Below are 72,089 nucleotides of genomic sequence, written 5' to 3'. Positions count from 1 at the left end.
GCAGGCGTAGAACTAGTTCGCCAACATTATAGGTTTTGGCCCGCACTTCTCTGCTTTGATACCTTCGAGCCTGCTGCTGATAGAATGCGGAACGGGCTTTTGCTATGTCGCGCTCCTCCTCCAGGGAATCCAAATTGTCCTGCCGATCGAGCTCGGCCTCTCTTTATTCATACATGCGCACTCGAGGTGAGTCATGAATTATGTCGCAAGGCAGCACCGCCTCGGTGCCGTGCACCATAAAAAACGGTGTGTATCCGGTAGTGTGATTCGGCGTGGTCCGCAGCCCCCATAGTACGGAGTCAAGCTCCTCTACCCAGTGTGTGTTTGATTCCTTTAAGGACCGCACTAATCTAGGTTTAATGCCACTCATGATAAGACCATTCGCTCGTTTGACTTGACCGTTAGTTTGCGGGTGATAGACAGAAGCATAATCGAGCTTGATGCCCATGTTGCTGCACCAAAGTTTCACTTCGTCGGCTGTAAAATTCGTGCCGTTGTCAGTGATGATGCTGTGGGGGACGCCGTAACGGTGTACAACCCCGGATATGAAGTCTATCACCGGTCCGGATTCAGCCGTCTTGACAGGTTTGGCTTCTATCCATTTGGTGAATTTATCCACCATGACCAGTAAGTATTTTTTCTTATGGGTTCCCCCTTTAAGGGGTCTGACCATATCGAGCCCCCAGACTACAAAGGGCCAAGTAATGGGGATTGTTTGGAGAGCGGTAGGCGGCATATGGCTTTGGTTTGCAAATAGCTGGCAACCGACACAATGCTGGACTAGATGCTGCGCATCTGCCCGGGCCGTCGGCAAATAAAAACCTATACGGAAAGCTTTGCTTACAAGGGCTCGGGCTGCGGCGTGATGGCCGCCGAGTCCGGCATGGATTTCTGCCAAAATCTTCCGCCCTTCCTCTTCGGAGATGCACCTTTGAAGGACTCCGGTAGTGCTTTTCTTATAAAGCTCTCCCTTGTGGACCTTGTAGGCTTTAGATCGCCACACTATGCAGTGTGCCTCATTTTGGTCCTCGGGTAGTTCCTGCCTAGTTAGGTGGGCGAGGAATGGTTCTGTCCACGGGGCGATAATGGCCATTATTACGTGGGCTGAAGGTGTTATTTCGATGGCCGAGCCTCCGATTGTGTCAGAGTGTTCGGTATCTGGGGTTGTGGCCGGATCCGGACTATTGTTGCCGGTGTACCCTTCCCATACCACGGATGGTTTAAATAGTTTTCCAAGAAGATGTTCGCTGGGACAGGGTCGCGTTTAGCGTCGATACGGGCGAGGATGTCCGCCGCCTGGTTGTTTTCCCGAGCCACATGGTGGAATTCAAGCCCCTCGAACCAAGCTCACATTTTGGGGACGACGTTGCGATATGCCACCATTTTCGGATCCTTGGCATCGAAGTCTCCATTTATTTGGGATATTGCAAGGTTCGAGTCCCCACACACCTCTAGGCGTTGAATGCCCATGGAGACTGCTATCCGGAGACCGTGTAATAGGGCCTCGTATTCGGCTGCGTTATTGGAGTTTGTATATAGTATTTGGAGTACGTATTGCACTGTATCTCTGGTGGGGGACATCAGGACGACGCCAGCCCCTAGACCAGCTAGCATTTTAGAGCCGTCGAAGTGCATGATCCAATTGGAGTATGAGCCGTACTCTTTAGGGAGTTCGGCCTCTGTCCATTCGGCTACGAAATCGGCCAGTACTTGTGACTTAATGGCTCGTCGTGGTTTATATGTTATGTCGAACAGGAGGAGCTCGATAGCCCATTTGGCAATTCGGCCTCTGGCATCGCGATTGTTTATTATGTCATTGAGTGGTAGTTCGGAGGCCACCGTAATTGAACACTCTTGAAAGTAGTGTCGTAATTTCCGGGATGCCATGAATACCGTGTATGCTATTTTTTGATAATGTGGGTACCGTGATTTGCATGGAGTGAGGACGGTGGATACATAATATACCGGCTTTTGATGTGGGAATTTATGTCCGTCCATCTCTTGTTCGACGATGAGCACTGCGCTCACAACTTGATGAGTTGCCACTATATATAATAGCATTGGTTCGCCAACAGTTGGCACGGCCAAGATTGGGTTGGTGGCCAGGATGGCTTTTATTTCTTCCAGTCCGGCTGTGGCTGTGTCCGTCCACTCGAAGTGTTTGGTGCGCCGAAGAAGGCGATAAAGGGGGAGTGCCTTTTCTCCTAATCGAGAGATAAAGCGGCTTAAAGCTGCCACACATCCAGTTAATTTTATGGATTTGCTTGAGGTCAGTTGGGATAGCCAACTGCGACAGGGCTCGGATTTTAGCCGGATTTGCTTCAATTCCTCTACTGGAGACGATGAAGCCCAGGAGCTTTCCAGCAGGGACGCTGAAAACGCATTTTTCCGGATTGAGCTTAATGTCGTAAGTTCGGAGATTGGTGAATGTGAGCCTCAAGCCGTCTATTAAGGAGTCGACGTGTCTGGTTTTAATGACCACATCGTCTACATATGCCTCCACAGTCTTGCCGATCTGCTTTTCCAGACATGTCTGGATCATGCGCTAATATGTTGCGCCAACGTTTTTGAGCCCAAAGGGTATTGTGTTAAAACATAAAGGGCCATATGGCGTGATAAATGCCGTTGCGTCTTGATCAGACTCCGCCATCTTAATCTGATGGTAACCAGAGTATGCATCGAGGAAGCACAATGATTCGTGTCCTGCGGTAGCGTGGATGATTTGATCGATACGAGGGAGTGGGAAGGGATCCTTTGGGCAAGCCTTATTAAGGTCATTGAAGTCGACGCATAGGCGCTAGGATTTGTCCTTATTTGGTACCATCACCAGGTTTGCTAGCCAGTCCGGATGTTTTATTTCTCTAAGAAATCCAGCCACCATTAACTTGGCTAGCTCCTCTCCCATGGCTTGTCGCTTAGGTTCAGAGAAATGCCGAAGAGTCTACTTGAACGGCTTGAATCCTTTTAAAATATTAAGGCTATGCTCGGCCAATATGCGTGGGATTCCTGGCATGTCTGAAGGATGCCAGGCGAATATGTCCCAATTCTCGCGCAAAAACTCCCGTAGTGCGACGTCTATAGCAGGGTTTAACTGTGCCCCGATGGATGCTGTTTTTACGGGGACCGTTGGATGGACCTAGAATTCTATTTTCGTCTGCTGGTTTAAAGGAGGTGGACTTGGATCTTTTGTCTAGTATCAAGTCGTCCCTGTCCACCGTGGAGCGCAGTGTGGTTAACTCCTCCGCCACAAGGGCTTCGGATAATGCCTCGATGGCCAGTGCGGCTATTTTGTTCTCGGCGCGGAGTGCTATGTCCGGATCACTAACTAGAGTGATGATTCCATTGGGTCCGGGCATTTTGAGCTTCATGTACCCATAATGGGGTATGGCTTGGAAGATCGTGAATGCCTCCCGCCCTAGAAGGCCGTTGTATCCGCTACTGAACGGGGCCACTTGGAATGTAATTTCTTCGGGCCTTTAATTCACTGAAGTGCTGAATACCACATCAAGTGTGATTTTCCCAGCGCAACGTGCCTCCCGGCTAGGGATGATTCCTCAGAAGGTCGTACTACTTTTCTCAATGTGGTTGCTGTCTATTTCCATTTTTTGAAGAGTCTCCTCATAGATGAGGTTTAATCCGCTACCGCCGTCCATGAGAGCCGAAAGCCGTATATGATTGGACTAAGGACCAAAGCGGCTGGTGCTCGGGCTGTTCGGAATTTAGGTTCGTCACTGGCATTGAAGGTGATAGCCGTGTCGCTCCAAGGATTTATTGCTGCCACGTGGCAGACTTCGGCAAGGCTGCGGAGTGATCGCTTACGCCTATTATTTGAGGCGAAGGTTTCGAAGACCATCAATACTGTATTGTTATCCATGGGAAGTTGCTCTGGGGTATTTTGGATGAGGAGATCCTCACCGCTCTTGGTCACCTGCCGAAGTACCCAACATGCTCTAAGGCTGCGTGTTGATAAGGTATCCGCTGTACTATGGATTTTGCAGGGCCCGTTAAGCCATCCTTCCAATACAGTTCCATGCACTGTAGTGGGATTTTGCTTCTTTGTAATTGAGTAGGGCGACTTGTGGAAGTACGCCCTTTTAGTTCAGACTGGGGGTGTTGTCAAGGCCGGATTATCCCAAAATTGCGTTTGGGTTTTCCAGGCACTTTCCATCGCATAGTATTTCTGTACTATGGCCGCCAAGTCGGCGAAGTGTGCTATGTCGCAGCGACTTATGGCGTTGAGGATTCCCTTGTCCGTGCAATTGTCGCAAAAGAACAAAATTGCGTCTTCCTCGCGACAATCCTTGACCTTGTTCATTACAAGGAGGAATCTGGCCCAGTAGTGATGTACTATCTCTTGGGGCTCTTGCCTAACGTGGGAAAGATCGTTTATATCTGGGTGGGTTGGTGGATTTAAGTCCAGACCTTGTCCCAATCTGTGATCCCAGGGCAGGGGAGTTTCTGACCTTGGGAGTTCGGGCTCCAAGATGTTGCCCCGTGGGTTCGGTATGCGGCCTGATTCTGAGTTCAGGGCTAGGGCGGTGTCCTCCCATGAGCGAGTATCCGGCTCGGATAGCTCGGGAATCCGAACATAGTTCGCCCTCAGGATAGAGGGAGAATCGCCGCATTGCTCCTCCACCACCGCTATCTGATGGGTGACCGGCGGAGAATTAATCTTTGTTTGGTCGGGTTTAATCCCGATCCGGTCGTAGTCCGTAGTGACTCCCAGAGCGGTGATGCAATCCGAGAGCTCGTTCAAAGAGGAGAGCTCCATTGGGTCCATCTATTCGGCAAATTCTGAGCCGATGTGGAGGCTATTTTCGATGACCCGAGAAGTCATCGTCGATGCAGCGGCCGTGCGGGCGGTCATGACGAAGCCGCCTAGTCGGAGAGTTTGGCCTACAGCCAGTGCTCCCCCAGAGGTGATGTTGTCCTTGACAACAAGACGAGCCATCCTCCTTACGATGACGACACAGTGGAACTCTCAATGAAAGCACCAATGTCGGTGTCAAAACTGGCAGATCTCAGGTAGGGGGTCCCGAACTGTGTGTCTAAGGCGGATGGTAACAGGAGGCAGGGGACACGATGTTTACCCAGGTTCGGGCCCTCTTGATGGAGGTAATACCCTACGTCCTGCTTGATTGTTCTTGGTGATATGAGTATTACAAGAGTTGATCTACCACGAGATCAGAGAGGCTAAACCCTAGAAGCTAGCCTATGGTATGATTGTCTCTTGTCCTACGGACTAAACCCTCCGGTTTATATAGACATCGGAGGGGGCTAGGGTTACATAAAGTCGGTTACAAGGGAGGAGATATACATATCCGTATTGCCTATCTTGCCTTCCACGCCAAGTAGAGTCCCACCCGGACAGGGGACGAAGTCTTCAATCTTGTATCTTCATAGTCCAGCAGTCCGGCCAAAGGATATAGTTCGGCTGTCCGGAGACCCCCCCCAATCCAGGACTCCCTCAAGCGCCGTGCTAGCATCTGTACTCCCCGTTGCCGGATGAGCAAGAGGCGGGTCAGCAACACAGGGAGGCCGCGAAGGTCGATAAAGCACTAGATAAGTAAGTGATAATCATAAAGCAACTCATGGATAGAGTAAAGCTAGTTCTTGCAGATGGAAGAAGGATACATGCCGTAGGGACGGACCCACGCGGCTTGGGGATAATGCTCCCGAGGGGCGCCCCCAATCTGAACAAACCAAAAAGTGCCACCTGGCACCATTGCTGAAGAGGTGCTGGAGTAGCCGAATGTCGGGATCCCGATCCTAAGCCACATTGATCTAGCATGTAACACATCATATCACTTTGCGGGGTCATGCACGGTATTCCCATGGGTGCCACCTTACCTGGCACGGGACCGTTTGCGCCTTTTGGCTCATGTATATGATAGTGTCGCTAGCATCCATATGACAGAGAACCAGAGCCGACATGACTATTCGTCAACCCAAAGTGGAACTAACTTACGGGGACGGGCATACATGACCCAGTCTCGAACATGTCGGTCATCAACGTTTGAATCCGCGCTGTAGCAACTGGGCTAACAGGACTTCGGGAACCCAGGATGTAGCAGGCTAGCAGGACTCCAGAAATCACCGCGTTACATTTCCGCGAAGGGACAGACATAGGAACGAAGTGGATCACATGCCGGCCAGTCTAAGTGTTTCGGAGCAGCAGTAACTGGGCAAGCAGGACTCCGGTAAACCGGGCTATAGCAGACTACCATGGCTTAGTGGAAGCACTAGACTACATTTCCCCATAAGAGAGGCTACCAAGGATAAACAACTAGGTTGTCGGATCCCACACATACCAAGCATTTCAATCATACACACAATATGCCCGATATGTGTAAATACAACATGGCATCACAACAAAACTCTACAACTCAAAGTATTTACATATTAGGCTCCGAAGAGCCAGATATTACAAACATGGGTATGAGGACCCGCCATTCAAGTCATACAAGCAACAAGCACATGCGGAAGCTTACCTTGTTTGAGTATAGACAACTACAAAAGAAAAAGGCTAAGAAGCCTAACTGTCTACAAGACCCTACCGGGGGCACAAGATCGTAGCTGAGGTAACAAGCTAAACGTCAAAGTCCACGCGGAACTACTAGCGAGACTAAAGTCTCTCTGCAAAACATAAATTAAGCAAACGTGAGTACAAATGTACCCAGCAAGACTTACATCAGAACAATCTACATATGCATCAGTATCAATAAAGGGGGTGGTGGAGTTTAACAGCAGCAAGCCAACTTTGACTCAGTGGCTATCCTGAACTACGACTGCAAGTAACTCTTTTGAGGTGGCGCACACGAGTCCACATATTCACCATATCAACACACCACTATGGATCCATTCCCGTCTCCTTACGAGAAGGCCATCCATAGCACTCACACTTATCTTGCGCATTCTACATTATCCACTTTCACTTGTCTAAGAACTGTATAGGCAACCCAGAAGTCCTTTACAGCGGACACGGCTATTGGAATAGATGATGTTAACCCTGCAGGGGTGTACTTCTTCACACACGCTCTCGCCACTTACTACCATGTACACGTCGTGTATCTCGGCAACCTTCAAGCGAAAGAATGGCGAGGGAGTCAGCCACGACCTGACTAATCACACAAGTCTCTAGTCCAGGTTTATCGCCTATTCGGGTTCCATCCGCAAGGAGAACTAGCCGGGGTGTCGCTCACGGCCCCAAACGATGTGTGCAGGGTTCCCAAGCCCACCTCGACGGATGGATCTATGCTTGGTACACCGTGCCACAGTGCCTAGTATGTCCCAAGCCCACCTGTACTGGGTGCCATTTGGTAGACTACTAACACAACCTACAAACACCAGAAACTAGTTGCAACTCCTGGACAGAGATCGGGTTGATTAATAAGTCAAGAGAGCTTGGAGTGCCCAGAGCCCAATGTGTGGTAGTAGCTATTCATGGATCACAAACACAGAACTCAGTTCCTAAGGACGGTTTCAATGAGACAACCCACCATGTACTCCTACATGGCCTCTCACCGCTACCTTTACCAAATCGTGCTCACACACTTATCTCTCAATAGTAGGACATGTTCACCACATTCCAACTCGTCCCCGATGAATCAGACCTGACTCAACTCTAAGCAGTAGCAGCCATGACAACAAGCATGAAAGAGTAGGCACATCAGGGCTCAAACAACTCCTACTCATGCTAGTGGGTTCATCTATTTACTGTGGCAATGACAGGTCATGCAGAGGAAAGGGGTTCAACTACCGCAGCATGTAACAATTGAATCGTTGTTGTCCTAATGGAATAAAGAGAGCAGGAGCGAGAGAGTGGGATTGTATCGAAATGAACATGGTGTTTTGCTACCCTGGAACTTCTGAAGATAGTATAGCTCTTCATCGGTGTCATCGAACTCGTCGTCGAAACCACGTCTACTGAGAGGGGACAAGCACTAGCAAACAAGAGGGAACACAATCAATGCAATACAACAATATGATGCATGATCATGACATGTCAAGAATGTTATGATTTACACTAATGCATCTAGCAACAGTTTAAATGAAGTCCATATGAACTAAGGGTTCATATGCAAACTCCACATTTAGCATTTAAAATGCCATTATCATGTTTTCACCTATACATCAGGTATAACTTAGTTTGACATGCATGAAAATGTTACAGATGGATAGATTTCCTTTTTCTAATAATTTTTCATATATAAATTATTTCATTTGGAGTTACAGTTGAATTTCTATGATTTTTAGAAGTTTATACTATTTTCTGGAATTTTGTGGTTTATTTTAATCCAGAAAATGTATAACTGCATCAGCATGACGTCGCTGTGACATTATCAAGTCAACAGGGGCTGTCTAGGTCAAACCTGACCAGTGGGGCCCGCACGACAGTGCCACACTGCTGGTTTGGGTCACTAGCGGGTGGGGTCGGTCAAGGGCCATGTCAGCAGGTCAACATTGACGCATGGGGCCACAGTGATCAGTTAAAACTAAACAAGAAATAAACTGTGCTTAATTAAGGGCGCGGGGCCCAACTGTCTATGTCATTGTGGTTAATTAACTAGGTGATTAAACCCTAAATAAGCAGCCACGTCATCATCACCAGATCTACGCCGGCGATGACCAAACCGACGGTGAGAGCTCGCCGGACTCGCCTTAGGGACGGTAGTTCATCGCGCTGCTGGCACAAGGGAGGGCCTCTCGCTCGTCCGCATCCAAATGACCCGATCGGAGACCGCGGGGTGGCCAAAAACGATGCCGGTGACGACCTCGCCCGGCGGCGCACACATGGGCTCATCGGGGAGGAGACTACGGAGCACGGGCGAGCAAGCAGAAGCTTTCTATGGCCATCTGGGAGTGCCAGGAGGACGGTAGCGTCCTCGGGCTCTACTGGTTCGAGCTCTGGACTTGTCGGCGACACGGACAATGACGGTGAGCTCTCGGTGCTCATGGGGAAAGCGCTACAAGAAGAAATCGACGACGATCCTAGGGGGGAAACGATGCAGTTCTCATAGTGAGTTTGTCGGCGGTCTCAATGGGCTCGGGGAGGCACTAGGGGTAGTAAATTAACCGGAGGCGGCAGTCGGATCCGGAGGTTGAAGACGACGCATTGGCGGGGATGCAGGGCCTCCCACGATGCGTGGCTCGGTGTAGAGGACGGGCGAGGCGTTGCGAAGCTCAAGAACAAGGTGGCGCTGCGCTCCGTCGATGGTGGCCATGCGGCGAGCTACGGTGGCCGGCGGGAGTGTTCGGGTGGAAGCAAAGGAGCGAGGGAGAGAGAGGCCAGAGGGGGGATGCTCGAGGGAGAGACAGGGGATTCAGAGGGGGTGTCGTGGCATCCTTAGCCGGTCAAGGACAGGGTGGCAAGCAGGAGGTGCCTCGGGCGCATGCCGGCGCGCTGTGGCCACACGCTCTAGTCCTTCTGGCCGAAGGAAGGAGACGACTAGCAGCCGATAAGGGGGGCTGGGCCGGCCACTTGGTGTAACGCCCTCGATGCGGCTATATCTCCCACGTGTCGAAGCACGACTTAGAGGCATAACCGCATTGAAAGCAATGTCGCAAGTGAGGTAATCTTCACACAATCCATGTAATACATAAGGGAAAGAGATACATAGTTGGCTTACACTCGCCACTTCACACAATTACATGAATAAAGCATTACATCATCCAAATACAATCAATGTCTGACTACGGAACCAAAATAAAAGAAGACTACCCCAAATGCTACACAGATCCCCGATCGTCCCGACTGGGCTCCACTACTGATCAACTAGAACGAAACAACACAAAGGACAAGATCTTCATCGAGCTCCTCCTTGAGCTTGGTTGCATCCTCTGCACGGTAACCTCAGCACCTGCAAGCTGGTTTTGGAAGTATCAGCGAGCCACGGGGACTCAGCAATCTCGCACCCTCACGATCAAGACTATTTAAGCTTATGGGTAAGGTAAAAGGTATGAGGTGGAGGTGCAGCAAGCGACTAGCATATATATGGTGGCTAACATATGCAAATGCGAGCGAGAAGAGAAGGCAAGGCACGAGAGAAAAACTATGTTCAAGAAGTGATCCTATAACAACCTACGTCAAGCATTACTCCAACACCGTGTTCACTTCCCGGACTCCGCCGAGAAGAGACCATCACGGTTACACACGCGGTTGATGTATTTTAATTAAGGTCAACTTCAGGTTTTCTACAACCGGACATTAACAAATTCCCATCTGCCCATAACCGCGGGCACGGCTTTCGAAAGTTCAAATCCCTGCAGGGGTGTCCCAACTTAGCCCATCACAAGCTCTCACGGTCAACGAAGGATATTCCTTCTAGCGGGCAGACCCGATCAGGCTCGGAATCCCGGTTACAAGACATCCTCGACAATGGTAAAACAAGTCCAGCAAGACCACCCGCTGTGCCGACAAATCCCGATAGGACTGCACATATCTCGTTCTCAGCACACCGGATAAGCTAAGCGTTACAGGAGCCGACGTAACCCAAGTTGCCAAGGGATGGCCCTGCACGGTGCTTTGGGTTGGACCAACACTTAGAGAAGCACTGGCCCGGGGGGTTAAAATAAGATGACCCTTGGGATGCGCGACTCCCAAGGGAAAAAGGCTAGGTGGCAAATGGTAAAACCAAGGTTGGGACTTGCTGGAGGAGTTTTATTCAAGGCGAACTGTCAAGGGGTTCCCATTATAACCCAACCGCGTAAGGAACGCAAAATACGGAACATAACACCGATATGACGGAAACTAGGGCGGCAAGAGTGGAACAAAACACCAGGCATAAGGCCGAGCCTTCCACCCTTAACCAAGTATATAGATGCATTAACTAAATAAGATATATTGTGATATCCCAACAAGTAAACATGTTCCAACAAGGAACAACATCTCCATATTCCAACAAGGAACAAACTTCAATCTTCACCTGCAACTAACAATGCTATAAGAGGGGTTGAGCAAAGCGGTAACATAGCCAAACAATGGTTTGCTAGGACAAGGTGGGTTAGAGGCTTGGCTCAACAATATGGGAGGCATGATAAGCAAGTGGTAGGTATCACAGCATAGGCATAGCAAAAGAGCGAGCATCTAGCAAAGCAAAGATAGAAGTGATTTCGAGGGTATAGTCATCTTGCCTGAAATCCCGCAAGGAAGAAAACGAGTCCATGAAGGGGACAAACGGGCGTAGTCGAACGGTTCCTCACAAACACGACGTTATCGGAACCTACCCGAAGAAGCAACACCAGAAAGAAACAAACAACATAGTAAACAGCCACCACATAAACATGGCATGATGCACAACTAAATATGATGCATGTTCGGTTTAAAGATACATGGCATGGCAAAGTGTACAAGCAATCCTACAAATTAAGTGGAGCTCAATATGCAACGAGTTGCATATTGACGGAACACCACATCAATTATTTAGTTATCTCTCGGTTAGGTACTCAACACTATTAAATGTTGGTTAACATGGCAAGAGGTGTAGCATAACAAACTATACCATCTAAACAATTTAAATGGGGCCGAATATAATAAACAACAAAACCGGTAAATCCCCATATGCAATTATCAATTTGGTGCAACAACAATTTTTAACCAATCTTGAAGTTGTTATCATGATGCGGATGACATGTGCAAGTTTATGCAATTTTTATTAAAAGTTGACAAGAGCATTATGAAACATTTGTCATCGTGGTGGAAGGGAAAAAGGGTGCCACAACAATGATAACGAAAATTGTGCCACGGCAACGTTCCGGTTCCGGTAACTCGATTGAGATACCGACGCAAAGGGGAAGTGCGAAACGTGACAAGCAAGGATGGTGGGGTGATCTCGGATACCGAGTTCCCACATGTCGTTGGCAAGGCAAAAAGAGGGGCGACATGCAAACGCGATCATCTCATATCACATAACATGCATTCGGTCCACGGACGGTCGTGTCGATGGTTATACCTTTCGAAGCGTGCCTTATCGGAACGGATCAAGTTCGTAGAGGGAAGTAGGCGTTCTCGTGACGGCGGTAGTGGAAGTAGTTGTTCACGCGACGGTAGTCGGACTTGACGATACCGTTACACGGGTCTTCGGCAATGGTAGTGGTACCCATTTTATAGTCGTGCACATTCCGTAGATGTTCAAGGTCATAGCGAGGATCTTGACGACCATGGAGTCTTCGCGATTCGACGGTACTTGATGTTCCAAGTGGTACTTGGCGAGTCCGTGTAGTTGTACACATGTTGTAGTCGAACTTGACGGATCCGAGCTCTTCGAGGGTCATCGTGGTACTCGTTCATGTTGTAGTCGTACATGTACTGAGGTCGAGGTCTGGGTGGACTTGCAAGCCTTGGCGGTTCTAGAGACGCCGGCAAAGGTACTGGACGTGACACTGTATACTCGTACACTTGTCGGAGAGGACGTTTCCATGAAGCCCAAAATGAAACAGCCCCAAACGGAGGCAACAGAGGCGGAGGCACACGAGGCAGCGAGGCGGTGGTCCCGCGAAAGCAGGAGGTCGACGACGACGCGGCGCATCACAGGAAGAGCAGCAGTAGGATGGAGTGGCTATAGGCACGGGAGGAGAAAGTCCATGGCAGAAGCGGGTGCTGGGCGCTTGGGGCACCGGCGGCGGCCTCAACCAAGAGAAGAAGGGCGCGACTGGGTGGCCTGGAGGTCAAGGAGGCAGGCAGGTTCGCGGGATGTAGCACGACATGACATCGAGAGAGTGACCCGCGGCAGCGCCATGGCTGCCGAACAGGGCGTCGGCTCTCCTGGATGCGGAGGAGCCCGTGGAGGAGATCGGGCGTCGGGTCGACCTTCGGTGGCGGCGGGGCTAGGGCTTAGTGGATTAGGGGGGCCGCGGGCGCCATGGGGCAGCGCTGGGAACCCAGCGGGCTCGAGCAGCTCCCAGTGGCAGCGGATGTCGGCGACGGCCGAAGCAGAGGACGGCGAGAGGAGCCGAGAGCGCGCGGGAGGGACGAGGTTGGTTCGACGACGCTGCTAGGACAGGAGGCCGAGCTGGGGAGCGGGCACTGGTACGAGGGGTTCTCGCGGTGGAGGTGGCGAGGGGATCGGGCGGTAGCTGTGCGAGGGAGATGGGGATCGAAGAGATGGGTTCGGGAGAGAGGACCTGGCGGCGCGAGGGAAGATGCGGGGGAGGAGGGGATGCGATCGGGAGAGGCTGGGCCTAGGGTTAGGGACTACAGCGGGGCTGTTGGGCCGGCGCGAGAGGCCCAGTGAGAGGAGGTCTACCAGGCCGGTTGGTGATGGAGAGGCCCTGGTGGGCTGCGACTGTGTGAAACTGCTGTTTTCTCTCTCTTATTTTCTTCAATCAGAAAATAAAGAGAAAATCACAGGGGAAAAGAAGAGGTGTATGAGAAATATAAAAATATCCTCATGACCTTGAATTCATGCCCAATTTGATAAAATTGGTTTGGACATTTTTGGAGGTAGAAAAATAAAACAAGTTTAAATATGATTCAAACTTGAGGCATTTTTGAACCTAACCAAAACAACTCCAAAGGATTTGAAATTTGACAGAGAGGGTTTAGGCATGGAGAACTAGCACCAGGAAAAGAATGAACATTAATGGAGGAGGAGGAAAAGGAGACTTGCCAAAATGAAAGAAATAAGAAGGAAGGAAGGAGGGCAAGATGGCACTTGCAAAAAGAAAGAAAAGAGAAGGAAGGAAGGTGGTGATGCATGGATCTCACATGGGGCATGCAAAAAAATGTCATGCATGAAATGATGCAATGCAAAAAATACAAAGATGAATGCAACAATTTAAACAAATCACACAACGAAAACCCGGAAACCCTGGAAGGCAACTGGAGCTCCGGTCTTGGGTCGTCACACTTGGGCTACAGGAGCGCCAAGTAAGAAGGCCTAGGTGGTTTTCCTTCTCTGTTTTTCTTTTAGTTCTTGTTTTCTATTTATTCAATCTATTTTTGATTTGATTTATAAACCAAACCAATTTGTAAAATCCTAAAAATTTATATGTGGATTAAATGGTCAGAACCAAAACCAAATACTAAGTTTTAGAATATTTTAACTCATATCCTAAATATTATGGATATCAATCCAACTCAAATACTTATTGATTTAAATTGAAAGTCCAAGAATAATTCCTTAAAAATGTTCCAGAATTTTGGTTTGATATATATCTCTTGCCAAAATTATCAGAACTTTTAAAAGGAACATTTTGGAATCATTGAATGCATTTTCAGGGTTCTTGCCCTTTATTTAACTTTGAGGCTTTGAATAATCCTCAATTCTATTACCTTTCAATTTAAACATGATGACATGATGATCAAGCAAAGACAAGCAAAGGCTGATCTAGGGCTATGACAACTCACCCTCACTAAACAAGAATCTCGTCCCAAGATTCAAGCGCAGGGTAAAAAGGAAGAGGGGACTCGAACTATCACAAACTTCATGATCCAACTGTCCTCATCGAAGATATTGATTCATTGCATCATCTTGAACTTGACATCCTTGCTTTTGAGATCTTCACCCAACACAAGGACACAAGAGCGAGATTACTCTACAGGGATGGATCATCTTAATGATCACAAGATCAACTCACGGAACAAGACGTAGAAACATCTCTTGAGCTGAGGGACAAAACACATATGACGAGCGATGGAAAGTAGCAGACGATGAAGGTTCAGATTAGTAGGCAACAATTCCATGCTTAGAAGATGGTGCATGGTTTCAAAGTAGCAAGGAGATAATCGCCATGATTCCTTAATGGGACACCTTGGGGGTGACTCGTAGAAATATTCCTTCGAGTGGCAAAAAGAATTGCTTTTGATATAGAAATCATTGAAACTCTCTAAACCAGCCCAAGGAAAATCACAAACGACTATTTGAAGGAGTTCGGGAGAACGGCACACTCGGGCTAGAATGGATGATGTGGACTACCTTGTTGAAGACAACACAATGGATGATTTTTTCTTATCATCGGAAATGGATGGGACTCATGGTAAGTCCACTTTTGAAGATGATCCTGGACAACAACTGCTGAGAAGGGCAGCCCATGGAAAAATTGGCACGATGGGGTGCAAGCTGGGAACAAAATGCAAATGCTGGGAATGTTCCAACCATCATATCTGCCTGAGATTCAGATCTGGTTAGAAAAAGGATACTTCATACTCAACATGTCTGCAAAAGAGAGTTTGCAACACAATTCAACGAGATGGCATTGCGAGATTCTCGGGGAATGAACTACGATAGGAAGCTCCAAAACATGAGTTGGTTTTGCTACATACATGTGAACACGTTGTCCAAGACAAGCATGACCACATAGTAGTCTTACAATGAAACACTACCGAGTTCTGATTGGGAACCATCACTATGGAGAGCGAAGTCCTGTGCATGTACCTTTGGGTCCTTAAGGATTAGCACTTAAGAACTTCTTTTCCTTGAACAAATCAATCAATGGCTTGGTGTGCTAGGGATTCACATAGAATGAAGGTTGCAAGTCTCCAGACCACACAATACTTCGCATGTATGCATGACTGACTAGGGGTGATTCCAGAGGAAGCGAAACAAACATTCTCAAATTTACGGTGGCAGCTTGCATCAAATGCACGCAAATTAGAGGAAGTCACTTCTTCCATCAAAACATAAACTTCATGAGCTAGCACGATGAAAATGCTTTCAAAAGTTTCCAACGCTAACTTAGATGTTCAACAAGAATCATGGACAAGATGAAAATGTTGTCAATGGGCTCAACAGCAAACCATCCAGGCTTCCATATAGATGGAATTCCAAAATTAAGTGAACACGGTGACAGCATTGGTCAGACCAAAGGATGTAATGGTGTATGCCCGAGGAATTAACCACGAGTAAGACAACATTACAAACATCGTTGGTTCTGATTTGATTTGAGGATAGCCCACACTCAAATCAAAGTTTGGACAATACAATAGATCCAATAACTGATCATGAGGACCAATCGATGAAGATATCATCTTTCTTCAACACACACACACACACATAAAAGATATCCCTTAATAGGAACTAAGTCAGACAACCTTTTATCTTCCAACTCTCCAAGTTGTTGGTTGGCTTAACCAACTAGCTCAGGGGTATCCACCACAGATTATTGGAGAAGGGGTGGTAACAAGAAACAAACTTGATCACGAACTCAACATAGCGGTCATGTGACAACCTGGTAACACTTCCGAGAAGACATTCGGAAAATCACGAACCACCGAAATGTTATTAAGCTCGGGAGCAATGTTGCTTTCGAGGCAAGATGATATGATAAAAAGAGTGAGGGATTCAATCCTAACTCAAAGATCGAAGAGTGCACCAGAAATAAGGACAGGGTAGCACGATCAATCCTAGAATAGTGATTCGATAACCAACACGCTAAGAATGATACTAATGTCCATTAACTACCAAGCAACACGGTTGCTAGGAGTATCGATTTCACACATCTCAATTCACTTGTCAGCATTCTGGTCACAACAACACAAAGACTGAGAAATGAATAATGATGGCGAGAAGTATCACTTTAGTAGGAATTCATAAGATGGTGTGCAATTCCCATGACCTTCTTGATATAAAGATGGTAATACTCCAAGGTAGAACAGAACAAAAGCTGGATTGGCATTTGTTTAGCGGAATACAACTACTTTGACCCAATACCACAAATGGACGAGGTACTGGAGATTGTTTCTCCTAGTCATTCCGGAGTAGCATGGCTTGGCGGACCATAAGAGTAAAAGGCATCGATGAACAAGGATGCACAAATACTCCTAACTATCAACTGATACACGAGGGCCGGAATACAACTAAAGAAAGACAACTCAAAGGATCATGTATCTTTCTAAGTTGTGGATGCAGAGATTAGTATGTCGAACGAGTTCAACATATTTCTTCCGGATAAACCATGCAGAAAGGTAGAACTAGCAGAGTCACAACATGGAATCGAGAACTCATCAAGAGCACTCTGGTTGTGATCTTTCGGTTCAATGAGGAACTTCTGCCATAAGTAGTTCATGGTATTTGGAAGAGGAAAATGCCACGGACCTCGAGGACTATCACAAAGGTTACTAATATCCTAAGGAACTAGCAAACACTATCAACAAGAAGTAGGTAGGGTGAATCTCGGGTTCAAAAACCCGGAAATGGAATACCTACCAACTAAATAACATCACAAGATGCTTTCGAGAATGATGGCCAGAATCATCACACTAGGAATATAAACATTGCTAGATTACTGGGTGGTTCTCTAGGATGCCTAGCGCCATAATACTAGCTCCAACATATATGTCAAGGCAATGGAGTACCTCAACAGACGATTAGTGTGGTTAATCTGGCCCAAAGGAACATTGAGAACGGAAAGAAGGGATTTGCAAATGCATCAGACTATTTAGAAATCTGGGATGACTCGGACAGCATAACGGCTGTAATTGCTCGAAAAGATTTGAGACATCCTGCAAAATGGTGGCATAACCACTTAACAATACAATATCAAGGTTCTAAGATCAACTGTCAACACACAGAAGTAGTAGGAACTGAACTCGGGCTTGAAACCAACATTCCTACAAGTCTATGGATTAGTAACACGTGATCCTGATAGAAAGACGAGAAGTCTAGTTCTTAATCCCCGTAGAAGAGAAGAGGATGACTCAGATCAGAAGGGCATAAGGTAAAGGAGTAAAAAGAGACTGACGTTCCCTTCCACAATCAATTCCCTTATATAATTAAAGCATTTCTAGGCTCAACTTCGACCAGTTTAGCTTGGTAATCCTACAGGCAGTCAGGCTCTGATACCAAAGTTGTCAGGACCCCGGTCCTAAGCCACATTGATCTAGCACGTAACACGTCATATCACTTTGCGGACTCACGCACGGTATTCCCACGGGTGCCACCTTACCTGGCCCGGGACCGTTTGCGCCTTTTGGCTCACGTATATGATAGTGTCGCTGGCATCCATATGACAGAGAACTCGGGCCGACATGACTAGTCGTGAACCAAATGTGGCACTAACTTACGGGGACAGGCATACATGACCCAGTCTCGAATGTGTTGGTCATCAATGTGTGAATCCGGGCTGTAGCAACTGGGCTAACAGGACTCCGGGAACCTGGGCTGTAGCAGGCTAGCAGGACTCCGGAAATCACCGCGTGACATTTCCCCGAAGGGACAGACACAGGAACGAAGTGGATCACATGACGGCCAGTCTAAGTGTTCTGGAGCAATAATAACTGGGCTAGCAGGACTCCGGTAAACTGGGCTGTAGCAGACTACTATGGCTCAGTGGAAGCACTAGAATTAATTTCCCCATAAGAGAGACTACCAACGATAAACAACTAGGTTGTTGGATCCCACACATACCAAGCATTTCAATCATACACACAATATGCCCGATATGTGTAAATACAACATGGCATCACAACAAAACTCTACAACTCAAAGTTTTTATTCATTAGGCTCCGAAGAGCCAGATATTACAAACATGGGTATGAGGACCCAGCATTCAAGTCATACAAGCAACAAGCACATGCAGAAGCTTGTCTTGTCTGAGTACAGACAACTACAAAAGAAAAAGGCTAAGAAGCCTAACTGTCTACAAGACCCTACCGAGGGCTCAAGATCGTAGCTAAGGTAAAAAGCTAAACGTCGAAGTCCACGCGGTACTACTAGCGAGGCTGAAGTCTCTCTCCAAAACATAAATTAAGCAAACTTGAGTACAAATGTACCCAGCAAGACTTACATCAGAACTATCTACATATGCATCAGTATCAACAAAGGGGGTGGTGGAGTTTAACAGCAGCAAGCCAGCTTTGACTCAGTGGCTATCCTAAACTAGGACTACAAGTAACTCTTTCGAGGTGGCGCACACGAGTCCACATATTCTTCATATCAATACACCGGTATGGATCCGCTCCCGTCTCCCTACGAGAAGGCCATCCATAGCACTCACGCTTATCTTGCGCATTTTAGAGTATCCACTTTCTCTTGTCTAAGAACTGTACAAGCAACCCAGAAGTCCTTTACCATGGACACGGCTATTCGAATAGATGATGTTAACCCTGCAGGGGTGTACTTATTCACACATGCTCTCACCACTTACCACCATCTACACGTCGTGTATCTCGGCAACCTTCAAGCAGAAGCCTGGCGAGGGAGTCGGGCACGACCTGACTAACCACATAAGTCTCTAGTATAGGTTTATCGCCTATTCAGGTTCCATCCACAAGGAGATCCGGCCGGGGTGTCGCTCATGGCCCCAAACGATGTGTGCAGGGTTCCCAAGCCCACCTCGACGGATGGATCTATGCTTGGTACACTGTGCCATGGTGCCTAGTCTGTCCCAAGCCCACCTGTATTGGGTGCCACTTGGTAGACTACTAACACAACCTACAAACACCAGAAACTAGTTGCAACTCCTGGACAGAGATCGGGTTGACTAATAAGTCGAGAGAGCTTGGAGTGCCCGGAGCCCAATGTGTGGTAGTAGCTGTTCATGGATCACAAACACAGAACTCAGTTCCTAAGGATTGTTTCAATGAGGAAACCCACCATGTACTCCTACATGGCCTCTCACCGCTACCTTTACCAAATCTTGTTCACACACTTAGCTCTCAACAGTAGGACATGTTCACCACATTCCAATTCATCCCCGATGAATCAGACCTGACTCAACTCTAAGCAGTAGCAGGCGTGACAACAAGCATGAATGAGTAGGCACATCAGGGCTCAAACAAGTCCTACTCATGCTAGTGGGTTTCATCTATTTACTGTGGCAATGACAGGTCATGCAGAGGAAAGGGGTTCAACTACCGCAGCATGTAACAATTGAATCATAGTTGTCCTAATGCAGTAAAGAGAAAAGGAGCGAGAGAGTGGGATTGTATCGGAATGAACAAGGGGGTTTTGCTTGCCTGGCACTTCTGAAGATAGTATAGCTCTTCATGAGTGTCATCGAACTCATCGTCGAAACCACATCTACTGAGAAGGGACAAACACCGGCAAACAAGAGGGAACATAATCAATGCAATGCAACAATATGATGCATGATCATGACATGTCAAGAATGTTATGATTTACACTAATGCATCTAGCAACAGTTTAAATGAAGTCCATATGAACTAAGGGTTCATATGCAAACTTCATATTTAGCATTTAAAATGCCATTATCATGTTTTCACCTATACATCAGGTATAACTTAGTTTGACATGCATGAAAATGATACAGATGGATAGATTGCATTTTCCGATAATTTTTCATATATAAATTATTTCATTTGGAATTACGGTTGAATTTCTATGATTTTTAGAAGTTTATACTATTTTCTGGAATTTTCTGGTTTATTTTAATCCAGAAAATGTATAAGTGTGTCAGCATGACGTCGCTATGACATCATCAAGTCAACAGGGGCTGTCCAGGTCCAACCTGACCTGTGGGGCCCGCACATAAGTGCCACACTGCTGGTTTGGGTCACTGGCGGGTGGGGTCGGTCAACGCTGACGCATGGGGCCACTATGATTAGTTAAAACTAAATAGGAAATAAACTATGGTTAATTAAGGGTGCGGGGCCCAACTGTCTGTGTCACTGTGGTTAATTAACTAGCTGATTAGACCCTAATTAAGCAGCCACGTCATCATCAACGGATCTACGCAGGCGATGACCAAACCGACGGCGAGAGCTCGCCGGACTCGTGTTAGGGACGGCAGTTCATCGCGCTGCTGGCACCAGGGAGGGCCTCTCGCTCGTCCGAATCCAAAGGACCGGACGGGAGGTCGCGGGGTGTCCGGAAATGATGCCAGCGACGACCTCACGCGGCGGCGCACACACGGGCTCATTGGGGAGGAGGCTAAGGAGCACGGGCGAGCAAGCTGAAGCTTTATACGGCCATCTGGGAGCGCCAGGAGGACGGTAGAGTCGTCGGGCTCTACTGGTTCGAGCTCTGGACTCGTCGGTGACACGGCCGATGATGGTGAGCTCTCGGTGCTCATGGGGAAAGCGCTACAGGAAGAAATCAACGACGATCCTAGGGGGGAAACGATGCAGTGCTCACAGTGTGTTCATCGGTGGTCTCAACGGGCTCAGGGAGGCGCTGGGGGAAGCAAATTAGCCGGAGGCGGCCGTCAGATTCAAAGGTTGAAGACGATGCGTTGGAGGGGATGCAGGGCCTCCCGCGATGTGTGGCTCGGTGTAGAGGACGGGCGAGACGTTGCGAAGCTCGACAACAAGGTGGCGTTGCACTCTGTCGATGGTGGCCACGCGGCGAGCTGCGGTGGCCGGCGGGAGTGTTTGGGTGGAAGCAAATGGAGCGAGGGAGAGAGAGCCCAGAGGGGGGATTGTCGAGGGAGAGACAGGGGATGCAGATGGGGTGTCATGGCATCCTTAGCCTTCCAAGACGGGGCGGCAAGCAGGAGGTGGCTCGGACGCGTGCCAGCGCGTTGTGGCCACGTGCTCCAGTCCTTCTGGCTGAAGGAACGAGACAACTGGCAGCCTATAAGGGGGCTGGGCTGGCCACTTGGGCTACAGGAGCACCAGGTAAGAAGGCCCAGGTGGTTTTCCTTCTCTATTTTTCTTTTAGTTCTTGTTTTCTATTTATTCAATCTGTTTTTGATTTGATTTACAAACCAAACCAATTTGTAAAATCCTAAAAATTTATATGTGGATTAAATGGTCAGAACCAAAACCACATACTAAGTTTCAGAATATTTGAACTCATATCCTAAATATTATGGATATCAATCCAACTCAAATACTTATTGATTTAAATTCAAAGTCCAAGAATAATTCCTTAAAAATGTTACAGAATTTTGGTTTGATATATATATCTCTTGCCAAAATTATCAGAACTTTTAAAAGGAACATTTTTGGAATCATTGAATGCATTTTCAGGGTTCTTGCCCTTTATTTAACTTTGAGGCTTTGAATAATCCTCAATTCGATTTCCTTTGAATTTAAACATGATGACATGATGACAAAGCAATGACAAGAAAAGGTTGATCTAGGGCTGTGACACCAAAGATGCCTGCTGCACAAGTCGCTCCTCATGAGCCGCCAAGGCCCTAAACCTTGGGAGGCTCTAGAGGCCCAGGGGGCTCGCGAGGATCCATCGCCGCCTCCGTCAGGATCGCCTGGTGCCTGGCCTCATTAGCTGCTAGGACACCCCACATGTGGCGCTGGTGCACGGCAGCCCTGTTCAGCAGACCGAAAGGCATGCGAACATAGCTATGAGGGGGGCCCTCACACCGGCCAACATGGGACGTCCAGGAGAGCCTCTGAGACGCGGCCATGTTGAGCCCAGGGATGTTGATGCAGGCGTGGAGCTCACTATCCTCGCCGGGGCAGGGAGCTGCGCTGGGTGGTGGGCGACGGTCTGCACGCATAGCTCTCGCCTCCTGAAGCTCCTCAATTGCCTTGGTGATGAAGTTATGAGCGTCTCGCGCCCTGTGCTTTCCTCACGGAAGCACGCGCTGAAGCACATCTTCACATGGTGCCCGAGCGCCTCCCTCGTGACACTTCCGAGGTCAGAGATCCTCTAGAGGAGAGCCCCCGAGCCTAGCCTGAGAGGGGCGCCTGGCGCGCCTTCCTATGCGAGAGGGGAAGGCGACCCGTCAGTGGGCGCAGGGCTTGGGGCAGCATCGTCGGACGCCCCGCCCTCCTGAGGTCCTTGGCGGAGCAGCTGCTTCTTCTTCTTGGGGACGGCCTCAGGAGGGTAGACAGCGCCTTCGTCATATGAGTCCTCGACTGCCGCAGCCTGGTAGGTGCGCTTGAGAGAGCACACCACGTCCTTCTCCTCGTAGGTGACCGAGATGATGCCGCAGCTTCCTGGCATCTTGAGGACGTTGTAGCCATGGATGGTCACAACCATGAACTTGTCCAGGGCCGGTTACCCGAGGATGCCGTTCTATGGTTGGCGAATCCGGGCGACGTCGAAGTCAATGATCTCAATGCGGTAGTTGTCACGCTTGCCGAAGGTGACAGGGAGGCAGACCTGCCCTATCGGGGTGGTGGAGCCATCTGTTACTCCTGAGAAGGGCTTGGTAGGCTAAAGCTGGTGGTACGGCACCTGGAGCCTGTCAAACGTCTCGACAGAGAGAACATTGAGCCCCGCGTCGCCATCCATGAGTTTCTTGGTGATACATCTCCAACGTATCTATAATTTTTGATTGCTCCATGCTATATTATCTACTGTTTTGGGCAATATTGGGCTTTATTTTCCACTTTTATATTATTTTTGGGACTAACCTATTAACCGGAGGCCTAGCCCAGATTTGTTGTTTTATGCCTATTTCAATGTTTCGAGGAAAAGGAATATCAAACGGAGTCAAAACGGAACGAAATCAACTGGACAAGTTATTTTTGGAAGGAAACCGTAACGCCCTCAATGCGGCTATATCTCCCACATGTCAAAGCAAGACTTAGAGGCATAACCGCAATGAAAGCAATGTCGCAAGTGAGGTAATCTTTGCACAACCCATCTAATACATAAGGGAAAGAGATACATAGTTGGCTTACAGTCGCCACTTCACACAATTACATGAATAAAGCATTACAACATCCAAATACAATCAAGGTCCGACTACGGAACCAAAATAAAAGAAGAACCCCAAAAGCGACAAGGTCCCCCGATCAACCCCAACTGGGCTCCACTACTGATCAACTAGAACGGAACAACACAAAGGACAAGATCTTCAACAAGCTCCTCCTTGAGCTTGGTTGCGTCATCTGCACGGACTCATCGGCACCTGCAAGCTGGTTTTGGAAGTATCTATGAGCCACGGGGACTCAGCAATCTCACACCCTCGTGATCAAGACTATTTAATCTTATGGGTAAGGGAAAGGTATGAGGTGGAGCTGCAGCAAGCGACTAGCATATATGGTGGCTAACATACGCAAATGAGAGCGAGAAGAGGAGGCAAAGCACGATCGATAAAAGTATGATCAAGAAGTGATCCTAGAACAACCTACGTCAAGCATAACTCCAACACCGTGTTCACATACCGGACTCCGCCGGAAAGAGACCATCACGGTTACACACGCGGTTGATGTATTTTAATTAAGGTCAACTTCAGGTTTTCTACAACCGGATGTTAACAAATTCCCATCTGCCCATAACCGCGGGCATGGCTTTCGAAAGTTCAAATCCCTGCAGGGGTGTCCCAACTTAGCCCATCACAAGCTCTCACGGTCAACGAAGGATAAACCTTCTCCCGAGACTTTCCGATCAGACCTGGCATCCCGGTTCTACAAGACATTTCGACAATGGTAAAACTAAACCAGCAACACCGCCCGAATGTGCCGACAAATCCCGATAGGAGCTGCACATATCTCGTTCTCAGGGCACACTCAGATGAGCTCTCCATACAACTAAAACCAAACCTCGAGTTTCCCCGAGGGGGCGCTGCACAGGACTCTAGTTTGGACCAACACTCAGAGGAGCACTGGACCGGGGGGGGGGGTTAAAATAATGATGACCCTTGAGTCCGCGAAACCCAAGGGAAAAAGAGGGTAGGTGGTGAATGGTAAAACCAATGTTGGGCATTGCAGGAGGAGTTTTATTCAAGGCGAACTGTCAAGGGGTTCCTATAATAGCCCAACCGCGTAAGGAACACAAAATCCGGGAACATAACACCGATATGACGGAAACTATGGCGGCAAGAGTGGAACAAAACACCAGGCATAAGGCCGAGCCTTCCACCCTTTACCAAGTATATAGATGCATTAATTAAATAAGATATATCGTGATATCCCAACAAGTAACCATGTTCCAACAAGGAACAACATCTCCATGTTCCAACAAGGAACAAACTTCAATCTTCACCTGCAACTAACAACACTATAAGAGGGGCTGAGCAAAGCGGTAACATAGCCAAACAACGGTTTGCTAGGACAAGGTGGGTTAGAGGCTTGGTTCAAACAATATGGGAGGCATGATAAGCAAGTGGTAGGTATCGTGGCATAGGCATAGAAAAAGAGCGAGCAACTAGAAAGCAAAGATAGAAGTGATTTCGAGGGTATGGTCATCTTGCCTGACATCCCGCAAGGAAGAAGAACGAGTCCATGAAGAAGACAAACGGTCATAGTCGAACGGGTCCTCACAAACGCGACGTTATCGAAACCAACCCGAAGAAGCAACATCGGAAAGAAGCACACAACATAGTAAGCAACCAAGCATAACATGGCATGATGCACAACCAAGTATGATGCATGTCCGGTTTAATGAAGCATGGCATGGCAAAGTGCACAAGCAATTCTACAAATTAAGTGGAGCTCCCTATGCAACGAGTTGCATATTGACGAAACACCACGTGACTTATTTAGTTCTCTCTCGTTTATGTACCCAACAAGATTAAATGTTGTTAGCATGGCAAGAGGTGAAACATGATGAAACTACCTAATCTAGGCAAGTTTAAATGAGGCCGGAACAACAAAACAACAAGTCCGGAAACTCCTCATATGCATATATTAGGTTTGGTACTGTTCTGCCTTAAACATAATTTTAGAGTTATTAAACATGCGAAGTAAGGCCACCATGTTAAACTAGGCATTTTTCTACCCCATTTACATATAAAGATTATTTAATTCGGAGCTACGGTTACTTAGTTATGAAATAAAGCATTTTAGCAAGTTATTTAGACAAATTTAAACAAACAACATTTTAAACATTTCAAACATGCATGAAAGTTGGATATAATTAACCTACACATAAATTTAAGCATTTTTCCTATATAATTCATTTTAAACCAATGCACCAATTGTGAGTTATTATATGCATGTTGTCTAGGGGGTTTCCTGCAAACCTGCTGCCTCTGGAAAAAAGAACAAAATCGCAGAACAGGGAAAAAACCCTATCGGGCCGAATCTGAAGCAAACTGGGTCTACAAAAAGAAAAAAAACAACAGAGGCTCCGCTGGGCCTCACCATGGGCTTCGGCCCAGATTTGGAAGGCAAAGGCAGGCCGGGTCTTAGGCGACGCAGCTGGAGAGGCCCACCGGGGCGCCCTTAGCGGTCAACGCGAGAGAGAGGGCTTCTGCTGCTTGTTACTGAAGAATGAGGAACAGAGTCAACAACATGTTCATGGCGATGCAGAAGACGGAGATAGGGGAGGTTCAGGCGACCGGTTCTGCGGGAACCGACCCAAACGTGGCAGATTCGGTGACTGGGCAGCAGAGCGGAGGAGGTCCGGTCCAGATCGGGGCCGGGGCGCAAATTGAATCGGCGACTCGATGAACTGAAGGAGGCGGCAACCTGGTTCCTGCATGTGACAGGCGCGGGTGGTGAGGAGGTTCAGGGCGACGGGAAGAAGGAGTGATGCGCGTGTGCGGTGATGGCAGTACCTTGGCGGCACGACGGGGATGTGGCAGGAGGAGGCGGACCGGGTGGTCCTTGGGCAGGGACGCGGCGAGGTCCTCGCTCGATGACTCGAGCGCGTGGACGACGACGGCTGCGGCGCTGATGGTGGCTTGCTCGCCGGGGATGGCGCGGACCGCGGCAGTGAAGGCAAGGGTGCGACGGCATAGCCAGGACAGCTTGGTGGCGGCTGACTTGGAGAAGAGGACGGCCATGGCATCGGGGCGGAGCTCCTATGGGCTTCCTAGAGAAGACAAGGAGCAGGTGAGAGAGGGAACCAGAGGGAATGGGAGAATAAGAAGGGAAGGAGAAGCAGCAAGTGGGCCGGAGCAGGGGCCGGAGTTGGAGATGAGGTGGAGCGGCGCTGGTCTCCGACGAGGTGGAACTCCGGCGTGGCTTGCGAAGACGACGGTGAGGTAGAGGACGCGTGGGTGTGGGGAGTCTCGCTGGTGGTCTCGATCCAGACGGGCGTGGGGACCTAGTGCCCGAGCGACTGCTGCGCTCGTGCAGCTCGCGTAGCAAGGAGGAGAGGCTGCGAGCGGTGGCAAGGTGGGTCTTGGTGGGGATCGGGATGGCTAGGAAGGATTGGTCCGGTGGGGAAAACGAGGGGGGATTGTTTGTAACATCCCAAATTTTCAATTTGGAATGTTATACATTAGATCATCATTGCATATCATATTTTATTTGCGTTTGGTTTTGATCCTAGAATTTCTACGCAACTCAAGGACCCACGGAGAGAGTTGGGGAATTCATTATTTTCATATTTGAGTTTTCTCAAATTTTGGGAATAGGATCATTTGATTTTATTTATTTTATCATCAGTTATTTCTATTACAAAAATATGAGAGAGGGAATAAAATGACTTTCCCAAAATAAAGAAATATTGAGGATTTAATAATAAAATCAAATAAGATTTTATTTCAGAGTTTTTCGTTATTTTATTTGAATTTAGGAAAAATGTGCGTTTTTCAAAATTGCATTTAGGCCCCAAATAAATGTTCACCTTGTGCGGCTTGATTTTAGAAGCCCGTGAAAATTTATTTCAGAATTTTTGGAGTCCGCTTAGTATTTCTTTTTATTTTTCTTCTACGCGTAATATTTAAAAAAACGAACCAACCTAGGGCCGTGTCCGACTAGGACTCCCGGCCCGTTAGGATATATAAGCTGGCGGGGGGGAAGAGGCCCAGCCCCAGCCAAACCCTAGCCCAGAGCCGCCCGCCGCCGCCGCCCCGCCGCGCCGCCGCCACCGAACGCCGCCGCCGCCGCACGCCGCCTCGATTTCCACCGGTTTTTTTATTTTTTTTCAAAAAACCGTTCAGTTTTTCCGTCAATTTTTCGTCGGTTTTTTTAAATAGTTCGGTTTTTTAAATAGATCAGTTTTCCGGTTTATCTAAATAGCGAGCGTTCGTCCGTTCGTTCGTTCTAGCGAACGTTGGTCGTTTTTCTTTTACTCGGATTTAATCCGCGATTTTTCTAATCGCGATTCCTGATCCGATTTCCTTTTTAGCATAACTTTTCACTCGTTTATCGGAATCAGGCGATTCAAGCGCCTAGAGTTTCGTCTCGAAACCCTCTATCCGTTTAATCAACTTAAACAAGTTTTTGCTACTGTAAAATTTGCCCTAGATCCAGATTAGTAGAACGAAGTTGTTTTCTTTCGCCGTTTGACTTTCATTGCTTCGTTTGATTTGATTCTTCTTGCAAACCGGAGTTCTTAAGTTGAACCTTCTGGTTAGATCTTTTATTTGAGTTTTACCTGTGCATTAGATGAGTACTTATTGTATGCTTGTTTGTTGTTTGCGATAGAGTACCCGGAGTGCTCCGCTTGTTACTTCGAATCGCTAGGTTTCCCGGATCATCCGCAAGGCAAGTAACACTTTGATCATACCTTTCTTACTACCCAGTTTTATTGCATTAGATCAATCCTCACACATTGCATTATTAGGATCTAATTAAATTCTGGGATGGGAAGTAGTTGAGGTAGTACCTATTACCTGTTTATTATCAAACCTTTGGGAGTTACTTCTACGTTTGCTTATTATGCCATGCTACGCTAGTAGACGTGGATTGGGTGAGTGATATCCATGACAAATGTGAGTTTGTTAATTAATGGTTTATCTAAGGTGGCAACTTAAACACACATCTGGGTGGATTGAGGCACCTGGGTATTCCAGGACTTGCATGTTTTCTTTTGGACCGCCACCCAGGCTCAAAGGGATCATGAGACTATTCATACTAGAAACTTCCGTGTGCAGCCATAAGCTATTATGGGCTCTAGCATAGTTGACTAAGTTGTGCGAACTCTTACAGTGGTAGACTAGCAGATGTAGGGGATGTAGGTGGTATGGTCTACCCGATCGTAAGGTGCTAGCGCTTTTGAAAGACTATGTCTCGGTCATCCGTCTTCTCAAACACCATGTAGTGGGAGAAACCAAACGGAGGCGATCGAGTCTTGTGGGGAAAAGTGCGCAAACCTCTGCAGAGTGTAATAAACTAATCATGGTTAGCCGTGTCCCCGGTTATGGACATCTTGAGTATCTAGTACCTGGATTATCATGTGAATCTCAACATGTTACTCTAAATTAATTTTGTTGGGTTTTGTTTAATGATGATGCTTAATTGGGATTGAGAATGCTGTCAACCATTCTCAATGTTTAACAACCACCATGATAGTAATTAAGTTTATTCCTGTGAAGTAGGGAAAAATTGGCTTTACACAAAACTGTAATCATAGAGCTTTCTACCAGCCAAATATGCATATAGTATAGCTGTTTGATTCCATTACTCTCTATGTGTTACATTGCCAGCATATTCCATGTGCTGACCCGTTTCGGGCTGCAAGGTTAATGTTGCAGACTTTTCAGACAATGATTAAGGAGTTTTCAGGCCATGGTTCTGTACTAAGTGATGCCGTTGGAGTTGATGGACTCACTTATCTTCCAAGCCTTCCGCTGTTATCGTTATAGATGGCCTTAAGCCATATTTATTGTAATAAGTTCTCTATGGAGACACTCGATGTAATAAGTGTGTGATTGCAACTTTGTTATAAATCCTCCGAGTACTATGTGGTGTCAGCATTACTGATCCAGGGATGACACCGGAGCACAGAGATCAGACTGTTTGAGGTCTGGTCGCTACCGAGATGGTATCAGAGCACATGCTGACTATAGGACACGACCACTAAGCTAAAGACCTAGAACACTATTCACCCTCTTCTCTTATGACTCCTCATCTTTTCTACTCTTTTAGGATGGCGGATGCAAGGAACAAGTTCACGCAACCGGATGAAGATACACCCTTTGGACGACACTTGAAGGAAGTCACTAGATACCTGAACATAGGAGTACCAAGCTTCACCGGAACCTACAATGCCACTTTACCTGAAGAAGAGCGCTGGATGATTCAAGTTCAAGTTCCAGGAAGGACGTTCATGCCAGTCACTGAGCCCATAGAGTTTTCTTTTGATGCACCAACTTGGAGTCTAGGAAAGAGCATGGCAGCTCACATCGCCATGGGACGCATTGGAGAAGTCTACCGCAATGATCTCAAGGATACTATCTACCAGATTTGTGGACACCGAGATGAGCATTGGGAGATGATCAGCACCCGGAAGGATAGATCAATTGCAGCTTTTATCCAGGAGTTAAACTAGCACATTCGACGACAGGAAAACCAGATGTGCGCCGACATGATAGATCTGAAGAAGGTTAAGACAAGAATCAAGGAACTGGAGGAAGAACTCAAGGCTACACATGAAGATTATGAAGAGGAAATTGAAGTATTGGTGGATAAGAATGCCGACCTAACAAAGAAGATCGGGATATTTATGGGAGACCCTACACCAGTAGATGAAGATGAAGAACCCAAGGAGATTCGCCCAGAAGACTACATCATCATCGACGACACCGATTCGGATCCAGACGATAGTGATGATGATTATCTTGATGAAGCTGGAGCAGATATCATGGAGTCTGCAACCGAAGAATATTTCTAGTAGACCACCTCATCAGTAGTAGTAGACCACCATGTAAATATAGTAGTCCGAGCACTTTTGCGATAGTTAGATTGATTGTATGCCCTTGTTTGATTGAATGAAGTGAATTGTTTGCTTTTTGCCTCATGTGCATATGGGTAGTGTTTTCTCTTTAGACCCCTCTATTCTTATATCTCATCTTTTCTAAACCCTCAGATGCCTCCGAGACGTGACCCCGGATTTGCCTTTCCACCGGAGCTCACCCAGTTGATCCAGCAGCAGAACACATTGATGCAGTTGCTAGTCCAGAATCAGAATCAGGGGAACAACAACAACAACCCACCACCACCACCACCACCTATTGATCACTTAGCGCGTTTTCTTAGGCTGAATCCGCCGGTGTTTTCCAGTAGCACTGAGCCGATAGTAGCAGATGATTGGCTCCGCAAGACAGCTAGATAGTTGACCACAACAGGATGCACGGATGCGGAGAAGGTGAAGTTTGCCGCACATCAGCTTGAAGGACCTACAGCATCATGGTGGGAGAATTTCACAGCCACTTTCCCTGTCAACACTGTCACATGGGACCAGTTTCAGCAGGCCTTTCGTACTGCCCTTGTTTCAGCAGGAGCTATGGCCATGAAGAAGCGTGAGTTTCGCAACTTGTGCCAAGGAGGACGGATAGTTGGCCAGTATGTGGAGGACTTTAGTAAGTTAGCATGTTATGCCCCAGATGACGTTGCTACGGATGCAACGAAGCAGGAGAAGTTTCTAGAAGGACTGAACGATGAGTTGAGCATGCAGTTGACGGTAGCAACCTTCAACAACTATCAAGAGTTGGTAGATCGTTCTCTTATGATTGAAGGCAAGCAGCAGCAAATTGAGAACCGCAAGAGGAAGTATGGACAAGGGAAATAAAATTCAGGAGCTCAGTAGAAGCCATGTTTTACCCCTAGACCGGGAGGACATTTTCAGCATACCCATGGAGGAGGTAGCTCGCACAATCACAATGGCACCAGGAGTGGTAATGGGAATGGAGGAAGCAACGGCCAGAATCGCACCAACCCATCAACCCCAGCCAAGGAAGACCTGAGCCAAGTCACTTGCTTTAAGTGTTCAAAGACCGGACATTATGCCAATGAATGTCCTGAATTACAAAATGGAAATGGCAATGGAAGCTCTGGGAAGAAGCCGAACCCTTTCAACAGGGGACAGGTGAACCACGTTAACGTGGAGGAGGTTGAAGCTCAGCCTGATGCAGTAATAGGTAAGATTTTGGTTAAGTCATTTACTGCACTCGTTCTTTTTGATACTGGCGCATCGCATTCATACATCTCAAGGGGATTTGTGGATAAGTATAACCTGTCAACCCAAGCCCTTAGGTCACCCATGTTAGTAACCTCGCCTGGAGCAGAATATATGGCTAGTCGATGGTGTGATCGGTTACCATTAAGGATTGGTAACTATGTTTTTCCCTCAGACCTAATAGTATTGGAATCCCAAGGATTGGATGTGATATTAGGCATGGATTGGTTATCAAAGTATGAAGGGAATACTGAATGTGCTAGTAAGTCAATTTTGCTTGCCACCCCAGAAGGGAGAAGGATCAAGTATGTATCCCGACATGTGCCAAAGGAGGACACAACTAAGTTGCTTAATAGGAGTTGTGCAGGAGGAAGTACCAGTGGTAAGGGATTTCCCTAAAGTATTTCCAGAAGAGTTGCCAGGCATGCCACCGGATAGAGATATTGAGTTTTTGATTGAGCTATTGCCAAGCACAGGGCCAATATCAAGGAGACCATATAGGATGCCTGCAAATGATTTGGTGGAAATTAAGAAACAGATTAAGGAGTTACTGGATAAGGGATATATTCGCCCAAGTTCTTCGCCTTGGGGATCGCCAGTACTTCTAGTGGAGAAGAAGGATGGATCGTTAAGGATGGTTGTTGATTATCGAGGATTGAATGAAGTTACGATCAAGAACAAGTACCCACTACCAATGATCAATGATCTGTTTGATCGATTGCAAGGAGCTAAGGTATTTTCCAAGATCGATTTGCGATCGGGATACCACCAGTTCAAGATTCGAGAACAGGATATTCCTAAGACAGCTTTTACCACCAGGTATGGGCTGTACGAGTATACCGTTATGTCATTTGGTCTGACTAACGCACCTGCATATTTTATGAACATGATGAACAAAGTGTTTATGGAGTTTTTGGATAAGTTCGTCGTAGTGTTCATAGATGATATCTTGGTTTACTCGAAGAATGAAGAGGAGCATAAGGAGCATTTGCGTTTGGTACTTGGAAAGCTCAGAGAACATCAATTATATGCCAAGTTAAGCAAATGTGACTTTTGGTTGAAGGAAGTAGGATTCCTCGGACACGTTATATCCGGAGAAGGAATAGCAGTAGATCCCGCTAAAGTTGATACCGTGACCAGATGGGAAGCACCGACCACGGTTGGAGAGATACGGAGTTTTCTGGGACTCGCAGGATACTACCGGAGATTTATTGAGAATTTCTCAAAGATTGCGAAGCCTATGACTGAGTTGTTGAAGAAGGATACCAAGTTCAAATGGACCGAGGAATGTGAGGCTAGTTTCAGGAGTTGAAGAAACGTTTAGTTACCTCACCAGTGTTGATTTTGCCAGATCAAACCAAGGACTATGAGGTGTATTGCGACGCTTCACGTCGAGGACTCGGAGTAGTGCTTATGCAGGAAGGGAGAGTTGTTTCGTATGCCTCAAGACAACTGAAACCTCATGAGTTGAATTATGCTACGCATGATTTGGAGTTAGCAGCCATAGTGCATGCATTGAAAACATGGAGACATTTCCTCATTGGAAATCATTGTGAGGTGTACACAGATCATAAGAGTTTGAAATACATTTTCACGCAGAAGGAGTTAAACCTTAGACAAAGGAGATGGTTGGAGCTCATCAAGGATTATGATATGAGATTGCATTATCATCCTGGAAAGGCTAATGTAGTAGCTGACGCATTAAGTCATAAGAGCCATGTCAATACAATAATAACGGGAGAAATACCAAGGGAGTTAGCAGAAAATCTTCGTGAACTATGTGTGGAAATAGTTCCTAGAGGCTATGTAGCAGCATTGGAGATTCAGTCAACCTTGATGGATAGAATCAGAGAAGCCCAAAGGACTGACAAGGAGATTGCCTCTATTAAGGAGAAACTGAGCAAAGGAAAGGCTAAAGGATTTCGTGAGGATGAGCACGACACCCTATGGTTTGAAGACCGTGTTTATGTGCCTAATGACCCGGAGATTAGGAAATTGATTCTGCAAGAGGCACATAATTCACCATATTCGATTCACCCAGGAAATACCAAGATGTATTTGGATTTTAAGGATATTTTCTGGTGGACTGGAATGAAGAAGGATATTGCGGAGTATGTAGCAGTCTGTGATGTGTGTCAGAGAGTAAAGGCAGAGCATCTGAAACCAGCAGGATTGTTACAACCATTGCTGATACCCGAATGGAAGTGGGATAAGTTAGGCATGGATTTTATCACGGGATTACCCAGGACTCGTTCAGGCTATGACTCGATTTGGGTTATAGTCGATCGGTTGACGAAAGTAGCTCGTTTCATCCCGGTAAAGACCACTTACACCAGTACTAAGTTGGCAAAGATATACATGACCAGGATCGTATGTTTGCATGGAGTTCCGAGGAGTATCGTATCAGATAGAGGAACCCAGTTTACCTCAAAGTTCTGGAAGCAGTTGCATGAAACTTTGGGTACCAGGCTAGAATTCAGTACAACTTTTCATCCACAGACAGATGGACAGACAGAGAGAGTCAATCAGATTTTGGAGGATATGCTAAGAGCTTGTGCGCTAGATTATGGATCTAGTTGGGACAACAATTTGCCATATGCAGAGTTCTCTTACAATAATAGTTATCAAACCAGTTTAAAGATGGCCCCTTTCGAAGCTTTGTACGGAAGGAGGTGCAGGACACCGTTGTCGTGGGACGAAGTTGGAGACCGCCAGTTGTTTGGACCTGACTTGATTAAAGAGTCTGAACAGAAGGTAAAGTTGATTCGCGACAGGCTCAAGATAGCCCAGTCCAGACAGAAGAGTTATGCAGATTCTAAACGGAAGGAGATAGTTTACGAAGTTGGAGATAGAGCTTATCTTCGAGTATCTCCACTTCAGGGAACAAAGCGTTTTTGAGTTAAGGGAAAGTTAGCGCCACGATTTGTAGGACCATATCGAGTTTTGGAGCGTATGGGAGAAGTGGCCTACAGGTTGGAATTGCCTGAAGGATAGTCAGGAGTTCATGATGTGTTCCACGTTTCCCAGTTGAAGAAGTGTCACGCTGAGATGGCTGACATACCCTTGAGAGACACAATGCCGTTGGAAACAATTCAGTTGGATAACGATTTGACCTACGAGGAGAAACCAATTAAGATCCTCGAGTTTGCCAGCCGAGTCACTCGCAGCAAGGTTATCAAGTTTTGCAAAGTTCAGTGGAGCAACCACACGGAGGATGAAGCCACCTAGGAGCGACAGGAAGATTTTCTCAAGGACCACCCTCACCTATTTTCTAGCCAACCCGAATCTCGAGGGCGAGATTCATCTTAAGGGGGGTAGGTTTGTAACATCCCAAATTTTCAATTTGGAATGTTATACATTAGATCATCATTGCATATCATATTTTATTTGCGTTTGGTTTTGATCCTAGACTTTCTACGCAACTCAAGGACCCACGGAGAGAATTAGGGAATTCATTATTTTCATATTTGAGTTCTCTCAAATTTTGGGAATAGGATCATTTGATTTTATTTATTTTATCATCAATTATTTCTATTACAAAAATATGAGAGAGGGAATAAAATGACTTTCCCAAAATAAAGAAATATTGAGGATTTAATAATAAAATCAAATAAGATTTTATTTCGGAGTTTTTCGTTATTTTATTTGAATTTTGGAAAAATGTGTGTTTTTCAAAATTGCATTTAGGCCCCAAATAAATGTTCACCCTGTGCGGCTTGATTTTAGAAGCCCGTGAAAATTTATTTCAGAATTTTTGGAGTCTGTTTAGTATTTCTTTTTATATTTCTTCTGCACGTAATATTTAAAAAAAACGAACTGACCTAGGGCCGTGTCCGACTAGGACTCCCGGCCCGTTAGGATATATAAGCCGGGGGGGGGGGGGAGAGGCCCAGCCCCAGCCAAACCCTAGCCGCCCCCAGCGCTGCCCGCCGCCGCAGCCGCCGCCCCGCCGCGCCGCCGCCGCCGCACGCCGCCCGAGGTCCGTCACCGCCTCGATTTCCATGCCGGTTTTTTTATTTTTTTTCGACAAACCGTTCAGTTTTTCCGTCAGTTTTTCGTCTGTTTTTTTAAATAGTTTGGTTTTTTTAAATAGATCGGTTTTCCGGTTTATTTAAGTAGCGAGCGTTCGCCCGTTCATTCATTCTAGCGAACGTTCGTTGTTTTTCTTTTTCTTGGATTTAATCCGCAATTTTTCTGATCGCGATTCCTGATCCGATTTTCTTTTTAGTATAACTTTTCGCTCGTTTATCGCAATCAGGCGATTAAAGCGCCTAGAGTTTCGTCTCAAAACCCTCTATCCGTTTAATCAACTTAAACAAGTTTTTGCTACTGTAAAATTTGCCCTAGATCCAGATTAGTAGAACGAAGTTGTTTTCTTTCGCCGTTTGACTTTCGTTGCTTCGTTTGATTTGATTCTTTTTGCAAACCGGAGTTCTTAAGTTGAACCTTCTGGTTAGATCTCTTATTTGAGTTTTACTTGTGCATTAGATGAATACTTATTGTATGCTTGTTTGTTGTTTGCGATAGAGTACCCGGAGTGCGCCACTTGTTACTTCGAATCGCTAGGTTTCCCGGATCATCAGCAAGGCAAGTAAAACTTTGATCATACCTTTCCTACTCACCAGTTTTATTGCATTAGATCAATCCTCGCACATTGCATGGTTAGGATCTAATTAAATTGTGGGATGGGAAGTAGTTGAGGTAGTACCTATTACCTGTTTATTATCAAACCTTTGGGAGTTACTTCTACATTTGCTTATTATGCCATGCTATGCTAGTAGACGTGGATTGGGTGAGTGATATCCATGACAGATGTGAGTTTGTTAATTAATGGTTTATCTAAGGTGGCAACTTAAACACACATCTGGGTGGATTGAGGCACCTAGGTATTCCAGGACTTGCCTGATTTCTTTTGGACCGCCACCCAGGCTCAAAGGGATCATGAGACTATTCATACTAGAAACTTCCGTGTGCAGCCACAAGCTATTATGGGCTCTAGCATAGTTGACTAAGTCGTGCGAACTCTTACAGTGGTAGACTAGTAGATGTAGGGGATGTAGGTGGTACGGTCTACCTGATCGTAAGGTGCTAGCGCTTTTGAAAGACTATGTCTCGGTCATCCGTCTTCTCAAACACCATGTAGTGCGAGAAACCAAACGGAGGCGATCGAGTCTTGTGGGGAAAAGTGCGCAAACCTCTGCAGAGTGTAATAAACTAATCATGGTTAGCCGTGTCCCCGGTTATGGACATCTTGAGTATCTAGTACCTGGATTATCATGTGAATCTCAACATGTTACTCTAAATTAATTTTGTTGGGTTTTGTTTATGATGATGCTTAATTGGGATTGAGAATGCTGTCAACCATTCTCAATGTTTAATAACCACCATGATAGTAATTAAGTTTATTCCTTTGAATTAGGGAAAAATTGGCTTTACGCAAAACTGTAACCATAGAGGTTTCTACCAGCCAAATATGCATATAGTATAGCTGTTTCATTCCATTACTCTCTATGTGTTACATTGCCAGCATATTCCATGTGCTGACCCGTTTCAGGCTGCAACATTAATGTTGCAGACTTTTCAGACGACGATTAAGGAGTTTTTAGGCTGTGGTTCTATACTCAGTGATGCTGTTGGAGTTGATGGACTCACTTATCTTCCAAGCCTTCGGTTGTTATCGTTATAGATGGCCTTAAGCCATATTTATTGTAATAAGTTCTGTATGGAGACACTTGATGTAATAAGTGTGTGATTGCTACTCTATTATAAATCCTCCGAGTACTGTGTGGTGTCAGTATTACTGATCCAGGGATGACACCGGAGCATAAAGATCAGACTATTTGAGGTCTGGTCGCTACATTTTTGGACTTGGAGAGATCCCAAGGTGGGAGATAGTGCGGCGGCGGTGGCAGGGACAAATCCCCTAGATTTTAGGGTTGGCTTGATTGGGTAGGTGGTGGACTATATATATAGGGGCAATCGGATTAGGTTTAGACCCTCCGATCAAAATCAGACGGTCTCGGATAAATAGGTTAGGGAGCCCAATTAAGAAAACGGAGGCGTTTTGTAGATGTTCGGGGATGATCCAGACACAACGATGGCGACAGTCCGGGTCGGGTTCGGGACAACTTTCGGATGCGCGCGCTGGGGGTTGCGGGCTGACGAGAGAGGTTGGGTTGGACCTGGCGGTAGGTAGTGAGCTGTGTAGACAGTCTCGTGCTGAGAGAAGAGAAGAGAGGGAGGCCCGGCGACTGTTTCCGGAGACCGAAAACGTCCAACGTTAGACCTACTATATTGCCGCTATAGTTAATCGTTGGGGTGTCAAACGAACTCCTATTGCGATGAAACTTGGCAGGCGGTCTACCTACACTATAACAAGACCGTACGCCAACTCTCATCCCATTCCGAGAATATTTTCTAGCCACTTATAAAATAATATTTCGGACGTGCCGCGGGCGCGTGCAAGTGAGTCTGGGCTCAAAACGGACAACGGACGGAACTGGGGGAACCCGGACGGATGCAGGTTTTGAAAACAAGATGATGCAATGCACATGATGACATGACAAGATGCAACACGCAAGCGAAAGACATGACAACAACAGCGAATAACTGGAAGACACCTGGCGCATCGGTCTCGGGGCGTCACAACACTCCACCACTATGAGAGGATCTCGTCCCGAGATCTAGGATGGCACCGGAGGGAAAACGGAAGAGAAAGAGAAGAGGTAAAAACAAAGTTGCTTCTTTGACAAACGAGTGAAAACAAAGATCTGGAGAGGTTAAACAAATTGAAAAGAAGAAACCAACGGATATGAACAAAGTTGAAAACCTCCGTTAGAAACAAGGAACAAGGAACATCACGAGAACCCTGTAGGTTGAAAGACATGAGAAAAGGTTTGCAGTGGACAAGAAGTACATCCCAAACACTCCGGTAGTAACAAGATGTATAAGGAGCGATAAGGATCAATTACGGTAACACTCTGGTTAAAACAAGATAGAGAACGAATAAGACTGATGTAACCTTGGACAGCACTCCGACTATAAATGGAAGGAATCAAACATGATCTTGGGAAGATTGGATGATACTTGATGAAATCAACAACACATTACCTCCGGAACTATTGAAAGAATAGCACACGGGTAAGAAAGATTTCGGACAGCACTCCGGTTGAGACGGGAGGTAAAACTTGATAAGATGATAGAACTTGAAAAGAGGGCACGACACTCCGGTTAAATGGATAAGCACGACAAGAGCATGGTCCTGACACATTCGAGATGATGATTGAAAAGAGCAACAACACAATGCCTCCGGAAGAAATAGAAGATAGATAATTGAAAAGGAAAGGATTGAGAAGAAAATGACAACTTCTGCCACAAATGATCTTGGAAGGCACCCTTCCAATAAGGTTAAAACGGAGTTGTTGGGAAAAACTAACAACGAAACGAATAAGTTTGTAGTGGGCTTATGGAAAACATCTCAAAACTATGAGGTGAAATTCTGCCACTAACGGAACCAATAGATTGGATTGATATCAACAAGGAGACGAGAAACTTATACCACTGGTAGGATAAAAGAAATTGGGTTAATTATAAGCACCATAATAGCAACAATCCTTAGGGAAAGCTTTAGGTGAAATATAACCCAAGATAACTCCAACGAAGAGGTTGATGGATTTAAAATACCCCATTCTTAACAGCCTGAGAATCATGAAACATGACTCAAATTATCAGAAATGACATAATACCACCTCCAATGATACGGTAGAAAGAAATGCACTCCGGATTGCCAGTTGAAGAATACTTGAGCTCCTTAGGAAAGAATCTCGATGAAAACTTCGAGAAGGAATTAAATCCTTTATGAACCATCATGTAGAGCCTCCATGAAGAACTCCGGTAACGAAAGGATAGCGAGAAGAAAGAGAAGTTGAAAACACAAGGTGAATCCTTGCAATGATTAGATGGATCTTTGCGATGAAATAAATTGAGAGAGCTTGGAACTCCGGAAAAGAAAAGATGAAACAATTGAAACCAAGAATTTTGATGAGGCTCCGGAATAAGGAATTAATCACTTGGATGAAACAAGAATAAGAATTACATTATGCTTATCCTTCACCAATTAAATTGATGACAATCAACGGATTTGACATATTACTTATTCTCGTAGAAAAGATTAAGAGAGATATAACATAAACTTGGGAAGGTCTTCGACGAACCATCGGTAGGATTTGGAAAACAACGAATGAGTTGATATGATAACCATGGAATTGAATCTTGAGCAAACCACCGTAAGAATTGAAAATGAACGAAGAGAAGATAAAGAAACACCGGGAAGAATTAGCAAATGAATGAAGATGCTTGAGAGAATTTAGATACAAGAGAACGAAGGGATCACGAACTGATTAGAGATTACTTGAACGAAGCACCGGTAAGATAGGAGAATGATAACTGACAGCTGAGAATGAATAAACCTGAATTGATGGACTCCGGATAACAAACTGAGAAGACTCTTGAATTGCTCCGGATAGGTGAAAAGAATTTTTCACGATCAAAACAATAACGAGAGGATGGCAACAAGCTAGAATCACGAATCTTGAAGAGAATGGAGCAAGATTAAAGACAAACTCTTCTTTAGTCTTCAAAATCTGAGAATGACGACAAGAAATACCACCATGAATTATTTAGACACTCCGGAATGAAGAATGGAAAGGTTGAGCTAACGATGAAAAGAATTTAACTGATCTTGGAGAAAGACATTTGACTGATGACAATTCATTCTTACGTCAAACTTCGAAAAGAATTTTTTTGAGGATAGCTCCGGGAGAATTAGAAGAGTCAGGTAAGATCCTAGGAAAAGACCTGTGGGTGAGGGCCTACTCAAAAGAAACACCGTTGAAATGATTTAAAAGAGAGGTTGCACTGGTTGAATTAAATGGCTTGAATGAGAAAACAACCTCGAAATAGGTTGAACTGATCTTGAATGAAAAGACGAGCCTCCTGAGATATCTTGAGCACTCCGGGACAATAGGATTGCAAGAGGTGAACGATTAAGAATTGCACCGACATGAGAAAGCCTTGAAATGAGGAAAGGACATGATCAACAAAGCTTGACTAGAATCCACCGGAGAAGATAAAAGAACAAGGAATGATAAACTTGAGGCTCCGTTAGAATCTTCATGAGCATCATCGGGTAAGAACATTGATGGAAAAGGGACTTCACAAGAATAAAATGGATACCTGATGAAGAAATCTGGGTCCTCGAAGAAACAAAGGGAGGGAGGGTGGGAAAACAAAGGCAACTTGAAGACGGATGAAGCAAACACTGTTGAGAAGAACTGATAATTGATCTTGTGAATGTTAACAAGATTGGATCCACTTGAAGAGACACACACCGGTTGAAAAGGATTGGCATGACAATCTTGATTATCAAGAAGGATTAGTATTCACATAGAAATATGAGAACACCGCTTAGGAAAGGTATGGAATCAACATTTGACTTCGAAGCAACTCAAATACCACAACTCAAAACAAAACAAAGGATTGGCTTGCAGAATAAGCCAGAACAAACATATGATAGAGATTTCCTCCGAAGTTTTCGTGGTGGGGCCTACACGGGCTCGATCGTACAGCACCATCATGTACAAGGCAGTGCACATGACATACGATGCGTCCCCGAGTCGGCATAGCCAAGGACTCTTTAAGACACAACTAGATCACTGTAAAACCAACCGTGAATAGGCGGACCACTAGACGTCGAACCCCAATTTCATATCATACATCTGTCGGAAAAGATATCCTAAGAGCTACTTGAATTCCCACTGATAAACTCCCGAAATTTTCCCGGTTATGCAATCAGGTGTTGGGGATACAGGGGAAGCATAATATCTCACCCAAAACTAGCAAATCCTACATCCAGCTGTATCCATCCTTCAACACATAACCAAGAAACCTTCGGAAATCATCTACCCCAACCTTCAAAAAGCATCCGGTATACGAGTTATGGCGATACTCCCGAACTCCTGCCCCAGTACTGGGTGGTGTCGAGGTTATCTCACCAACAACTGCATAAAAGAGATTTCCGATGTCGGCGAAACTAAACTCAGGTATTCCAGAACTGCAACGATAAAATTGTGACGACAACACCTCGGAGCTCAACTCCCCGGGACACTGCCACAACCCCTAAATGACAGGAGGCACCAAGGACAATGTTCTCGTCACAAATCGATCAGAATGATTCCCAGATACCCACGTGATCCTAAAATTTTTTTTAGGGAAATTTGAGAAGAGAAGAGTCAAAAATCTACGTCAGGATGCCTTACCAGAGCGATGAAGGGACTGGGAAGTAAAAAGAATTCCTAAACTCTCCGATATATAATTCCTAAATGACTCAAAACATTTTTCTAGACTCAAATCGTCCGCTAATTCGATCAAGCAGGGGGCTCCTAAGGTCGGGGAAGGCTCTGATACCAACTTGTAACGCCCTCGGTGCGGCTATATCTCCCACGTGTCGAAGCATGACTTAGAGGCATAACCGCATTGAAAGCAATGTCACAAGTGAGGTAATCTTCGCACAACCCATGTAATACATAAGGGAAAGAGATATATAGTTGGCTTACAATCGCACTTCACACAATTACATGAATAAAGCATTACAACATCCAAATAAAATCAAGGTCCGACTACGGAACCAAAATAAAAGAAGAACCCCAAAAGAGACAAGGTCCCCCGATCGACCCCAACTGGGCTCCACTACTGATCAACTAGAACGGAACAACACAAAGGACAATATCTTCAACAAGCTCCTCCTTGAGCTTGGTTGCGTCATCTGCACGGACTCATCGGCACCTGCAAGCTGGTTTTGGAAGTATCTGTGAGCCACGGGGACTCAGCAATCTCACACCCTCGCGATCAAGACTATTTAAGCTTATGGGTAAGGTAAAGGTATGAGGTGGAGCTGCAGCAAGCGACTAGCATATATGGTGGCTAACATACGCAAATGAGAGCGAGAAGAGGAGGCAAAGCACGATCGATAAAAGTATGATCAAGAAGTGATCCTAGAACAACCTACGTCAAGCATAACTCCAACACCGTGTTCACTTCCCGGACTCCGCCGGAAAGAGACCATCACGGTTACACACGCGGTTGATGTATTTTAATTAAGGTCAACTTCAGGTTTTCTACTACCGGACGTTAACAAATTCCCATCTGCCCATAACCGCGGGCACGGCTTTCGAAAGTTCAAATCCCTGCAGGGGTGTCCCAACTTAGCCCATCACAAGCTCTCATGGTCAACGAAGGATAAACCTTCTCCCGAGACATTCCGATCAGACTCCGCATCCCGGTTCTACAAGACATTTCGACAATGGTAAAACTAAACCAGCAACACCGCCCGAATGTGCCGACAAATCCCGATAGGAGCTGCACATATCTCGTTCTCAGGGCACACTCAGATGAGCTCTCCATGCAACTAGAACCAAACCTCGAGTTTCCCCGAGGGGGCACTGCACAGGACTCTAGTTTGGACCAACACTCAGAGGAGCACTGGCCCGGGGGGGGGGGTTAAAATAATGATGACCCTTGAGTCCGTGAAACCCAAGGGAAAAAGAGGCTAGGTGGCGAATGGTAAAATCAATGTTGGGCATTGCTGGAGGAGTTTTATTCAAGGCGAACTGTCAAGGGGTTCCCATAATAGCCCAACCGCGTAAGGAACGCAAAATCCGGGAACATAACACCGATATGACGGAAACTATGGCGGCAAGAGTGGAACAAAACACCAGGCATAAGGCCGAGCCTTCCACCCTTTACCAAGTATATAGATGCATTAATTAAATAAGATATATCGTGATATCCCAACAAGTAACCATGTTCCAACAAGGAACAACATCTCCATGTTCCAACAAGGAACAAACTTCAATCTTCACCTGCAACTAACAATGCTATAAGAGGGGCTAAGCAAAGCGGTAACATAGCCAAACAACGGTTTGCTAGGACAAGGTGGGTTAGAGGCTTGGTTCAAACAATATGGGAGGCATGATAAGCAAGTGGTAGGTATCGCGGCATAGGCATAGCAAAAGAGCGAGCAACTAGCAAGCAAAGATAGAAGTGATTTCGAGGGTATGGTCATCTTGCCTGAGATCCCGCAAGGAAGAAGAACGAGTCCATGAAGAAGACAAACGAACGTAGTCGAACGGGTCCTCACAAACGCGACGTTATCGGAACCAACCCGAAGAAGCAACACCGGAAAGAAGCACACAACATAGCAAGCAACCAAGCATAACATGGCATGATGCACAACCAAGTATGATGCATGTCCGGTTTAATGAAGCATGGCATGGCAAAGTGCACAAGCAATTCTACAAATTAAGTGGAGCTCACTATGCAACGAGTTGCATATTGACGAAACACCACGTGACTTATTTAGTTCTCTCTCGTTTATGTACCCGACAAGATTAAATGTTGTTAGCATGGCAAGAGGTGAAACATGATGAAACTATCTAATCTAGGCAAGTTTAAATGAGGCCGGAACAACAAAACAACAAGTCCGGAAACTCCTCATATGCATATATTAGGTTTGGTACTGTTCTGCCCTAAACATAATTTTAGAGTTATTAAACATGCGAAGTAAGGCCACCATGTTAAACTAGGCATTTTTCTAACCCATTTACATATAAAGATTATTGAATTTGGAGCTACGGTTAATTAGTTATGAAATAAAGCATTTTAGCAAGTTATTTAAACAAATTTAAACAAACAGCATTTTAAACATTTCAAACATGCATGAAAGTTGGATATAATTAACCTACACATAAATCTAAGCATTTTTCCTATATAATTCATTTTAAACCGATGCACCAATTGTGAGTTATTATATGCATGTTGTCTAGGGGGTTTCCTGCAAATCTGCTGCCTCTGGAAAAAAGAACAAAATCGCAGAACAGGGAAAAAACCCTATCGGGACGAATCTGAAGCAAACTGGGTCTACAGAAAGAAAAAAAACAACAGAAGCTCCACTGGGCCTCACCATGGGCTTCGGCCCAGATCTGGAAGGCAAAGGCAGGCCGGGTCTTAGGCGACGCGGCTGGAGAGGCCAACCGGGGCGCCCTTAGCGGTCAACGCGAGAGAGCGGGCTCCTGCTGCTCGTTATTGAAGAACGAGGAACAGAGTCAACAACACGTTCATGGCGATGGAGAAGACGGAGATAGGGGAGGTTCTGGCGATGGGGTCTGCGGGAACCAACCCAAACGTGGCGGATTCGGTGACTAGGCAGCGGAGCAGAGGAGGTCCGGTCCAGATCGGGGCCGGGGCGCGAATTGAATCGGCGACTCGACGAACTGAAGGAGGCGGCGACCTGGTTCCTGTATGTGACAGGCGCGGCTGGTGAGGAGGTTCAGGGCGATGGGAAGGAGTGATGCGCGCGTGTGGTGTTGGCAGTACCTTGGCGGCACGACGGGGATGTGGCCGGAGGAGGCGGACCGGGTGGTCCTTGGGCAGGGACGCGGCGAGGTCCTCGCTCGATGACTCAAGCGTGGACGAGGATGGCTGCGGCGCTGCTGGTGGCTTGCTCGCCGGGGATGGCGCGGACCGCGACAGTGAAGGCAAGGGTGCGACGGCATGGCCATGACAGCTTGGTGGAGGCTGACTTGGAGAAGAGGACGGCCATGGCATCGGGGCGGAGCTCCTATGGGCTTCCTGGAGAAGACAAGGAGCAGGTGAGAGAGGGAACCAGAGGGAATGGGAGAATAAGAAGGGAAGGAGAAGCAGCGAGTGGGCCGGAGCAGTGGCCGGAGATGGAGATGAGGTGGAGCGGCGCTGGTCTCCGACGAGGTGGAACTCCGGTATGGCATGCGAAGACGACGGTGAGGCAGAGGACGCGCGGGTGTGGGGAGTCTCGCCGGTGGTCTCGTTCCAGACGGGCGCAGGGACCTAGTGCCCGAGCGACTACTGCGCTCGTGCAGCTCGCGTAGCAAGGAGGAGAGGCTGCGAGCGGTGGCAAGGAGGGTCTTGGTGGGGATCGGGATGGCTGGGCAGGATTGGTCCGGTGGGGAAAAACGAGGGGGGATTTTTGGACTTGGAGTGATCCCGAGGTGGGAGATAGTGCGGCGGCGGTGGCAGGGACAAATCCCCTAGATTTTAGGGTTGGCTTGATTGGGTAGGTGGTGGACTATATATATAGGGACAATCGGATTAGGTTTGGACCCTCCGATCAAAATCAGACGGTCTCGGATAAATAGGTTAGGGAGCCCAATTAAGAAAACGGAGACGTTTTGTAGATGTTCGGGGATGATCCGGACACAACGGTGGCGACAGTCCGGGTCGGGTTCGGGACAACTTTCGGACGCGCGTGAGGGGGGCTGCGGGCTGATGAGAGAGGTTGGGTTGGACCTGCCGGTAGGTAGTGAGCTGTGTAGATGGTCTCGAGCTGAGAGAAGAGAAGAGAGGGAGGCCCGGCGACTGTTTCCGGAGACCGAAAACGTCCGACGTTAGACCGACTATATTGCCTCTATAGTTAACCGTTGGGGCGTCAAACGAACTCCGATTGCGATGAAACTTGGCAGGCGGTCTACCTACACTATAACAAGACCGCACGCCAACTCTCATCCCATTCCGAGAACACTTTCCGCCCACTTATAAAATAATATTTCGGACGTGCCGCGGGCGCGTGCAAGTGAGTCTGGGCTCAGAACGGACAACGGACGGAACTGGGGGAACCCAGACGGATGCAGGTTTTGAAAACAAGATGATGCAATGCACATGATGACATGACAGGATGCAACACGCAAGCGAAAGACATGGCAACAACAGCGAATAACTGGAAGACACCTGGCACATCGGTCTCGGGGCGTCACAGAAACCTACCGGATAGACTTGGACCCTACGTCAGAAGATGAAGGAGGTGCTCACGAGGGTAGGGGGCATGCCCCCCTGCCTTGTGGCCCCCCCTTCGGTCCACCGACGTACTCCTTTCACCCATATAGACCTACGTATCATAAAACTTCCAGAATGGAGAATAGATCAGGAGTTCCACCGCCAGAAGCCTCCGTAGCCACCGAAAACCAATCTAGACCCGTTCTGGCACCCTGCCGGATGGGGAAATCCCTCTCCGGTGGCCATCTTCATCATCCCGGTGCTCTCCATGACGAGGAGGGAGTAGTTCTCCCTCGGGGCTGAGGGTATGTACCAGGAGCTATGTGTTTGATCTCTCTCTCTCTCATGTTCTTGAGATGATACGATCTTGATGTATCACGAGCTTTGCTACTATAGTTGGATCCTATGATGTTTCTCCCCCCTCTACTCTGTTGTAATAAATTGAGTTTCCCCTTCGGAGTTATCTTATCGGATTGAGTCTTTAAAGATTTGAGAACACTTGATGTATGTCTTGCCGTGCGTATCTGTGGTGACAATGGGATACCACGTGATTCACTTGATGTATGTTTTGGTGATCAACTTCCGGGTTCCGCCCATGAACCTATGCATAGGGGTTGGCACACGTTTTCGTCGTGATTCTCCGGTAGGAACTTTGGGGCACTCTTTGAGGTCCTTTGTGTTGGTTGAATAGATGAATCTGAGATTGTGTGACGCATATCGTATAATCATACCCACGGATACTTGAGGTGACATTGGAGTATCTAGGTGACATTAGGGTTTTGGTTGATTTGTGTCTTAAGGTGTTATTCTAGTACGAACTCGAGGGCTGTTTGTGACACTTATAGGAATAGCCCAATGGATTGATTGGAAAGAATAACTTTGAGGTGGTTTCGTACCCTACCATAATCTCTTTGTTCGTTCTCCACTATTAGTGACTTTGGAGTGACTCTTTGTTGCATGTTGAGGGATAGTTATGTGATCCAATTATGTTATTATTGTTGAGAGAACTTGCACTAGCGAAAGTATGAACCCTAGGCCTTGTTTCAACACATTGCAATAACGTTTACTCTCACTTTTATCACTTGCTACCTTGCTGTTTTTATTATTTCAGATTACAAATACCTTTATCTACTATCCATATACCACTTGTTTCACCATCTCTTCACCGAACTAGTGCACCTATACAATTTACCATTGTATTGGGTGTGTTGGGGACACAAGAGACTCTTTGTTATTTGGTTGCAGGGTTGCTTGAGAGAGATCATCTTCATCCTACGCCTCCTACGAATTGATAAACCTTAGGTCATCCACTTGAGGGAAATTTTCTACTGTCCTACAAACCTCTGCACTTGGAGGCCCAACAACGTCTACAAGAAGAAGGTTGTGTAGTAGACATCAAGCTCTTTTCTGGTGCTGTTGCCGGGGAGGTTAGCGCTTGAAGGTATATCTTTAGATCTTGCAATCGAATCTTTTAGTTTCTTGTTTTATCACTAGTTTAGTTTATAAAAGAAAACTATAAAAAATGGAATTGAGTTTGTCTCATATGCTTCACCTTTTTAACATCTTTCGTAAGTATGATGGAAAGGAAAATTGTGCTCAAGTGCTAGAAGAAGAAATCTATAAAATGTTTGGAACTTAATATTTGAATGATGAGCATTATTGCAATGTTGTTAGTATTAATTCCTTGAATATCCATGATGCTAATGATATGCAAAGCCACAAGCTTGGGGAAGCTATGTTTGATGAAGATGATATTTTTTGTTCCCCATGCTTTGATGAGCAAATTTATTATGATGAAAGAATGCCTCCTATCTATGATGATTATTGTGATGACATGTATGCTTTAAAGAATAATGATAACCATGAAACTTGTCATCTTGATCTTAATTTTCAATCACATGATAGTTATTTTGTTGAGTTTGCTCCCACTATTATTCATGAGAAGAATTTTGCTTATATGGAGAGTAATAAAATTTCTATGCTTGTAGATCATGAAAAGAATGCTTTAGGTGTTGGTTATATTGTTGAATTCATTCATGATGCTACTAAAAATTATTATGAGGGAGGAACATATGCTTGTAGGAATTGCAATAATATCAAGTTTCCTCTCTATGTGCTTAAAGTTTTGAAGTTATGCTTGTTTTACCTTCCTATGCTAGTTGATTATTGTTCTCATAAGTTTTTTGCTCATAAAATCCCTATGCATAGGAAGTGGGTTAGGCTTAAATGTGCTAGTCATATTCTTCATGATGCTCTCTCTATGTTTCAACTCTTACCCTTTATGTGAGCATCATTGAAATCATCATGCCTAGCTAGGGGCGTTAAACGATAGCGCTTGTTGGGAGGAAACCCAATTTTATTATTGTTCCTTGCTTTTTGATCCTGTTTATTAATAAATAATTCATCTAGACTCTGTTTATATGTGGTTTTATGTGTTTAAGTAGTGTTTGTGCCAAGTAGAACCTTTGGGAAGATATGGGTGAAGTCTTTATGATCATGCTGTAAAAAACAGAAACTTTAGCGCTCACGAGAATTGCTGCCATTTTTATTTGGAGAGTGATATTGTGTTAATTCTTTTTTAAGATGATTAGTAGACAAATTACTCAGGTCCAGAAATTTATTTGAGAATTTTATGAGTTCCAGAAGTATACGTTTGATCCATATTACTACAGACTTTTCTGTTTTTGACAGATTCTGTTTTTCATGTGTTGTTTACTTATTTTGATGAATCTATGGATAGTAAAATAGTTTATAAACCATAGAGAAGTTGAAATACAGTAGGTTTAACACAAATATAAATAAAGAATGAGTTCATTACAGTACCTTGAAGTGGTGATTTATTTTCTTATACTAACGGAGCTTACGAGTTTTCTCTTAAGTTTTGTGTTGTGAAGTTTTCAAGTTTTGGGTAAGGATTCGATGGACTATGGAATAAGGAGTGGCAAGAGACTAAGCTTGGGGATTCCCAAGTCACCCCAAGGTAATATTCAAGGATATCCAAGAGCCTAAGCTTGGGGATGCCCCGGAAGGCATCCCCTCTTTCGTCTTCGTTCATTGGTAACTTTACTTGGAGCTATATTTTTATTCACCACATGATATGTGTTTTGCTTGGAGCGTCAATTTATTTTGTTAGGATTTTCTTCTGTTATCTAGAACAATGTTTTGCATCTTTTATTCCAATGAAAGTGGCATTGATAGTCTTTACTATGCCTATGTTACAAGTACACATGTTGCTGTTTGAAAACAGAAAGTTTAACTCTGTTGCAATAATTCCCTAGAAAAGTCAGAATGTGACAAAATGTTGAAACCTTTTGCACATTAAGCTCTGATAAATTTACTACAGTGGGAATTTTCTTTCATAATTTTTGGAGCTAGGGAAGTATGGATGTTGCTGCATTCTTTACAGACTATCCTGTTTAGGCAGATTCCTGATATGTTTGCATTGTTTGCATATGTTTGCTTCTTTAATGATTCTATTTGAGGATAGGACTATTAAATATGTGGAGTAATTTAGTATGCAATGTTGAATAATAATTTTAGGGATTTTCTACATTAGAGTATGATAAGGTTTTGGCAATGGTTTATACTAACTTATCTCACGAGTCCTTGTTGAGTTTTGTGTGGATGAAGCTTTTGAGATTTAGGGAGACCGTGATATGAGAGGAATTAAGCTTGGGGATGCCCAAGGCATCCCAAGATAATATTTCAAGAATTCTCAAGTAGATAAGCTTGGGGATGCCCCGGTTGGCATCCCACCTTTCTTCTTCAACAACTATCGGTTAGTTTTGGTTGATCCTAAGCTTTTGCTTCTTCACATGATGTTTGTCATTCTTAGAATGTCATTTTATTTTGCTTTGCTTTATGTTTGAATAGAATACCAAGATCTGAAATTATTAAATGTTAGAGAGTCTTCACATAGTTGCATAATTATTCGACTAATCATTGATCTTCATTTATATCTTTCGGAGTAGTTTGTCATTTGCTCTAGTGCTTCACTTATATCTTTTAGAGCATGGTGGTAGTTTTATTTTGAAGAAATAGATGAACTCTCATGCTTCACTTATATTATTTTGAGAGTCTTAAATAGCATGGTAATTTGCTAGGTATTCAAGAAAAATGAAATTCTCTTATGAGTGTGTTGAATACTATGAGAAGTTTGATACTGGATAATTGTTTTGAGATATGGAGATGGTGATATTAGAGTCATGCTAGTTGAGTAGTTGTGAATTTGAGAAATACTTGTGTTGAAGTTTGTGATTCCCGTAGCATGCACGTATGGTGAACCATTATATGATGAAGTTGGAGCATGATTTATTTATTGATTGTCTTCCTTATGAGTGGCGGTCGGGGATGAGCGATGGTCTTTTCCTACCAATCTATCCCCCTAGGAGCATGCGCGTAATACTTTGCTTTGATAACTTGTAGATTTTTGCAATAAGTATATGAGTTCTTTATGACTAATGTTGAGTCCATGGATTATACGCACTCTCACCCTTCCACACTTGCTAGCCTCTCTAGTACCGCGCACCTTTCACCGGTACCATAAACCCACCATTTACCTTCCTCAAAACAGCCACCATACCTACCTATTATGGCATTTCTATAGCCATTCCGAGCCATATTGCCATGCAACTTTCCACCATTCCGTTTATTATGACACGCTTCATCATTGTCATATTGCTTTGCATGATCATGTAGTTGACATCGTATTTGTGGCAAAGCCACCATTCATAATTATTCATAGATGTCACTCATGCATCATTGCACATCCCGGTACACCGCCGGAGGCATTCATATAGAGTCATATCTTGTCTTAAGTATCGAGTTGTAAATCTTGAGTTGTAAGTAAATAAAAGTGTGATGATCATCATTATTAGAGCATTGTCCCAGTGAGGAAAGGATGATGGAGACAATGATTCCCCCATAAGTCGGGATGAGACTCCAGACGAAAAATAAATAAAAGAGGCCAAAGAAGCCCAAATGAAAAAACAGAAATAAAAGAGGCCAAAGAAGCCCAAATAAAAAAAGAGAAAGAAAAGAGGCCATAAAAAAGAGAAAATGCCCAAATAAAAAAATAAAAAAATTAGAGAAAAAGAGAGAAGGGGCAATGCTACTATCCTTTTACCACACTTGTGCTTCAAAGTAGCACCATGATCTTCATAATAAAGAGTCTCCTATGTTGTCACTTTCATATACTAGTGGGAATCTTTAATTATAGAACTTGTCTTCTATATTCCAACGATGGGCTTCCTCAAAATGCCCTAGGTCTTCTTGAGCAAGCAAGTTGGATGCACGCCCACTTAGTTTCTTTTTGAGCTTTCATATATTTATAGCTCTAGTGCATCCGTTGCATGACAATCCCTACTCACTCACATTGATATCTATTGATAGGCATCTCCATAGCCCGTTGATACGCCTAGTTGATGTGAGACTATCTTCTCCCTTTTTGTCTTCTCCACAACCACCATTCTATTCCACCTATAGTGCTATGTCCATGGCTCACGCTCATGTATTGCGTGAAGATTGAAAAAGTTTGAGAACATCAAAAGTATGAAACAATTGCTTGGCTTGTCATCGGGGTTGTGCATGATTTAAATATTTTGTGTGGTGAAGATAGAGCATAACCAGACTATATGATTTTGTAGGGATAGCTTTCTTTGGCCATGTTATTTTGAGAAGACATAATTGCTTAGTTGGTATGCTTGAAGTATTATTATTTCTATGTCAATATGAACTTCTGTCTTGAATCTTATGGATCTGAATATTCGTACCACAATTAAGAAGAATCACATTGAAATTGTGCCAAGTAGCACTCCTCATCAAAAATTCTGTTTATATCATTTACCTACTCGAGGACGAGCATGAATTAAGCTTGGGGATGCCTGATACGTCTCCAACGTATCTGTAACATCCCAAATTTTCAATTTGGAATGTTATACACTACATCATCATTGCATATCATATTTATTGCATTTTGGTTGATCCTAGAAATTTTTCGCAACTCAAGGACCCTCGGAGAAAGTTGGGGATTTCGTTATTTTCATAATTGAGTTGTCTCAAATTTTGAAAATAGGATCATTTGATTTTATTTATTTTGTCCTCAATAATTTCTATTGCAAAAATATGAAAGAGGGAATAAAATGACTTTCCCAAAATAAAGAAATATTGAGGATTTAATACAAAAATCAAATAAGATTTTATTTGGTTTTATTTGCTATTTTATTTGAATTTAGGAAAAATGCGCATTTTTCAAGATTGCATTTAGGCACCAAATAAATGTTCACTTTGTCCGGCTTGATTTTAGAAGTCGGGAAAATTTATTTCGGGATTTTTGGAGTCCGTTTAGTATTTCTTTTATTTGTTTTTCTGCGCATTATTATTTAAAAAAACACGAACCGACTCCGGGCCGTACCCGAGCGGGACTCCGCCCGGGGCAGCCCTTATAAGCCGCCGCCCGGGGCCCGACCCGCGCCGCCGCCTCGCCGGACCCGCCGCCCGAGGTAGCCGCCGTCGCCGGCGGTTTTCTTTAGAAAACTGCCCGGTTTTTTTTAAAGCCACGGTTTATTTTTTTAGATTCGTTTTTTATTTATCAGATCGGTTTTATTTCAGTTTATTCTATTTAGCGAGCGTTCGCTCGATTCGTGCGTTTTAACGAATGTGATCGTCGTTTAGATCCACTTAACGAACGTTCGTTCGTTAAACTATTCGTCGTTTTTCTTTTTCTCGGATTAAATCCGTGATTTTTCTGATCGTGATTTCTGATCCGATTTTCGTTTTAGTTTATCTTTTCGCTCGTTTATCGGAATCAGGCGATTCAAGCGCCTGGACTTTTGTCTCGAAACCCTCTTTTCGTTTAACCAACTTAAACAAGTTTTTGCTTCTGTAAAATTTGCCTTAGATCCAGAATTGTAAACGAAGCCTGTTTCTTTTGTCGTTTGTTTTTTGTTGCTTCGTTCGATTTGAGTTTTACATGTGCATTAGTTGAGTACTTATTGTATGCTTGTTTGTTTGCGATAGAGTACCTGGAGTGCACCGCTTGTTACTTGGAATCGCTAGGTTTCCCGGATCATCAGCAAGGAAAGTAACACTTTGATCATACCTTCTACTACCCAGTTTTATTGCATTAGATCAATCCTTACACATTGCATGATTATGATCTAATTAAATTGTGGGTTTGGGAAGTAGTTGAGGTAGTACCTATTACCTGTTTATTATCAAACCTTTGGAACTTACTTCTACGTTTGCTTATTATTGCTATGCTATGCTAGTAGACGTGGATTGGGTGAGTGATATCCATGACAGATGTGAGATTTTTAGATCAATGGTTTATCTAAGGTGGCAACTTAAATACACATCTGGGTGGATTGAGGTACCTGGGTATTCTAGGATTGCCTGTTTTCTTTTGGACCGCCACCCAGGCTCAAAGGGATCATGAGATTTTTCATGCTAGAAACTTCCATGTGCAGCCACAAGCTATTATGGGCTCTAGCATAGTTGACTAAGTCGTGCAAACTCTTAAAGTGGTAGACTAGCAGATGTAGGGGATGTAGGTGGTACGGTCTACCCATCGTAAGGTGCTAGCGCTTCTGAAAGACTATGTCACGGTCATCCGTTTCTCCAACACCATGCAGTGCAAGAAAACCAACGGAGGAGATCGAGTCTTGTGGGGAAAAGTGCGCAAACCTCTGCAGAGTGTATAAACTAATCATGGTTAGCCATGTCCCCGGTTATGGACATCTTGAGTATCTAGTACCTGGATTATCATGTGAATCTCAACATGTTACTATAAAATTTAATTTGATGGGTTTGTTTAATGATGTTACTTAATTGGGATTGAGGATGTTGTCAACCATTCTCAATGTTCAACAACCACCATAATAGTTAAATAAAATTTATTCCTTTGCAGTAGGGAAAACTTGGCTTTACGCAAAACTGTAACCATAGAGCTTTCCACCAGCCAAATATGCATATAGTATAGCTGTTTCATTCCATTATTCTCTATGTGTTACATTGCCAGCATATTCCATGTGCTGACCTGTTTTCGGGCTGCAACGTTAATGTTGCAGACTTTTCAGACGATGACTAAGGAGTTTTAGGTCGTGGTTCTATACTCAGTGATGCCATTGGAGTTGATGGACTCACTTATCTTCCAAGCCTTCCGCTGTTATCGTTATTAGATGGCCTTAAGCCATATTTATTGTAATAAGATCTCTATTGAGACACTCGATGTAATAAGTGTGTGATTGCTACTCTGTTATAAATCATTCAAGTACTGTGTGGTGTCAGCATTACTGATCCAGGGATGACACCTGAGAACAGAGATTGGACCGTTTGAGGTCTGGTCGCTACAAGATGGTATCAGAGCACACGCTGACGGTAGGACACGACCACTAAGCTAAAGACCTAGATCACTACTCACTCTCTTCTCTTCTGACCTCTCATCTTTTCTACTCTTTAGGATGGCGGATGTAAGAAACAAGTTCATGCAACCGGATGAAGATACACCCTTTGGACGTCACTTGAAGGAAGTCACTAGATACCTGAACATAGGAGTACCAAGCTTCACCGGAACCTACAACGCCACATTACCTAAAGAAGAGCGCTGGATGATTCAAGTTCAAGTTCCAGGAAGGACGTTCATGCCAGTCACTGAGCCCATAGAGTTTTCTTTTGATGCACCAACTGGAGTCTAGCAAAGAGCATGGCAGCTCACATCGCCATGGGACGCATTGGAGAAGTCTAACGAAATGATCTCAAGTATACTATCTACCAGATTTGTGGGCGCCGAGATGAGCACTGGGAGATGATCAGCACCAAAAAGGATAGATCAATTGCAGCTTTTATCCATGAGTTAAACCAGCACATTCGACGTCAGGAGAACCAGATGTGCGCCGACATGATAGACCTGAAGAAGGCAAGGACAAGAATCAAGGAACTGGAGGAAGAACTCAAGGCTACACGTGAAGATTATGAAGAGGAAATCGAAGTATTAGTGGCGAAGAATGACGATCTGATCAAGAAGATTGGAATATTTATGGGAGGCCCTACGCTAGTAGATGAAGACAAAGAACCCATGGAGATTCGCCCGGAAGACTACATCATCATCGATGACACCGACTCGGATCCAGATGATAGCGATGATGACTATGTTGATGAAGCTGGAGCAGATATCATGGAGTCTGCAACCGAAGAATATTTCTAGTAGACCACCTCATCAGTAGTAGTAGTCCACCATGTAAATATAGTAGTCCGAGCACTTTTGCGATAGTTAGATCGATTGTATGCCCTTGTTTGATTGAATGAAGTGAATTGTTTGCTTTTCCCTCATGTGCATATGGGTAGTGTTTTCTCTTTAGACCCCCTCTATTCTTAAATCTCATCTTTTCTAAACCCTCAGATGCCTCCGAGATGTGACCCCAGATTTACCTTTCCACCGGAGCTCACCCAGTTGATCCAGCAGCAGAACACATTGATGCAGTTGCTAGTCCAGAATTAGAATCAGGGGAACAACAACAACCCACCACCACCTATTGATCACTTAGCCCGTTTTCTTAGGCTGAATCCGCCGGTGTTTTCCAGTAGCACCGAGCCGATAGTAGCAGATGATTGGCTCCGCAAGACAGCTAGAGAGTTGACCACAACAAGATGCACTGATGCGGAGAAGGTGAAGTTTGCTGCACATCAGCTTGAAGGACCCGCAGCATCATGGTGGGAGAATTTCACAGCCACCTTCCCTGTCGATAATATCACATGGGACCAGTTTGAGCAGGCTTTTCGAACTGCCCATGTTTTAGCAGGAGCTATGGCCATGAAGAAGCGAGAGTTTCCCAACTTGCACCAAGGAGGACGGACAGTTGGCCAGTATGTGGAGGACTTTTGTAAATTAGCACGTTATGCCCCAGATGACGTTGCTACGGATGCAGCAAAGTAGGAGAAGTTTCTGGAAGGACTGAATGATGAGTTGAGCATGCAGTTGATGGTAGCAACCTTCAACAACTACCAGGAGTTGGTAGATCGTGCTCTTATGATTGAAGGGAAGCAGCAGTAAATTGAAAGTCGCAAGAGGAAGTATGCATAAGGAAAGTACAATTCAGGAGCTCAGCAGAAGCCACGTTTTACCCCTAGACCGGGAGGACATTTTCAGCATACCCATGGAGGAGGTAGCTCGCACAATCACAATGGCACCAGGAGTGGTAATGGGAATGGAGGAAGCAACGGCCAGAATTGCACCAACCCATCAACCCCAGCCAAGGAAGACCTGAGCCAAGTCACTTGCTTTAAGTGTTCGAAGACCGGACATTATGCCAATGAATGTCCTGAATTACAAAATGGAAATGGCAATGGAAGCTCTGTGAAGAAGCCGAACCCTTTCAACAGGGGACAGGTGAACCACGTTAACGTGGAGGAGGTTGAAGCTCAGCCTGATGCAGTAATAGGTAAGTTTTTGGTTAAGTCATTTACTGCACTCGTTCTTTTTGATACTGGCGCATCGCATTCATACATCTCAAGGGGATTTGTGGATAAGTATAACCTGTCAACCCAAGCCCTTAGGTCACCCATGTTAGTAACCTCGCCTGGAGCAGAGTATATGGCTAGTCAATGGTGTGATCGGTTACCATTAAGGATTGGTAACTATGTTTTTCCCTCAGACCTAATAGTATTGGAATCCCAAGGATTGGATGTGATATTAGGCATGGATTGGTTATCAAAGTATGAAGGGAATATTGAATGTGCTAGTAAGTCAATTTTGCTTACCACACCAGAAGGGAGAAGGATCAAGTATGTATCCTGACATGTGCCAAAGAGGACACAACTAAGTTGCTTAATAGGAGTTGTGCAGGAGGAAGTACCAGTGGTAAGGGATTTCCCTGAAGTATTTCCAGAAGAGTTGCCAGGCATGCCATCGGATAGAGATATTGAGTTTTTGATTGAGCTATTGCCAAGCACAGGGCCAATATCAAGGAGACCATATAGGATGCCTGCAAATGATTTGGTGGAAATTAAGAAACAGATTAAGGAGTTACTGGATAAGGGATATATTCACCCAAGTTCTTTGCCTTGGGGATCGCCAGTACTTCTAGTGGAGAAGAAGGATGGATCATTAAGGATGGTTGTTGATTATCGAGGATTGAATGAAGTTACGATCAAGAACAAGTACCCACTACCAATGATCAATGATCTGTTTGATCGATTGTAAGGAGCTAAGGTATTTTCCAAGATCGATCTGCGATCAGGATACCACCAGTTCAAGATTCGGCAACATGATATACCCAAGACGGCTTTTACCACCAGGTATGGGCTGTACAAGTATACCTTTATGTCATTTGGTCTGACTAACGTACCTGCATGTTTTATGAACATGATGAACAAGGTGTTTATGGAGTTCTTGGATAAGTTCGTCGTAGTGTTCATTGATGATATCCTGGTTTACTCAAAGAATGAAGAGGAGCATAAGGAACATTTGCGTTTGGTTCTTGGAAAGCTCAGAGAACATCAATTATATGCCAAATTTAGCAAATGTGAGTTTTGGTTGAAGGAAGTTGGATTTCTCGGACACGTTATATCCGGAGATGGTATAGAAGTAGATCCCACTAAAGTTGATACCGTGAACAAGTGGGAAGCACCAACCACCGTGGGAGAGATCTGGAGTTTTCTTGGACTCGCAGGATACTACCGGAGGTTTATTGAGAATTTCTCAAAGATTGTGAAGCCTATGACGGAATTGTTAAAGAAGGATACCAAGTTCATATGGACGGAGGAATGCGAGGCTAGTTTTCAGGAGTTGAAGAAACGTTTGGTTACTTCACCAGTGTTGATTTTGCCAGACCAGACCAAGGATTATGAGGTGTATTGCGACGCTTCACGTCGAGGACTTGGAGCAGTACTTATGCAGGAAGGGAGAGTTGTTTCATATGCCTCACGACAGCTTAAGCCTCATGAGTTGAATTATGCTACGCATGATTTGGAGTTAGCAGTCGTAGTGCATGCACTGAAGACTTGGAGACATTTTCTGATTGGAAACCATTGCGAAGTGTATACGGATCATAAGAGTTTGAAGTATATTTTCACACAGAAGGAGTTGAATCTCAGATAAAGGAGATGGTTGGAGCTCATCAAGGATTATGATATGAAATTGCATTATCACCCAGGAAAGGCTAACATAGTAGCTGACGCATTAAGCCATAAGAGCCACGTCAACACCTTAATGACGGGAGATTTACCAAGGGAGTTAGCCGAAAATCTTCGAGAGTTATGTTTAGAAATAGTTTAAAGAGGCTATGTAGCAGCATTGGAGATTCAGTCTACATTGATGGATAAAATCAGAGAAGCCCAAAGGACTGACAAGGAGATTGCTTCTATTAAGGAGAAAATTAGCGAAGGAAAAGCTAAGGGATTTCGTGAGGATGAGCACGATACCTTATGGTTTGAAGACCGTGTCTATGTACCAAATGATGCGGAGATTAGAAAGCTAATTCTGCAAGAGGCCCATGATTCACCATATTCGATTCACCCAGGAAATACCAAGATGTATTTGGATTTGAAGGATATTTTCTGGTGGACCGGAATGAAGAAGGATATTGCGGAGTACGTAGCAGTTTGTGATGTATGTCAGAGAGTGAAGGCAGAGCATCAGAAGCCAGCAGGATTGCTACAACCATTGCCGATACCCGAATGGAAGTGGGATAAGCTAGGCATGGATTTTATTACAGGATTGCCCAGAACACGTTCAGGCTATGACTCGATATGGGTTGTAGTCGATCGTTTGACAAAAGTAGCTCATTTCATTCTAGTGAAGACTACCTATACCAGTGCAAAGATGGCAAAAATATACATGACCAGGATCGTATGTCTGCATGGAGTTCCAAGGAGCATTGTATCAGATAGAGGAACCCAGTTTACTTCAAAGTTCTGGAATCAGTTGCATGAGACTTTGGGAACCAGACTAGAGTTTAGCACAGCTTCCACTCGCAGACAGATGGGCAGACGGAGAGAGTCAACCAGATCTTGGAGGATATGCTAAGAGCTTGTGCCCTAGATTACGGATCTAGTTGGGACGAGAGTTTGCCGTATGCAGAATTCTCTTACAACAACAACTATCAATCCAATTTGAAGATGGCCCCTTTCGAAGCCTTGTATGGAAGGAGGTGCATGACACCGTTGTCATTGGACGAAGTTGGAGACCGCCAGTTGTTTGGACCTGATTTGATTAAGGAGTCTGAACATAAGGTGAAGTTGATTCGCGATAGGCTCAAGGTAGCCCAGTCCAGGCAGAAGAGCTGTGCAGATTCTAAACGCAAGGAGACAGTTTACGATGTTGGAGACCGAGTTTATCTTCGAGTATCTCCACTACGAGGAATTAAGCGTTTTGGAGTTAAGGGAAAGTTAGCGCCACGTTTTGTAGGACCATATCGAGTTTTGGAACGTATGGGAGAAGTGGCCTACAAGTTGGAATTGCCCAAAGGATTGTCAGGAGTTCATGATGTATTCCACGTTTCTCAGTTGAAGAGGTGTCATGTGGAGATGGCTGATATACCACTAAGAGATACAGTGCCATTGGAAGTGATTCAGTTGGACAGTGATTTGACCTATGAGGAGAAACTCGTCAAGATTCTTGAGTATGCCAGCCGAGTAACCCACAGCAAGGTTATCAAGTTTTGTAAAGTTCAGTGGAGCCACCACACGGAGGATGATGCCACCTGGGAGCGAGAGGAAGATTTGCTGAAGGACCACCCTCACCTATTTTCTAGACAACCCGAATCTCGAGGGCGAGATTCATCTTAAGGGGGGTAGGTTTGTAACATCCCAAATTTTCAATTTGGAATGTTATACACTAGATCATCATTGCATAACATATTTATTGCATTTTGGTTGATCCTAGAAATTTTTCACAACTCAAGGACCCTCGGAGAAAGTTGGGGATTTCGTTATTTTCATAATTGAGTTGTCTCAAATTTTGAAAATAGGATCATTTGATTTTATTTATTTTATCTTCAATAATTTCTATTGCAAAAATATGAGAGAGGGAATAAAATGACTTTCCCAAAATAAAGAAATATTGAGGATTTAATAAAAAATCAAATAAGATTTTATTTGGTTTTATTTTCTATTTTATTTGAATTTAGGAAAATGCACGTTTTTCAAAATTGCATTTAGGCCCCAAGTAAATGTTCACTTTATCCGGCTTGATTTTAGAAGTCGGGGAAAATTTATTTCGGGATTTTTGGAGTCCGTTTAGTATTTCTTTTATTTGTTTTTCTGCGCGTTATTATTTAAAAAAACGCGAACCGACTCCGGGCCGTACCCGAGCGGGACTCTGCCCGGGGCAGCCCTTATAAGCCGCCGCCCGGGGCAGCCCTTATAAGCCGCCGCCCGGGGCCCGAGCCAGCCCGAGCACCCCAAACTCTAGCGCCCGATCCGCGCCGCCGCCCGACCCGCGCCGCCGCCTCGCCGCCGCCCGCGCCACGCCGCCGCCTCGCCGCGCCGCCGCCCGCTCGCCGGAGCCGCCCAACCGCCTCGCCAGACCCGCCGCCTGAGGTAGCCGCCGTCGCCGGTGGTTTTCTTTAGAAAACCGCCTGATTTTTTTTAAAGCCGCGATTTATGTTTATTTTTTAGATTTGTTTTTTATTTATCAAATCGGTTTTATTTCGGTTTATTCTATTTAGCGAGCGTTTGCTCGATTCGTGCGTTTTAACGAACGTGTTCGTCGTTTAGATCCAGTTAATGAACGTTCGTTCGTTAAACTGTTCGTCGTTTTTCTTTTTCTCGGATTAAATCCGCGATTTTTCTGATCGCGATTTCTGATCCGATTTTCGTTTTAGTTTATCTTTTCGCTCGTTTATCGGAATCAGGTGATTCAAGTGCCTGGAGTTTCGTCTCAAAACCCTCTTTCCGTTTAACCAACTTAAACAAGTTTTTTCTTCTGTAAAAATTGCCTTAGATCTAGAATAGTAAATGAAGCCTGTTTCTTTTGCCGTTTGTATTTCGTTGCTTCGTTCGATTTGATTCTTTTTGCCAACCGGAGTTCTTAAGTTGAACCTTCTGGTTAGATCTCTTATTTGAGTATTACCTGTGCATTAGTTGAGTACTTATTGTATGCTTGTTTGTTTGCGATAGAGTACCCGGAGTGCGCCGCTTGTTACTTCAAATCGCTAGGTTTCCCGAATCATCAGCAAGGCAAGCAACACTTTGATCATACCTTCTACTACCCAGTTTTATTGCATTAGATCAATCCTTACACATTGCATGATTAGGATCTAATTAAATTGTGGGTTTGGGAAGTAGTTGAGGTAGTACCTATTACCTGTTTATTATTAAACCTTTGGGAGTTACTTCTCCGTTTGCTTATTATTGCTATGCTATGCTAGTAGACGTGGATTGGGTGAGTGATATCCATGACAGATGTGAGATTTTTAAATCAATGGTTTATCTAAGGTGGCAACTTAAATACACACACATCTGGGTGGATTGAGGCACCTAGGTATTCCAGGACTTGCCTGATTTCTTTTGGACCGCCACCCAGGCTCAAAGGGATCATGAGACTATTCATACTAGAAACTTCCGTGTGCAGCCACAAGCTATTATGGGCTCTAGCATAGTTGACTAAGTCGTGCGAACTCTTACAGTGGTAGACTAGAATATGTAGGGGATCTAGGTGGTACGGTCTACCCGATCGTAAGGTGATAGCGCTTCTGAAAGACTATGTCTCGGTCATCCGTCTTCTCAAACACCTTGTAGTGCGCGAAACCAAACGGAGGCGATTGAGTCTTGTGGGGAAAAGTGCGCAAACCTCTGCAGAGTGTAATAAACTAATCATGGTTAGCCGTGTCCCCGGTTATGGACATCTTGAGTATCTAGTACCTGGATTATCATGTGAATCTCAACATGTTACTCTAAATTAATTTTGTTGGGTTTTGTTTATGATGATGCTTAATTGGGATTGAGAATGCTGTCAACCATTCTCAATGTTTAATAACCACCATGATAGTAATTAAGTTTATTCCTTTGAATTAGGGAAAAATTGGCTTTACGCAAAACTGTAACCATAGAGGTTTCTACCAGCCAAATATGCATATAGTATAGCTGTTTCATTCCATTACTCTCTATGTGTTACATTGCCAGCATATTCCATGTGCTGACCCGTTTCAGGCTGCAACATTAATGTTGCAGACTTTTCAGACGACGATTAAGGAGTTTTTAGGCTGTGGTTCTATACTCAGTGATGCTGTTGGAGTTGATGGACTCACTTATCTTCCAAGCCTTCGGTTGTTATCGTTATAGATGGCCTTAAGCCATATTTATTGTAATAAGTTCTGTATGGAGACACTTGATGTAATAAGTGTGTGATTGCTACTCTATTATAAATCCTCCGAGTACTGTGTGGTGTCAGTATTACTGATCCAGGGATGACACCGGAGCATAAAGATCAGACTATTTGAGGTCTGGTCGCTACATTTTTGGACTTGGAGAGATCCCAAGGTGGGAGATAGTGCGGCGGCGGTGGCAGGGACAAATCCCCTAGATTTTAGGGTTGGCTTGATTGGGTAGGTGGTGGACTATATATATAGGGACAATCGGATTAGGTTTAGACCCTCCGATCAAAATCAGACGGTCTCGGATAAATAGGTTAGGGAGCCCAATTAAGAAAACGGAGACGTTTTGTAGATGTTCGGGGATGATCCGGACACAACGGTGGCGACAGTCCGGGTCGGGTTCGGGACAACTTTCGGACGCGCGCGCTGGGGGTTGCGGGCTGACGAGAGAGGTTAGGTTGGACCTGGCGGTAGGTAGTGAGCTGTGTAGACGGTCTCGAGCTGAGAGAAGAGAAGAGAGGGAGGCCCGGCGACTGTTTCCGGAGACCGAAAACGTCCGACGTTAGACCTACTATATTGCCGCTATAGTTTAACGTTGGGCTATCAAACGAACTCCTATGCGATGAAACTTGGCAGGCGGTCTATCTACACTATAATAAGACCGTACGCCAACTCTCATCCCATTCCGAGAATATTTTCTAGCCACTTATAAAATAATATTTCGGACGTGCCGCGGGCGCGTGCAAGTGAGTCTGGGCTCAAAACGGACAACGGACGGAACTGGGGGAACCCGGACGGATGCAGGTTTTGAAAACAAGATGATGCAATGCAGATGATGACATGACAAGATGCAACACGCAAGCGAAAGACATGACAACAACAGCGAATAACTGGAAGACACCTGGCGCATCGGTCTCGGGGCGTCACAACACTCCACCACTATGAGAGGATCTCGTCCCGAGATCTAGGATGGCACCGGAGGGAAAACGGAAGAGAAAGAGAAGAGGTAAAAACAAAGTTGCTTCTTTGACAAACGAGTGAAAACAAAGATCTGGAGAGGTTAAACAAATTGAAAAGAAGAAACCAACGGATATGAACAAAGTTGAAAACCTCCGTTAGAAACAAGGAACAAGGAACATCACGAGAACCCTGTAGGTTGAAAGACATGAGAAAAGGTTTGCAGTGGACAAGAAGTACATCCCAAACACTCCGGTAGTAACAAGATGTATAAGGAGCGATAAGGATCAATTACGGTAACACTCTGGTTAAAACAAGATAGAGAACGAATAAGACTGATGTAACCTTGGACAGCACTCCGACTATAAATGGAAGGAATCAAACATGATCTTGGGAAGATTGGATGATACTTGATGAAATCAACAACACATTACCTCCGGAACTATTGAAAGAATAGCACACGGGTAAGAAAGATTTCGGACAGCACTCCGGTTGAGACGGGAGGTAAAACTTGATAAGATGATAGAACTTGAAAAGAGGGCACGACACTCCGGTTAAATGGATAAGCACGACAAGAGCATGGTCCTGACACATTCGAGATGATGATTGAAAAGAGCAACAACACAATGCCTCCGGAAGAAATAGAAGATAGATAATTGAAAAGGAAAGGATTGAGAAGAAAATGACAACTTCTGCCACAAATGATCTTGGAAGGCACCCTTCCAATAAGGTTAAAACGGAGTTGTTGGGAAAAACTAACAACGAAACGAATAAGTTTGTAGTGGGCTTATGGAAAACATCTCAAAACTATGAGGTGAAATTCTGCCACTAACGGAACCAATAGATTGGATTGATATCAACAAGGAGACGAGAAACTTATACCACCGGTAGGATAAAAGAACTTGGGTTAATTATAAGCACCATAATAGCAACAATCCTTAGGGAAAGCTTTAGGTGAAATATAACCCAAGATAACTCCAACGAAGAGGTTGATGGATTTAAAATACCCCATTCTTAACAGCCTGAGAATCATGAAACATGACTCAAATTATCAGAAATGACATAATACCACCTCCAATGATACGGTAGAAAGAAATGCACTCCGGATTGCCAGTTGAAGAATACTTGAGCTCCTTAGGAAAGAATCTCGATGAAAACTTCGAGAAGGAATTAAATCCTTTATGAACCATCATGTAGAGCCTCCATGAAGAACTCCGGTAACGAAAGGATAGCGAGAAGAAAGAGAAGTTGAAAACACAAGGTGAATCCTTGCAATGATTAGATGGATCTTTGCGATGAAATAAATTGAGAGAGCTTGGAACTCCGGAAAAGAAAAGATGAAACAATTGAAATCAAGAATTTTGATGAAGCTCCGGAATAAGGAATTAATCACTTGGATGAAACAAGAATAAGAATTACATTATGCTTATCCTTCACCAATTAAATTGATGACAATCAACGGATTTTACATATTACTTATTCTCGTAGAAAAGATTAAGAGAGATATAACATAAACTTGGGAAGGTCTTCGACGAACCATCGGTAGGATTTGGAAAACAACGAATGAGTTGATATGATAACAATGGAATTGAATCTTGAGCAAACCACCGTAAGAATTGAAAATGAACGAAGAGAAGATAAAGAAACACCATGAAGAATTAGCAAATGAATGAAGATGCTTGAGAGAATTTAGATACAAGAGAACGAAGGGATCACGAACTGATTAGAGATTACTTGAACGAAGCACCGGTAAGATAGGAGAATGATAACTGACAGCTGAGAATGAATAAACCTGAATTGATGGACTCCGGATAACAAACTGAGAAGACTCTTGAATTGCTCCGGATAGATGAAAAGAATTTTTCACGATCAAAACAATAACGAGAGGATGGCAACAAGCTAGAATCACGAATCTTGAAGAGAATGGAGCAAGATTAAAGACAAACTCTTCTTTAGTCTTCAAAATCTGAGAATGACGATAAGAAATACCACCATGAATTATTTAGACACTCCGGAATGAAGAATGGAAAGGTTGAGCTAACGATGAAAAGAATTTAACTGATCTTGGAGAAAGACATTTGACTGATGAAAATTCATTCTTACGTCAAACTTCGAAAAGAATTTTTTTGAGGATAGCTCCGGGAGAATTAGAAGAGTCAGGTAAGATCCTAGGAAAAGACCTGTGGGTTAGGGCCTACTCAAAAGAAACACCGTAGAAATGATTTAAAAGAGAGGTTGCACTGGTTGAATTAAATGGCTTGAATGAGAAAACAACCTCGAAATAGGTTGAACTGATCTTGAATGAAAAGACGAATCTCCTGAGATATCTTGAGCACTCCGGGACAATAGGATTGCAAGAGGTGAACGATTAAGAATTGCACCGACATGAGAAAGCCTTGAAATGAGGAAAGGATATGATCAACAAAGCTTGACTAGAATCCACTGGAGAAGATAAAAGAACAAGGAATGATAAACTTGAGGCTCCGTTAGAATCTTCATGAGAATCATCGGATAAGAACATTGATGGAAAAGGGACTTCACAAGAATAAAATGGATACCTGATGAAGAAATCTGGGTCCTCGAAGAAACAAAGGGAGGGAGGGTGGGAAAACAAAGGCAACTTGAAGACGGATGAAGCAAACACTGTTGAGAAGAACTGATAATTGATCTTGTGAATGTTAACAAGATTGGATCCACTTGAAGAGACACACACCGGTTGAAAAGGATTGGCATGACAATCTTGATTATCAAGAAGGATTAGTATTCACATAGAAATATGAGAACACCGCTTAGGAAAGGTATGGAATCAACATTTGACTTCGAAGCAACTCAAATACCACAACTCAAAACAAAACAAAGGATTGGCTTGCAGAATAAGCCAGAACAAACATATGATAGAGATTTCCTCCGAAGTTTTCGTGGTGGGGCCTACACGGGCTCGATCGTACAGCACCATCATGTACAAGGCAGTGCACATGACATACGAAGCGTCCCCGAGTCGGCATAGCCAAGGACTCTTTAAGACAAAACGAGACCACTGTAAAACCGACCGTGAATAGGCGGACCACTAGACGTCGAACCCCAATTTCATATCATACATCTGTCGGAAAGATTTCCTAAGAGCTACTTGAATTCCCACTTATGAACTCCCGAAACTTTCCGGTTATGCAATCAGGTGTTGGGGATACAGGGGAAGCATAATATCTCACCCAAAACTAGCAAATCCTACATCCAGCTGTATCCATCCTTCAACACATAACCAAGAAACCTTCGGAAATCGTCTACCTCAACCTTCGAAAAGCATCCGTTATACAAGTTATGGCAATACTCCCAAACTCCCACCCCAGTACTGGGTGGCGTCGAGGTTATCTCACCAACAACTACATAAAAGAGATTTTCGATGTCGGCGAAACTAAACTCAGGTATTCCGAAACTGCAACGATAAAATTGTGACGACAACACCTCGGAGCTCAACTCCCCTGGACACTGCCACAACCCCTAAATGTCAGGAGGCACCAAGAACAATGTTCTCGTCACAAATCGATCGGAACGATTCCAAGATACCCGCGTGATCCTAAATTTTTTTTAGTGAAATTTGAGAAGAGAAGAGTCAAAACTCTACGTCAGGATGCCTTACCAGAGCGATGAAGGGACTCGGGAGTAAAAGAATTCCTAAACTCTCTGATATATAATTCCTAAATGACTCAAAACATTTTTCTAGACTCAACAACGGCTGCTAAAAACGATCAAGCAGTGGGGGCTGCTAAGGTTGGGGATGGCTCTGATTACCAACTAGTAACGCCCTCGATGCGGCTATATCTCCCACGTGTCGAAGCACGACTTAGAGGCATAACCGCATTGAAAGCAATGTCGCAAGTGAGGTAATCTTCACACAATCCATGTAATACATAAGGGAAAGAGATACATAGTTGGCTTACACTCGCCACTTCACACAATTACATGAATAAAGCATTACATCATCCAAATACAATCAAGTTCCAACTACGGAACCAAAATAAAAGAAGACTACCCCAAATGCTACACAGATCCCCGATCGTCCCGACTGGGCTCCACTACTGATCAACTAGAACGAAACAACACAAAGGACAAGATCTTCATCGAGCTCCTCCTTGAGCTTGGTTGCGTCCTCTGCACGGTAACCTCGGCACCTGCAAGCTGGTTTTGGAAGTATCAGTGAGCCACGGGGACTCAGCAATCTCGCACCCTCGCGATCAAGACTATTTAAGCTTATGGGTAAGGTAAAAGGTATGAGGTGGAGCTGCAGCAAGCGACTAGCATATATATGGTGGCTAACATACGCAAATGCGAGCGAGAAGAGAAGGCAAGGCACGAGCAAAAAACTCTGTTCAAGAAGTGATCCTATAACAACCTACGTCAAGCATTACTCCAACACCGTGTTCACTTCCCGGACTCCGCCAAGAAGAGACCATCACGGTTACACACGCGGTTGATGTATTTTAATTAAGGTCAACTTCAGGTTTTCTACAACCGGACATTAACAAATTCCCATCTGCCCATAACCGCGGGCACGGCTTTCGAAAGTTCAAATCCCTGCAGGGGTGTCCCAACTTAGCCCATCACAAGCTCTCACGGTCAACGAAGGATATTCCTTCTAGCGGGCAGACCCGATCAGGATCGGAATCCCGGTTACAAGACATCCTCGACAATGGTAAAACAAGTCCAGCAAGACCACCCGCTGTGCCGACAAATCCCGATAGGAGCTGCACATATCTCGTTCTCAGGGCACACCGGATAAGCTAAGCATACAGGAGCCGACGTAACCCAAGTTGCCAAGGGATGGCCCTGCACGGTGCTTTGGGTTGGACCAACACTTAGAGAAGCACTGGCCCGGGGGGTTAAAATAAGATGACCCTTGGGATGCGCGACTCCCAAGGGAAAAAGGCTAGGTGGCAAATGGTAAAACCAAGGTTGGGACTTGCTGGAGGAGTTTTATTCGAGGCGAACTGTCAAGGGGTTCCCATTATAACCCAACCGCGTAAGGAACGCAAAATCCGGGAACATAACACTGATATGACGGAAACTAGGGCGGCAAGAGTGGAACAAAACACCAGGCATAAGGCCGAGCCTTCCACCCTTAACCAAGTATATAGATGCATTAACTAAATAAGATATATTGTGATATCCCAACAAGTAAACATGTTCCAACAAGGAACAACATCTCCATGTTCCAACAAGGAACAAACTTCAATCTTCACCTGCAACTAACAACGCTATAAGAGGGGTTGAGCAAAGCGGTAACATAGCCAAACAACGGTTTGCTAGGACAAGGTGGGTTAGAGGCTTGGCTCAACAATATGGGAGGCATGATAAGCAAGTGGTAGGTATCATAGCATAGGCATAGCAAAAGAGCGAGCATCTAGCAAAGCAAAGATAGAAGTGATTTCGAGGGTATGGTCATCTTGCCTGAAATCCCGCAAGGAAGAAAACGAGTCCATGAAGGGTACAAACGGGCGTAGTCGAACGGTTCCTCACAAACACGACGTTATCGGAACCTACATGAAGAAGCAACACCGGAAAGAAGCAAACAACATAGTAAACAACCACCACATAAACATGGCATGATGCACAACTAAATATGATGCATGTTCGGTTTAAAGATACATGGCATGGCAAAGTGCACAAGCAATCCTACAAATTAAGTGGAGCTCAATATGCAACGAGTTGCATATTGACGGAACACCACATCAATTATTTAGTTCTCTCTCGGTTAGGTACTCAACACTATTAAATGTTGGTTAACATGGCAAGAGGTGTAGCATAACAAACTATACCATCTAAACAATTTAAATGGGTCCAAATATAATAAACAACAAAACCGGTAAATCCCCATATGCAATTATCAATTTGGTGCAACAACAATTTTTTACAAATCTTGAAGTTGTTATCATGATGCGGATGACATGTGCAATTTTATGCAATTTTTATTAAAAGTTGACAAGAGCATTATGAAACATTTGTCATCATGGTGGAAGGGAAAAAGGGTGCCACGACAACGATAACGAAAATGGTGCCACGGCAACGTTCCGGTTCTGGTAACTCGATTGAGATATCGACGCAAAGGGGAAGTGTGCGGAATGTGACAAGAAAGGATGGTGGGGTGATCTCGGATACCGAGTTCCCACATGTCGTTGGCAAGGCAAAAAGAGGGGCGACGTGCAAACGCGATCATCTCATATCACATAACATGCATTCGGTCCACGGACGGTCATGTCGATGGTTATACCTTTCGAAGCGTGCCTTATCAGAACGAATCAAGTTCATAGAGGGAAGTAGGCGTTCTCGCGACGGCGGTAGTGGAAGTAGTTGTTCACGCGACGGTAGTCGGACTTGACGATACCGTTACACGGGTCTTCGGCAACGGTAGTGGTACCCATTTTGTAGTCGTGCACATTCCGTAGATGTTCGAGGTCACGGCGAGGATCTTGACGACCACGGAGTCTTCGCGGTTCGACGGTACTTGATGTTCCAAGTGGTACTTGGCGAGTCTGCGTTGTTGTACACATGTTGTAGTCGAACTTGACGGATCCGAGGGTCATCGTGGTACTCGTTCATGTTGTAGTCGTACATGTACTGAGGTCGAGGTCTGGGTGGACTTGCAAGCCTTGGCGGTTCTGGAGACGCCAGCAAAGGTACTGGACGCGACACTGTATACTCGTACACTTGTCGGAGAGGATGTTTCCATGAAGCCCAAAACGAAATAGTCCCAAACGGAGGCAACAGAGGCGGAGGCGCACGAGGCAGCGAGGCGGTAGCCCCGCGAAAGTAGGAGGTCGACGACGACGCGGCGCATCACGGGAAGAGCAGCAGTAGGACGGAGTGGCTATAGGCATGGGAGGAGAAAGTCCATGGCAGAAGCAGGCGCTGGGCGCTTGGGGCACTGGCGGCGGCCTCAGCCAAGAGAAGAAGGGCGCGACTGGGTGGCCTGGAGGTCAAGGAGGCAGGCAGGTTCGCGGGATGTAGCACGACATGACATCGAGAGAGAGACCTGCGGCGGCGCCATGGCTGCCGAACAGGGCGCCGGCTCTCCTGGACGAGGATGAGGCCGTGGAGGAGATCGGGCGCCGGGTCGACCTTCGGTGGCGGCGGGGCTAGGGCTCACCGGATTAGGGGGGCCGCGGGCGCCATAGGGCGGCGCTGGGAACCCGGCGGGCTCGAGCAGCTCCAAGCGGCGGCGGATGTCGGCGACGGCCGAAGCAGAGGACGGCGAGAGGAGCCGAGAGCACGCGGGAGGGACGAGGTTGGTTCGACGATGCTGCTAGGACAGGAGGCCGAGCTGGGGAGCGGGCACTGGTATGAGGGGTTCTCGCGGTGGAGGTGGCGAGGGGATCGGGCGGTAGCTGCGCAAGGGAGATGGGGATCGAAGAGATGGGTTCGGGCGAGAGGACCTGGCGGCACGAGGGAAGATGCGGGGGAGGAGGGGATGCGATCGGGAGAGGCTGGGCCTAGGGTTAGGGACTACAGCGGGGCTGTTGGGCCGGCGCGAGAGGCCCAGTGAGAGGAGGTCTACCAGGCCGGTTGGTGATGGAGAGGCCCTGGTGGGCTGCGGCTGTGCGAAACTACTTTTTCCTCTCTCTAATTTTCTTCAATCAGAAAATAAAGAGAAAATCACAAGGGAAAAGAAGAGGTGTATGAGAAATATAAAAATATCCTCATGACCTTGAATTCATGCCCAATTTGATAAAATTGGTTTGGACATTTTTGGAGGTAGAAAAATAAAACAAGTTTAAATATGATTCAAACTTTAGGCATTTTTGAACCTAACCAAAACAACTCCAAAGGATTTGAAATTTGACAGAGAGGGTTTAGGCATGGAGAACTAGCACCAGGAAAAGAATGAACATTAATGGAGGAGGAGGAAAAGGAGACTTGCCAAAATGAAAGAAATAAGAAGGAAGGAGGGCAAGATGGCACTTGCAAAAAGAAAGAAAATAGAAGGAAGGAAGGTGGTGATGCATGGATCTCACATGGGGCATGCAACAAAATGTCATGCATGAAATGATGCAATGCAAAAAATACAGAGATGAATGCAACAAGTTAAACCAATCACACAACGAAAACCCGGAAACCCTAGAAGGCAACTGGAGCTCCGGTCTTGGGGCGTCACAACACTCCACCACTACAAGAGGATCTCGTCCCGAGAACTAGAATGACACCGGAGGGACAACGGAAGAGAAAGAGAAGAGGTAAAACTAAGTTGCTCCTTTGACAAACGAGTGAAACCAAAGAACCTTGAGAGGTTGAACAAATTGAAAGGAATAATGCAACGAAGAAGACAAAGTTGAAAGCACTCCGGTAGGGAAGAGTAACGAGGAAG

Source organism: Triticum urartu, chromosome 7, assembly GCF_003073215.2.
Source record: "Triticum urartu cultivar G1812 chromosome 7, Tu2.1, whole genome shotgun sequence".
Classification (NCBI taxonomy): Eukaryota; Viridiplantae; Streptophyta; class Magnoliopsida; order Poales; family Poaceae; genus Triticum; species Triticum urartu.
This window is presented reverse-complemented; position numbering follows the sequence as displayed.